The sequence below is a fragment of the Coptis chinensis genome, chromosome 7, assembly GCF_015680905.1.
Source record: "Coptis chinensis isolate HL-2020 chromosome 7, ASM1568090v1, whole genome shotgun sequence".
Lineage (NCBI taxonomy): Eukaryota > Viridiplantae > Streptophyta > Magnoliopsida > Ranunculales > Ranunculaceae > Coptis > Coptis chinensis.
The window spans coordinates 33,898,958-33,959,905 of record NC_141462.1 but is presented as its reverse complement, the minus strand read 5'-3'; the positions used below and the strand labels follow the sequence as shown (position 1 = coordinate 33,959,905).

The 60,948-nt window shown below is 37.5% G+C and overlaps 4 protein-coding genes and 1 long non-coding RNA gene across 12 annotated transcripts in view; 2 read left to right on the top strand and 3 right to left on the bottom strand.

Annotated features, from left to right (window-relative positions):
- Positions 1 to 4,700: 4,700 nt before the first annotated feature.
- Positions 4,701 to 6,923, bottom strand: LOC147487203 (uncharacterized). The gene has a single exon (XM_086573977.1). It carries the CDS (start codon positions 6,906 to 6,908, stop codon positions 4,701 to 4,703), a length of 2,208 nt encoding a protein of 735 aa, XP_086430103.1. The 5' UTR covers positions 6,909 to 6,923.
- A 5,052-nt stretch (positions 6,924 to 11,975) lies between these two features.
- On the top strand, positions 11,976 to 12,566 carry LOC147487202 (uncharacterized). The gene has a single exon (XM_086573976.1). The coding sequence runs from the start codon at positions 11,976 to 11,978 to the stop codon at positions 12,564 to 12,566; it is 591 nt and encodes a 196-aa protein (XP_086430102.1).
- Positions 12,567 to 14,256: 1,690 nt separating this feature from the next.
- NCS1 (permease, cytosine/purines, uracil, thiamine, allantoin family protein) lies at positions 14,257 to 22,560 on the bottom strand. 8 transcript variants are annotated; one of them, XM_086570771.1, is made up of 7 exons: positions 20,387 to 22,560; positions 19,395 to 19,527; positions 17,895 to 18,095; positions 16,325 to 16,498; positions 16,130 to 16,216; positions 15,057 to 15,657; positions 14,257 to 14,899 (listed from the first exon to the last, which is right to left on the bottom strand). In XM_086570771.1, the coding sequence occupies exon 1, from the start codon at positions 22,356 to 22,358 to the stop codon at positions 20,673 to 20,675; it is 1,686 nt and encodes a 561-aa protein (XP_086426897.1). In that variant the 5' UTR covers positions 22,359 to 22,560; the 3' UTR covers positions 14,257 to 14,899; positions 15,057 to 15,657; positions 16,130 to 16,216; positions 16,325 to 16,498; positions 17,895 to 18,095; positions 19,395 to 19,527; positions 20,387 to 20,672. The 8 variants fall into 8 exon arrangements, with proteins under 8 accessions (XP_086426897.1, XP_086426899.1, XP_086426898.1 ...); XM_086570773.1 differs by having other exon boundaries at positions 17,895 to 17,974; XM_086570772.1 differs by having other exon boundaries at positions 19,395 to 19,489.
- Positions 22,561 to 25,711: 3,151 nt separating this feature from the next.
- On the bottom strand, positions 25,712 to 27,829 carry LOC147487200 (protein FAR1-RELATED SEQUENCE 5-like). Its single transcript, XM_086573975.1, has 4 exons — positions 27,774 to 27,829; positions 26,896 to 27,436; positions 26,417 to 26,770; positions 25,712 to 26,284 (listed from the first exon to the last, which is right to left on the bottom strand). Exons 1-4 carry the CDS (start codon positions 27,827 to 27,829, stop codon positions 25,712 to 25,714), a joined length of 1,524 nt encoding a protein of 507 aa, XP_086430101.1.
- Positions 27,830 to 59,534: 31,705 nt separating this feature from the next.
- The window catches only part of LOC147487199 (uncharacterized), a 6,996-nt gene continuing 5,582 nt past the window's right edge, over positions 59,535 to 60,948 (top strand). The window contains exon 1 of the long non-coding RNA XR_015202169.1: positions 59,535 to 60,169. This is a non-coding gene — a long non-coding RNA (uncharacterized LOC147487199). The remainder of the gene's footprint in view (positions 60,170 to 60,948) is intronic.

Below are 60,948 nucleotides of genomic sequence, written 5' to 3'. Positions count from 1 at the left end.
ATTGATGTTTCGACTCGATGCTTAATCAGAATTTCGTGAACCATTTTTAGTTCGTTGTTATTGATCCAACGAGGACTGCTTCTACCGGAAAGTTGAAATTGGTGCTTTTAGGACTTATCCCGAAGGGTACAAGCCTCCAAATTTAACCCTCGTTTCGAGTATTAGACTATTCCTTTGAATAAGATTGAAGACTTTGGTGTGCATTGCTAACAGGTGTACCTTTTATTTCCTTTTCCAATTTTATTGTGATTTTTTTTTTGAACGGATAGTAATAGGCAAATGAGTAGTAAGAGGCCGTGTTTGTAGGTATGTTACTACAAGACTTTGTTTGTGGAATTTGCATTCCACACCTACGCTTTAAATGACCAACTTACTTATATAGTATGTGTGCCTCATTCATGTATAAATTGTTTCAACTTTCGTGGTAATGTAGCTCTTGATGTCGCCGCATTCTTCTACGACCAACCACGTAACTAGCAAAAATAGATATTGCGGATCATGTTTTGGCTTCTTTGCAAAAACGAGCTCTATCGTAAATTCTTCTCACCGCTAATAGCAACTACAAAGTGGTTTTAAACTTACCTTCTTAGGACTCAAGCTGTTGTTCAATTATATGATTATAGGAAGGTATATTTGGTTGGGAGGCACACCCAAAGCAGTCAAAAGCTGCGGTAATCGCAAAGGAACCGCAAGAGGTTCTTGGTAATTGTCCAAACTTCGGGTGGAATGTATACAAAGGATGTTCTTATTTTCATGGAAAACATCCCAGCTTTTATTTCGGCTTTAGGTTCGACCGAGGTTGATCAATGATAGAGCTCGCCTATGTATAGGCAGAGATCCTCTTTCTTTCTGGAACATGGATCTCCATTGCCATGGAAGTTATCTTCCTAAAAGATGCGATTTCATATGTTATCCTTTCTCGGACCCTAGAAGCCTTCTAGACATCTTGAATTCGAGGGAGATCGAAGTTGACCCAGCCCTAGACCAGTCCGTGGATGGTTGGCTCGGTTCTTTTTAAGTTGAGTAACTGAAGTTCTATCTCAAGTGGTGAACCCATGTGGAGCCGCTTTTATGTCTTAGTCACATGCTCCATGACCCATCTTAGGGCACACCGTAAGTGCCCCGCTCCCGTTCCGTCCGTCGGATGGGCAATCGACGGAAAAGTGAACACACAAATATGCTCCATATAACGCTTTGTTTCCACATTTTCACCCTATTGTTGCTTGATTCTCCCCTGTTAGGTAGAAGGTTTCCTCGAGGTGTATGCGTAGGCGCATCCATTCTTCGTGCAAGCGTGGATTTTTTCCAAAAGATCCGTGGGTCCTCAAGTTCGGAAAAGTTCACTTTTGAGGATATGCTATGCTTTCAAAAGGTAATATATTGTTAAGCGGAGAATAGGTAAGGTTATATTTCTGCAAGGCATTAAAGTGTTTGGAGAAAAAGCAGCAATTTATCGTTTTCAAAATTCTAGATTGTGAACTTTTGCTTCAATATTGAACTTATCGCATTGATGCCGGGTTTTGACAGATCCTATTCCGACTTCTTTACTTAAAATAAGCGGTGATATGATAAATCGTGCAATAAAGTTGTTCCAAATGATATTGAAGTATATGGGAGTTGACTCATCGATAGAGTAGCTCCTATGAGTTTAGAAGAACGAGTTGAGGTTATTGGAAAATTGTATAAGCAAACATTAAAGCCTACGAACTCCGATGAACTTTTGCTCGATCTCAAAGCAAACACGAAATAACCCCGATAAGTAAGCATGTTTTTCGTCAATATGAGGTTTCATGTCATATAACATCGGTGACATTCCCTTGATTTTGTACTATTACCGATAATTGCATTTATGTTTGGTTTCATTTCTACAGTAATGCTTGATTAAGGCATGGGAGCTCATGCATCTTTGTGCATCTTCCATGCCTCCAAGCAAGGATATTGGAGGATACTTATCGAGTATATTCATTATGTAGCTCATGAGGTCAATAATCGATTCAAGTCCAAGTCCTTGCATTGAATACATTGAATGCTTTAAAGCCGCCCGCTATAAATTGGACCTCGGCATACAATCCCTCGGCGAGGAGATTGAAGCTTTTTGACCGGGAAAAAGCTTACAACAATAGTGTTTTTCTTGGATGAGACTTTTGAAGAAATTACATATGACATGGCAGCTACAACATTTGTTGACGCCGAGGTATTTTTACCGGCATTTGCTGTATTTTTAACCGCGGATAACAAAGAATCAGATCTCTCAATACTAGAGGCGACTTGCTGAATTTCAACAAGTGCTTTCTTGAGCAATCAAATAATTCTCGTTTCAGCAGGGCCTCCACTAAAGATGCACCTCAAGTTGAGTCCTCGGTTGCCGCTGCGTGGAGATATTCTTATTGACATCAATGACCGATTCCCTCGATTTCTGCCGATATATTTTCAAAGGAAAGATTGATCAAGACTCCTCTAACATAAGTCCGTTGTACAATGATGGAACCGGATTGAGCATAAACATTGGTCATTCTTTCGAAGTTAGTACAGATGAGTTTGTTAGAAATGATGTTTCTCTTATGGATCGGGACCATCTTGGATATTCGTCTCCACTTACTAAAGTTGATGAAGAGAGTCTTGGAGCCTATAACTTTTCACAGCTGATGACCGACGTGAATATATACCTTGGGAGTTGTGGATTCTCAAATTTTTTTTGAGTAGGAAATTCAGCAGAACCATCCATCCTCCTTTCCTTTCATATATAGAGAAAGGTTAAAAAATGTCTTATTATAGTTCGAAGAATAGTAATTAATACAATATTTGAGTTTCTATAAATAATTGACTGATCACTAGTACTTTTTGAAAGTTATGTTCATGTTCGACATTGTTCTTTCTTATCTTAATGAAATAAGTTATTCAAAGAATTTATTTATGTTGGGTTGCTTTTGTTAATTGGTGTTGATGTTTATGAATATGAAAGGGAATGTGGTGGTTTGGGACAGGTTTTTATTTTATGGTTAATTATTATAAGCAATACCAACAAAAAATGACAAAGGGTGAGATAAAAAGTTGTCCAACAATCTCCTTTTCCAAAAGAATTTATCACGGTTATTTTTGATATTATCTCGGGTTTCAATAAATACTAATTGGTTTCAATCAACAATTTATCTCGGTTTTATTCTATATAATATCGGTTTTATTTAGAAAACCGAGATAATATATTTAGATAAGATGTCAGACTTCTGAGATAATTTAGTAGCTTATTATCTCGGTTTTGTATAACTCTATTACCTCGGTGGATTTTACCTCGGTTGTTTTTTCCTAGAAAACCGAGATAAAAACTCTAACATCTCACCTTTTAGCTGAGCTTATAAGCCCTTTTTTTAGTAGTGGTGGTAGGTAACTGATCTGGTACATGTGCTTATGCCCTCATGGAGGAAAGGTCCACATTAGCCATCCAAAATTCAGAGTAGTTAGCAGACGGAAGCAAGCATATGTTGTGAAGTTTAACACTCTGCAAATATAAGATGATAAACATTTAATCAGTACGTAAATATCACCGTCAGTATAGTTTATAACCAAATGCAATTTTCATTAACTAATCTTCAGAAATTAAATTTCTTATAGAGGTAAAATAAACTGCATATGCTCATAGCATATAGTTAGTTTTTAATATTTTCTGCAATCCCAAATAACAACATGGCAAAGCTATAGTAGTTAAATGGTACATAGTCATGAAATTGTTAAAGATAGAAGAATATATTCACCTGCTTGTAGGATACGGACATGGTAAAATCTCAAAAGTAAATGTTATTGCAACAAAGACACCCGCAGAAATAACACATGATGAACACGATAAGGTAAGCTATTGATGATGAGACGTTGAGGTACATGATAAAAGGGTGAGATATATACCCTGATTTCTATTATCCATTAGAGGAGCGGAGAACACTTTTGTACACAATATTCTTCGTATGTTCCAAAGATAGCCGCTAGAACTCCTTTTTAATTAAGATCTTAGTGTTTTTTCCGGATACTCCCCGATAGAGCTACATAAAGTTGGCCATGATCAAAGACATGATCAGGTAGATAAATTCCTACATGAGGAATTGTCCGTCCTCGCGATTTGTGAATTGTTAAAGCGAAACCCAATCGAATTGGGAATTGTTTTCTTGTGAAATCAAAACCCAAATTGAGGTCCCGCGTGGACGGCTTCATTGGAATACGATGAAGAAAAGCTGGTTCACCGCATGAGTTCCCTGCCAAAATCTCAGCAAAAGATTACATTTTGTAAAACCACGACAAATCAGCCTCGCTCCATTGCATAAACCATTAGCGGGATCGATGTTCGAGAGGAGAATTATTGAGCCCCCATTTCCCGTGAGTCGGCTTATGTGGAGCTAGACTTGCCTCAAGATATAGAATTGAGGAAGTCCTTGATATAAATTTTTGGGTCATTATCAACGGAATCAAATGAGTAGAATGTTTTATCTGCTCCGGGAAATATCTCAATGACGATGTCGTTTAACCTATCAACATTGTCATTTGTAAGGGTTAGCAAAGCTCTTTGTGCCATGTAGTCTGTCAGGTGAGCGTTTTCATGCATCTTAGGAAAAACTTCATATATTAAGTGCTCCAATGAATGTTCACCTTCCCATGGAATAACTAAGTCATCTGGAATTCTGACCATATCATCAAGTATGCAATGCGCACTACCGTTACCGATGTGTAGTAGGAAAGCCGAGAATGTCGTGGTCAATTTTTGCTCGCATGTTTTCAGTGAGATGAATTACCTTGACGGATCTCCATAGATCAGATTTTGTAATGCATGCATCAATCTTTTCTGCAATGGTACCATGAGCAACAACTGGAAGTACCTGACGGAAATCACCGCCCAGCACAAAAATCTTTCCCCCAAATGGCAAATGAGAATCTGTTATATCCTTGAGCGTTCTATTGAGAGCTTCAAATGCGTGGCGATGTGTCATTGTTGCCTCATCCCAAATAATGAGACTCGCTTCACGTAGCAAGTCAGCAAGTGGAGACTCTTTACCTATCCTACAGGTGGAAGTAGCGGAAGTAGGAACAGGTATCTTGAATCGAGTGGGGCATCCGACCTCCCGAAGCATGGTGGCAACAAGACCTGAGGTGGAGGTTGCAATTGCAATGTGGCCTCTGTCCCTTAAATATGCTAAAATAGAACGGTAGAGAAATGTCTTTCCGGTACCACCTGGGCCATCAATAAAATATATAGAGCTCTTGTTTTGGATAACAGAGTGCACAATAACTCGAAAAGCATACAGTTGGTCACCATTTAGTTTGACGATTGATGATACATCCTCTGGTGGTATTACTACTGACCGTTCCTCAGCAATCAAATCATGGACATTGGAGTGATCATCTAAATCAGTACATAACGGCGGAAAATCATAATTAGACAACTTCTTATTATTTTCAGCTAGTGATGATTCAATCTCCTTAAGTAAGCGGTTGGTTGCATGAGTTAAGCTACCCGAGGAAGGGTAATCTTCAATCATGTATGGGAAGAATTCGTTCCATAATTCACGAACAGCTACAGGATTACAAAATACCAAAATAGAAGAAAATAGCTTCCGTAATGCAGAAGGCATGTGAACAGTAACTGCTTCTAATAAGCAATCGCGTATAGCACTATCTTCTTCAAGAAGACCTCGTTGTTCAGCAGCTTCCTTGTAAGTAGAGTATCTAACTCCATCGAATGTTCGGAGATCTTCAAAAGAAGTAGGACCTCTTACATGGTTGAGAAGTAGTCGCAAGTAGTACCTCTCAATATCTGATGGATGCACAGTTCGCAGTCTTCCAATCACTTTGAATTTGCTTTTCCTTAGACGCCATTGCTTAGCAGAGTTGTTCCATACATAATGCTCGGGGAACTCCCTGTAGAGATACCGTCTTGCTTCTGGATCAACGCTATTTGTCTTGAAGAACTCGGTTAACATGGTTTTAGATGTCCTCTCGTCCGCTAGAAGGTGTTCGAGATTGACTTTGTCAGAGTAGATAACTTGGTGCATTCTATCAAGATGCACCTGTAATGCATAGACAGCAGGGTATATTCTATTGAGAGGGAACCTAAAGATCCTCCATAAGGATTCTTGAGGACATATCCAACGTCCATCAATGAACTGCTGAATTTCATCGTGGGTATTATGCACCTTTGAACTGACTTCCATTGATACACGGTCCAGACCTTTGTATACATATTTGTACAAATACTTCACCGACTTTATGGAGGAGCAAATTTCGATGTTGATATGACAATCGTATTTCCTCAACAGCCATGGGTTGTAAGGTACAACCCATCGATTATCAATGGAAAGATCATCTTTTAGCATAATTCTTTTGCCATTATCACGCCTCTGGTAAATAGCATAAGAGTCATTGCCCTGGACGGTTACTGGGGCAAATTCCTTCAGAAAATTTCGTTTGCACCTTCCATTTTTCATGCAGACGGAATCTGGTTTCAACTCTCCACACGGACCGTGAATCATATGTCTCATGACAATGTTGTATAAATCAGGTTCATGGTCTGGATCAGGAATTTCAGCCCTAACAACTGTGTCATAATCATCCGGGTTGTTAAGCTTGTCATCCTCATCCAAAATCAAGAGCATATGAACGTGTGGCAAACCACGTTTTTGGAACTCGATGACGTGTACGTGGGCGACAACCTTTCCGAGGACACCCTTATCGAACAAATCTTTCTTTAGTTCCTCACATTTTTCATGAAAGACTCTCGTAGTAAGATTGGGTCTGTCTTGTGAGGTCTGACCTTCCTTTAACCTCCTTGTAATCTCCGACCAATTCGGATTGCATGTCATGGTGAGGAATATATCCGGTTTTCCAAATTTTTGAACCAAAGCCATCGCGTCATGATATCTTTCGTGCATATCTCGCGGGCTTCCTATATAGGATGACGGTAAGATAGTTCGTCGACCAACATTAGCTGTACATATACAATATGAGATGTTAAAAAAAAAAAAAAAAAAAAAAAATATCATCTAAATGAAAAACAACATAAAGCATGGCAAAATCACAGAGGCTAGAATACAGTCCAGCGTTAACTTTTGTTCACTACTGTAATATTGGTTCGATATTGCAACTAAAATAATATAAATACCTGCATTGGTTTTAGCCCATCCGCGCAGAGTCGCGGCAACCCTTGGTATAACTTCAGCTCTTAAAGTGTCCCGGTTGTCGCGGATAAATCTTAACTCGCCGAGTCGAAATTTTGACATAAATGTCAACTACATACCGTTGTAGGATTTAATCGCCAAGCAATATTGAGTCGTGGTTATCCCGGATCTAATAAAAAAGTAGCATGTATTTTTTTGTCAAACAGAAAGATAAAAATAATTAACTGAGATATAATTTATTAAATATTTGACATTGGAATGTATAATTTACCTGGAGTAGGTAACAATAAAACTCACGACAACTGATTCTCTGAGCATCGTCACTGAATATATGTAAATCCCATCCAAAGTTTCCGTAAGGGTGAAGCAGTGGATATTGAAGGGGGTCGTAGAAGCCAGCAGTGTCAGGCACATTTAATAAATCACCAGTCATAGTCTCTATGATTATATCTCTCTCCTTACGTTCAGCAGGATCCTCAGTCCCAACTAAAATGGCAGCTACCTGGGAAGACGTTGGCAGAGTATAGTGATGCTTGTCAGAGGGCACTTCCTTGATATGTAATCGAATATCCATTAAATTTTCAGATCTAGCAACGCCGCTTAAAAGCGCCAAAACAAAAGGGTTATTACGGTCGAGGACTTTCTGCAAAATGGACAGAACTTGGGGATTCAGCAACTTATTTTCAGATAGTCTGTTCATCATTTCATGATCGGTGTCATAGACATACATTTGCAGAAAACGCGGTCGCTAGCCATGTGTAGGTATTAGACCACCGATTCTATGGTAAATGGATCCTTGAGCTCGATAAGTGTATACTCCATTTTTACCGCTAGCCAATTTTTCATCGAAGTGCACTCCCATCGAGGTGAAAGCAAAGACATGGTTGTAAGCACGGATGTTTGTTCTGAAGTGCGCACCTTGTTCTGACCGTGCAGTGTACAAATACATCAATTCTGGAGGAGAATCTATATGGGGTAGTTTAATTTTACCTCCAAGACAACAAAATTGACGGGACTCAGATGGAAATAGCTCGGCATGACAGTGAGTGCAGACACGCATGTTGCTTATTTCATGTCGTTGAAATTCTGGAGTGTCAACAAAGCCTGTTGCACAGTTGTGATAAGATTTCTGTGATGAGGGAACCTTTTTAGAGCGAAAAGTGCTGATCTTTTCGGCACCATTATTATTTTTTTGCTCTAGCAATAGCATATGCAGGTATCGAATGTTATTTAAATATGTCACAATTCAATGCACATGGTAAGCTAAAAACAAAATGTATTGATATTAAGAAACAAACCTTGAATGTCATTTACGAAGTTGATATTATCTAAATCAACTTCATTACGATAGCCATCAATGTCGTCACCGACTGGTGCACTTAATACGGTGCTCGGGTCATCTGATAAAAAAAAAAAAAAAAAAAACGCGCGAAAAGAGTAAGTCGACAACATCAACAACAACAACAACACTAAAAAAACATCTGACAACCAAACAACAAAATCAACAACAAACAAACAAACAAACATACCAATGACAAAATCTAGATTCATTCGATCTAGGAACAATGTTGCAGACAAAGGGCGGCTACTCAACCTGTCAACCTCTGATTGTACGTGAGTCTGGATGATATTAAGGACTTGATTTAAATCAACAGCAGGATCAGATGGTGGTGGTATGCTACTCGCTCAATTGATCACCCAAAGGTGGCGTACACTAAAATCATGTAACCGTTTAGTATCTAAAGGTGGCACACTAACGCCGTGGAAAACGCCCGATCTTGTTGGAATGTACGCCCGCACTCGGCATCCAATATGGTGTTAAAATTGGCATCGTTTTCCATAGGCGTTGTCTCATTTGATTGAGAAAGCGCCTTTCTCTTTTCGCCTATAATTCAGCGCTCGCTCTCGTGAAGCCGGGACCTTTGCTCTGCAGTCATTTCGGCCATTCGCTGTCTATAACGGATACGGCGACGTTCTCTTTCAGAAGCCAACTGTTCACTACTCTTATTAAGATTCCGTCTTCGCTCATAAAGGCGTCTCCACTCACGCTGCTCATCAGTTAATCTTCTACTTGATAGAGGGCAATGCCCAATGTTTTTCGCAATATTGGGCGACATGATGAAACCTGCTAGATAACGTATACATCAATAAATACAATAATGAAATATTTAAACAATATAGAGATAGTAAGTTCAGATATGATGAATTAAAAAAGAAAAATTACTGAACTTAAATACTCATCAATTTGCTAAAAGAACAATTACTAAACTTAAATACTCATCAATTTGATGATTATAGTAGAAATAGAATTAGTGAGCGTGAAAGAAACAGAGACAGAGATACAGCAACTTGGATTATTTAGATCGGTACAAATACACAAATGAGTTGATAAAAAAAAAAAAAAAAACAATCAAAGATGAAGTATTACACTAATCTCATTTGAAATTAATCAGTGGGAAATCGGGAATTTGGAAGAGCGCAATGCGTGAATAGAGATGGGGAACTGGAGATGGAAGAATCTGGAATAGGTCGTGGCCATCCACAAAGCCCATCAGAACAGAGAACGAATTGAAAGACATATATACCCTTACTAAACATTATATATTACAATTAGATACAGAACATGAGTCCATAAATAGAAGGATAAAATAGGAAATGAAAAAATCCTTGCGATGGAAAAGGAACTGTTAGGCGGGGAGTTTTATTTATAGGTGAAAGATTTGCCCACCCATATATAAACCCAAACAGAAACCATCTTGTATCTATTAAAAAAAAATAGTAAGAAAAAAACCCCCTCACCTACTCTACTTCTCTTCTCCTCCATTCTCTATTACTCTATATTAAAATTTAAGTATTCTACTTTTCTACCCAAACAAACAATTTTACACCTACCGGTTTTGTGGAGGTAACTAGGTAACCCTTATATTATTTAATTTTTTGTCTTCTTTTTGTACTTATTCCTAAACTATATTATTTAGATTTTTATATGTTTGTGATTATTATTTTATTTTGTGAACATTATTGATGGTTTATTTTAATTCGTGCAATTTCAATTAAATTGATTGGTGGTTTATTTTAATTGTTTAAATAGCTATGCTAAAGTATTTTATCAAAGAAAAGTCGTTGCCCGCTCAACCAACTAGTAACACAGATCATGTTGTTAGTGTTGAAGTAGGATCCTCTTCAAAGCGAAGTCACCAAGAAACTGAGGAAGGTGGTGTTGAACAACCTACGTCAAAGCGGGTTCAACATGGAAATCGTGAAGAACTTGACTTGTCTAGTCTTCCGAGAGACCCTGGATTGAGGAACAAGATTTCAGATTATCATCCTAATGATCGTGATTCAGTGAGAAGAACATATTTGTTTAGGGGTCCTTGCCAGCCTAATCATACTTTTCCTCCAAGGACAATAGGCAAGAGGAACCGTCACTTTCGGAAAGAGTGGTATGAAGAGTTTAGTTGGTTGGAATATAGTACTCACAAAGAAGCCGCGTTTTGTCACTATTGTTATCTCTTTAAATCTTATCAGGGGGCACAATGAGGCGGAGATGTTTTTTCTTACAAAGGGTTTACTAATTGGGAAAGGAAAACCAAATTAAAAGAGCATGTTGGAGGACCAAATAGTGCTCATAATATTGCTTATAGGGCAGCACGGGCATTGCTAAATCAAGAGCAGCATATCGAAACATTTCTTGAGATACAATCTGACCAAGTTCGAAGGGATTATCGAATACATCTAACTGCAATAACTGATTGTATTAGGTTTCTTTTGAGACAAGGTTTAGCTTTCCGTGGCCATGATGAATCGGGAGGAGTCGATCAAGAAAGGCAATTTTCTTGAACTTATAACGATTTTTAAAAAGATCATAATGAAGTCATTAAGAACGTTCTTGATAATGCTTCTAAAAATCGGAAATTGACCTCACCGATATACAAAAAAAGAGATTGTAAATGCAGGCTGCTTGGAAACTACAAATGCTATTTTAAAGGATTATGGAAATTCATTGTTTGCTATTTTAGTTGATGAAGCACGTGATATATCAATTAAAGAGCAAATGGCGCTTGTTTTTGCGTTATGTCGACAAGAAAGGTTAAGTGATTGAGAGATTTTTGGAGTTGTGCATGTTAAGGAAACTAGTGCAATAACAACTTAAAAAGGCAATTGATGAGTTGTTCTCTAAGCATGGGTTAAGCATATCTAGACTGCGTGGACAAGGGGTATGATGGGGCCGAAGAATATGCAAGGTAATTTGAATGGCCTAAAACACTTATAATGAAAGAGAATGAGTCAGATTTTATGTTCATTGTTTAAGCTCATCATCGGTTAGCCCCTTGTATCGGTTGCAAAGAACCATGAGTCAATTGCTAACCTTTTTAGTGTTCTCTCTAATGTGGTAAATAATCGTTGGAGCATCATGTAGCGGCGAGATATGTTATATTCTTAAAGCAATGAAGGCTAGAGTTGTTGCAGACCTTACAAAGCGGAGAAATTTCAAGTGGTAAAGGGTTGAATCAAGAGACTAATCTTAAACGATCTGGTGACACTCGATGGGGCTCACACTATTATACACTTCTTGGCATGATAAACAGTTATGGTTCAGTACTTGATAATATAGCGGAAGATGGTTCAAGCTCGGAACAAAGAGGTGAGGCTTATGGATTATTGAGTTCAGTGCAGTCTTTTGAATTTATCTAAAATTTGCATTTGATGAAAGCGATACTAGGAATTAGCAATGATTTGTCAAAGGCTTTGCAACGTGAAGACCAAGACATTGTCAATGCTATGACTCTTGTTAAAATAACAAAGGTACGCTTATAGACGATGAGAGATGATGGGTGGGATAGTCTCCTGATTGAAGTTTCTTCACTATGTGCCAAACATGATGTGGTTGTTCCAAATATGAAAGAGAGGTATGTGGCTCAAGGGAGGTCTCGACGAAGAGCGGAAGGAAGCACCAATTTACATTACTATCGTGTTGGATTATTCTATCATTGTATTGATTTGGAACTTCAAGAGTTAAATGACCGGTTTAATGAAGCAAACACAGAATTACTTCTTTGCATGGCATGTCTTGATCCTTGTGAGTCGTTTGCTGCTTTCGATAAGCAAAAGTTGATCCATTTTGCTCGACTTTATTCCGATGATTTTTCAGAAATAGATCAGATGGAATTAGCGGATCAGCTTGAGAATTATATCATTGATGTGCGTTCCGATACTAAGTTTGGTAAAGTAAACGGAATTAGTAGCCTAGCCAAAATAATGGTTGAGACAAAGAAAGACATTGTGTACCCACTTGTGTATTTGTTGATTAAGTTGGCGCTGATTTTACCTGTTGCTACTGCTACTGTGGAGAGGGCATTTTCTGCTATGAATATCATAAAGAATCGTCTACAAGAATCGGATGGCGGATGAATGGTTGAATGATTGTTTAATAACATACATTGAAAAAGAAGTTTTTGATAGCATTGATACCGAGTTGATCTTGCAACGCTTCCAAAAGATGAAGAAGGATGACAAAAAAGAAAGACGCCGAGGACAACTATGAATAAGTATATATTTGTTTAGATTGAATTATTTTTTCTTTTCTTATTTTTTTTTATATTACATTTATTGCAATTATTTTATATGATTTTTTTATGTTCTAAATATACTTATTTTGTGATCGGATTTGAATTTTTAGTTAAAAAAAAAATTAGCGTGTTTTTTTTTTAATGCTTGGTTTATGGGTGGCTCACCCTCACTTACATTCCTGGCTCCGCCACTGGTCTGACACTACTACCTGCAATTTTACCGTTTGCATGTAGCATTGGTTCAGGATCCAAAGCATCGAGAGACTCGTTCACATGAGCGACATTGGTTACTGATGGCATTTTTTTTGTAATTTTCTTCATTTCTTTCCCTTCTTTCTTTGATGTCAACGTGATATCTCACATACCCATTATTATCGTCATTTCCATTTGGATGAAGCTCTTTGGAAGACTTCAAGATATTGAACTTTATTCTCGGGCTTGAAGGAACTTTATCATTTTTAGATATGGTAGGAATGAGCTTCTTGGAATTATCAGATCCATATGATCCCATGACTACCGGCTTTGGTGGAACAGCTCGTCAGCTCCCCTCATGCTTTGTGGTGCATTATGCCCATTGGAATGTGGAGGTTTCACTTCATTGGGAACAGAGTATAACGCAGCATGACCGTTGTAATGCTGAGGCTTCGCACCATTGGCCGAGGATGACGCATCATGGCGATTGTAGTGTGGAGGCTTCACTCCATTGGTAACAGAGGATGATGCATCATGACCATTGCAGCGTCCTTGCAGCACTAAATGTGACGGAGTACAGTGAACCCTTTTCAAGCTTAAGCTCTTGGCTTATCTCTGCATCGTTGCCAAGACGCACTGCACGTAAACCTTGAGGTACTATCATAGTTCGTGATTCCAAACGAAACTCCGGAATTCCGCTCGGAATTTTGGTTTTCCAAAAAACCAGAATTCCAAATGTAGTATCGAAATAATTAAAATTCCGAAAGAATTTGAAATTCCAAATGTAATAGGGTTGAAATTTATTGAATTTCGGTTTTTAGATTTACCAGAATTCCGAGAATTCCGAAATCCCAAACTATGGGTACTATAAGGATCAATGGATCATCCCTTGTTGCCTTTGTCCAGATTCTATCATCTGGACTGTTCCTTTTGATTTCCAATCGGGGATAGAAACAGGTCCATCCCTCACTCCTTTGTCTGTTGGAACCATTTCGAGTTTGGGATTTGAGTTGTGTGCTTTGAACAGTGTCAATGGCAAATTTTGTAATATCCACAGAAAAAGAGTATTTAGGACAATTTACAATTCTTGACTAGTCAACTGACGGCCACTTGTTAGTTGACTTTGACTGTTAAACTGTGGGGCCTTTCAATTAAATCTTTTATGCATTCAGTAAACAATAAGGGTGAGTCTTTGATCAAAACCAGAATTGCTATGGACGATCAGAACGAAGAACATTGAATATAAAATGGACACTACAAATGCCAAGTGCTTGATATGGCCTGGCCTGGAATCCACTAGTCAAAATTAAATTTTGTGTCACTACTTCTCGGAGTATCCATTGGCGCAAAAGTTACTTGAATATTATCTTAAATGTCCTTCCAAGACTTATTCTCTAGCCATGATAAAGCAACAAATTTGGAGTTCAAACAACAAATTTGGAGTTCAAACAAGTAGGGGTGGAATTCGAGCTAATCGAGCCGAAGTTTCACTAACCTCAGCTCAACTCGTTTATTTAAACGAGTTTTAATATAGGCTCAAGCTTGGCTCATATATTATATGAACGAGTCCGAGCTGAGCTTAAATGAGCCGAGCCTAAGCCAAGCCCGAGTAGCTCGGCTATTTTACACTGTGATAATGGTATTTGAACTTATTGAGCCGAGCTTCACCTTGCTCGTTTATTAAGCGAGCTATAATATGGGCTCAAGCTTGGCTCATTTAGTTAAATGAACGAGCTTGAGCCAAGCTTAAACGAGCCAAGCCCGAGCTACTCGGCTCAAATTCCACCCCTACAAACAAGCAACAGGACAGCACGTACCCTGTACCAGATGTTGAACCAAACAAGTGGGAATTATGAGGAAAATCGTAGGCCAAGTAACTTGACATGTGACGATTATGATGCCGAGCACTGTGATGTACATCGCAATGGTCATGTTAATAAACAGGGGAAGTAGCAAGTCAATGTTGGTTTGATCATTTGAAACCTGCACAATATTTTAAGAGTTCTTCAATTAGTAAAATTTGTCACCAAACCAACTAATTTGATAGGTAACAACAATTGTCAATTGGAGAACAAGTATACTCAAAAGTGGAACGTGCAGATTAGCTATAAAAGTTCCATACGAGGGTAATGAAGCATACCCGACTAAGAATTCTCCCTGGAGGTGTTGTATCGAAAAATGGCATTGGGGCATGCAAGATGCTATGAAGGATTTGCTTGCAAAGAATTTGAGCAGTCTTCAGGCCGACGTAAGTAAGAACTACGTTTCTAATCAAAACAAATACACAAGAAACAGCTGCTAGAACGGCGTAAACACGAACGAAAAATGACGGAACAAATGAAGCTCCTCGATCTTCACCGGTCTCAAATGCCAACCAATAGTCACCTGCCATGAGGGAGATTTGCCACAACAATGACATAAGCAACACTGCCACAATTCCCCACCATCCAATATGCTTCAATACTATATGTCTTATACACTCGGAAGCTAACATGACCAGTCTCTCTCTCCCCGTCTTCGATGAATTTGGAAGTTCCCTTTTCGAACTCGGAATGGTGACTTACTTCGACCATTGGTGACTTGGGGGTATGGACAAGCTGGTTTCTGTGTTATTGGTGGTTTAGGAAAATCCTTAGAATTGTTCATGTCAACTAGTTCCATGGACGTTTTATGTGTCGCAACAAGAGCTCCAAAATCTGAACCAGGTTCAAGCTGTATTTTCCAGACTGTACAATCACGACCTGTACTTGATTTTTCAGAAACGAACCAATTTAGAAAAATAGCACAACAACAACAAATACTACTGAAGTCACAAAGTGGAAAGGTATGCTCAATCAGTGAGCCACATCTCGAACTTGGCAGAGGCATTAAGGGTCACCAAAGTTTTATGTGCAACGTACCAATATGTGACCTAACAACAGGTGAAGTGTGCTGGAAGCATATTTGAAACTGGTGAAGGGACAAACGCGTAAAAATAGCCTATTAATACTTCATTGGTTGTGTCATCGGTACAGATTGCAACTTACTTGGGGCCTTGGGGAGATGCCAGAAGCATGTAACGAGTAGAATATGTTTCCATGAGAAGTATTTGGAGAAATTACATACATTTGTGCGGGGATTCACTACTTAATGATATTATGTCACAAGCATCTTTCATATTTTATATTTTAAAAATATATAATGAGTGAATACAGTCAAAATGTTGTGGCTCACCAATATGAGATTCGTGTTATGCAAATATTCCACTTGGTGTGTTACAAGCAAAATGGTTTTGTTCTTCAGAGCTGCTCTTGCATGTTCCTGCATAATGGCTTTTTAGTACTACAGTATGTTGAATATGACAATGATTACTTTTAAACATTGTAATGATACTAAGTTAATTACAGGCAGAGCATATACTTAATTCACCTTGAATAATTCTGATCCAATGTGAGCATCGACGGCACTAAACACATCATCAAGAAGGTACATATCACAATCCTGATAAACAGCTCTCACGAGTTTGTATCCTCTGTTTCTGACCACTACTTAGGTTAATACCACGTTCACCAATCTCCGTTTGATCTCCAAATTCCATCATTTCTAAGTCCAAGTCAAGTAAACATACTCTGATCACTTCTCTATATTTTTCCATGTCCATTGCCAATCCAAAAAGAGAAAAATTTAAACTTTTTATTTTCTAAAGTTTCGCGAATCACCAAATTCTTGGCAACCGGTTTTTTTTTTTCCAGGAAAAGGTTTCATCGGATCTCCATTCCCTTCTCCGAGGATCACATCTTGTAGGGTTTGGTTGGTTATTCGTCATCAACAACCGCTATAATACTTTGGGTTTTTTTTTCTCAAATAATAACCCTTGGATATTTGTGATTTGGAGTTGGAATGCACTAAAATTTTTATGTTAGGGTTGTATGATGGTGTGGATCATATCTAACGTTCGTTTTTTGTTTAGGGTTATCGACTAGATGCGTTTTGTGAAGATAATTTGGTTTTCCGAAATCGTGAGTCCTCTTTCCATTTTGCTGTAAAGTGTTTTGTTCTCGTAAGTGACGATGAGTTGGATAGGTGAGTTAACTCGCCCTGCCAACTATTGATTCATTATTCACTTTTGAGAATTAAACTTGTTTTATGGTCTGACTCATGCTGGTACTAGTTCTGTCAATGAAAGACTACCTGCATAAGTTAGACCCTGTTTGCAGAAGTCAGACCTAGCACACATGGGTCCGATCTAAGCACAGTCTAGTTCATCGGTCAGGTTGGTTGTTGGGCTTAGTAGTAGGACTTAATAATCCTTAAATAACCTTGATTTCCAATAAAACAAGTTTAATTCTCAAAAGTGAATAATGAATCAGTAGTTGACTGGGCGAGTTAACTCACCAATCCAACAACTCATCGTTACTTACGAGAACAAAACACTTTACAACAAAATGGAAAAATGACTCACGGTTTTGGAAAACCTAACCGTCTCCCCAAAATGCATCCAGTCGATAACCCAAAACAAAAAATGACCGTTAGATATGATCCACACCATCATACAACCCTAACCCCCACAACAAAATTTCAGTGCATTCCAGCCCCATATTGCAAAGATCCAAGGGTTTAATATTTGAGCCAAAAAAGCGAAGTTTTATAGCGGTTGTTGATGATGAATCAACAACCATAGTAACCGAACCCCACCGTCCACCGTAAGGATGTGATCATTGGACAAGGGAGTATAGATCCGATGAAACCTTTTACCAAAAAAAAAATCCAATCGCCAAGAATTTGGTGATTTTAAATAAAACAAAAAAATCCCACGAAACCGTAAAAAACAAAAAGTTTGATTTTTCTCAATTTTAGTAAAAAAGAAAATTAAACATTATGTTTTCTTATATGACTAACATGTTTGGCGATTGATACCAATTGTTAGGATTTCTTTTGAAACTCATAACCCAAGATCGCATGTCAATCATTGAAGAAACCAAATTAAACTAGGACATACCTGAAGTCATTGTTGACGGTGACCAGCAAATCCTATACGCAACAGATGTTGTGTCTTCCACATCCAAAACCCTTCTCGTGCTTACTCCCAACGGATGGATGAGAAGATTAGGAGAATGAGATTAGGGTTTAGAGATATGGGTGTATTTCTATTATAAGCCCATAATAATAATAAAAATATGCCAAAGCCCGTAAATAGTATCTGCACATAGTTAAGCCCATACTCATTTTAAACATGTGTCAATAAGTGTCATGACCTGATACATGTGATTTGAGACGAGTTAATGACCCGGTCATGTTACTTTATGATCACTATTTAGTGGGCACACCTAATATCACTCGGACATAGTTCGACAATTAACAATTGTGTAATGTTTATGATCAATGTAAGTCCACTTAAGAAAGACTAGCTGATCTGATTTTTGTAAATCGATATATTAATCTTAGAAGCACAAATTTGTCCATTGCTCTCTCTCCTTCTTCCTCTCTCCTTGGTAAGCAATAGCTTAACTACTTAACTAGGGCGCCCTCAAACTATACGACTCAAAGCTTATTGGTAATTCCGTATTCTAGTATTCTAGTTTGGACCCTGCCTTGACATGGTCCCTTCTTATTTTGACTACGAGTTTGTAATCACAGTGATCCCATTGTTGGTTCGGCAGTTCCCCTTGGCTAAAAGAACTGCCATATGCCTAAAATATTATTACTTAAAATTTTCAAGTATTTCAACTATTCAAAAAGCAATTAAAGATACATGTATATGGGTTCAAATCCCTAACGAGAAATTTTTTCGCTGATTTGAGAGTACATTCATGGCCGACAGCTAACGAGAAAATTTCTTCAATTCTATTTGAGATTAATAATTTGGTTCTAATTAGAACTGAGAAGTTGACTTTTAACAAGGCGTGAGTATGTAGGGTTCATCCGTAGCACAAACACGTTAAATAGTGTTGTAGTATCCTATTTTAGGACCATTGAGGTGGCATGTCTACTAACTCAGTTATATTGTATTAATATGAGACATGTAGCATGGAAGCAAGGTCACGGAACCCTAATACCCTTGGCGGACAAGCAGCCATGTGAGTGAAAAGGAACCATCAGATGAAAGCTGAGATCAACGACTGAGAACTGGAGGACTAGTTACAGTATAAAAGGAGAAGAAGAACCACAAGAGGAGAGGTATTCAACACTAGAGAGAAAATATCTAGGGTTGAACACTAGAACTCTAGGTATTCAGCAGAGGTGAAAGAGTCGCCGTCATTTCTAGCCAGTGACGATCGAGAATTGTAACTTTATTATTTCCACATTTAGGGGGATCAAAACTTGTAATGTGGGCTTTGTACATAGGAGCTCACAGGTCATACATTTTGGTCCAAAAAGTGTTGCTATGAATTCTCCTTGATTTCATTCAAATGGACTGAAATACTATGAAAGCAATCAAGCCAAGAAGACAAAATAATGAAAGAAGCTAGAGATAACCAATATCAAGTTGCAAACTAACCCTGAAACGGATGAAATGAGGTCCAAAAGTAGTGCTATCATCCTCACGCTATAGCTATTATCAAAAACTGATAAAGAACTTCAAGCTAAAAGGGGCTGGAACAAGGAGAAAACAAGGTTTCCAAATTGATCACCTGTGGGCAAACCATCCTTAACAAATAGGAAAAGGAAGGAACAACTAAACTAGCACTAATCAGATTAGTCAATATGCATTTTCATAAGATCCTAAGAGATGCAAATACATCTTTCTTCTGTTCATAAATAATATAATTTTCGAAGCAAATGGTGCAGATGTTGACTCTTCAGTCCTAAGAGAACTTCTATCTACTCTCCTTTCTCCTGGAACTACATGTCAACACACTTAATCCAGAATCATAGCAAAGATGAACCAAATGTATAAATACGCTTATAAAAAGGCTAAAGTATTTTCCTATTAGAGTCAAGACTTACATTGTAGTCTTCCTGCAAAATGTCCATAACGGTAAAACTAAAAGGAAATCGACTCAGAATTAAGCTGATCAGATGATGGGACAAATGGGGTATCATTCGTCATAAATGTTGTTTTGATAGATAAAAAAAAAATTATACGTATAATTGTATAGATGGTGAAAATGGAATTATGTTGTGGAAGCTGACTGAGCCAAAACTGAACTCCCCGAATTGAAACTAAATCTTCCAAAACCAATCATCCCATCCATGTCATTGAACAGTCCATAATTGAGTTATACTATTACTTCATGCAATGGTTCATATGAAACGATCCAAAAGTACAACCAACTCACAAAAGGGTTTCGACTCGCATGCCAACATAGATTGTGGTCTTTTTAGAGTTAAAAACTCTTCTTATTCACATGTGGTTAAGGATTATGCAAAATTTTCACTACAGAAGACAGTATGATCAAACAACCAACAAAAAAACACATAGCAACTAGATATTATAGTGCCCATCACATACTTAACAAAACTAACAAAAGACAAGTGCAGAAGAAGTACCAAAAGACAGCGAAGCGGCGTTGTTGTGCAAGTGAGAAAATGCTCCTGTGGAGTTTGAACGAAAAGGGGTTGCACATTCCATTGCAGAGATGGTGTTCGTTAATGGAAGAAAATCGAACATTTCTTCTCAGAAGTAAAAACTTTGAGGTTTGTACTGAAATCTCCTGAAACTTGTTTGGCACGATACTTTACCGTGTCGAGATATTCCGCGTGTAATGTCGACATATCGACTTAATTAATTATTTCACAACTGATATATATGTGTACAAATACAAGGTCCACACCACTAATAAGGTGTGGTGGGTAGGAGAGGGTCTAATGATTGTGAGCTATTTTGAGTGCCGAGAAGACGTGATAGAATCCAATGAATAAATCCAGCAGTGAAGAAACTGATGAACCAGGCATTGTTGTAAAGAACGATAAACACATTCGGAACTGATGCGAGTATTCCAACCTTTTGAAGGAATCCTGGTATTACAGGCAAAATGCCAGTAACTAGAGCTGTCATGGCTATAAGATTGTATCCACCTGTGTAGTAGTATGTACCAAGAGGATTGGTTGTGTACAATGCATTGATGTTTAGGTTTGTGCGACGGAGAAGGTAGTAATCAGCAAGTAGTATTCCTCCAATTGGACCTAGTAATGCTGAGTAGCTAACAAGCCAAGTATACACAAAGCTTTCGCTTGATTGGAGAAGTCTCCAAGGCTGACAAGCGATACCAAGAAGTGCGGTCAAGAGAGCTCCTCTGCTGAAGGTAAACATTGACGGACTAAGATTAACTAGAGCATTGGCAGGCGCAACAATATTTGCTGCAATGTTAGTTGTAATGGTGGCAAGGCTGATCCCAAATATGGCGAGCGTCATTGTGAGAACCCCCCCAGTCTGGCCAAGGAGTTGAATAGGATTAGAGATGACATGTCCAAATATTACTTTGGTAGAAGAGGTTACTGCAAGGCCAACAAATGTGAATGCTCCCATGAATATAGGTAACCCTGCCTGGCCTAGGATCTGATCATTTTGACTCTTTGCGTAGCGAGTGAAATCAGGTATATTTAGTGCAAGAGTTGCCCAAAAACTTATATTGGCAGTGAGAGAGGGGAAAAAGAGTGACCAGAATTCATTATTCGAAAGGCGAGAAGATAAGGAGAGCATGTGGCAAAAACCACCTGCTTTGACATATGCCCAACCAAGGAGACATGATGTTAGTACTATAAGAATTGGAGCGGAGTACTTCTCAAGCACTCGAATCCCTTCGATTCCTTTCAATACAATGGCCAATTGGGCTAGCCAGAAGGCAATAAAACATGCGAATTCTAGTGGGGATGTTCCTAGCCAAGCTACTGATTGAGCAAAAGCAGTTTGTTTAAGAGATGAAGGTAAGAGAAGAAAAATTGCCTCACCACCAATCCAAGTCTCAATTCCATACCAGCCACAACCAACCAATGCCCTAAGAAGCGTTGGGACATGGGCGCCACGGATGCCAAATGCAGACCGCGCAAGTACAGGGAATGAGATGCCATACCGAGTTCCAGGATGACCGGTGAGGACTAGAGGGACTAAAAGAATAACGTTGGCTGCAACCACAGTGGCAATTCCTTGCCACCACGCCATGCCTAGATCAACTAAGCTTCCAGCAAGGTAGTAAGTTGGCACCCCTACAACTAGTCCTATCCATAAACTGGCCATTTCCGAGCCAGAGAACTTTCTCTCATCAGGCTTTGTCGGCCTAAGATCGTCATTGATAAGACCGGCATCTGGTTGAAATTCACCATATTGAGGTCCATACTGAGATTGTCTAGATGCCATAACAAAAGAAGAACATCTCGTATTGGTGATAGTTAGTTTGGTAGTTATAGGTACAGCAGTTACTGGGAAGAGAATATGAGATGGTATTGGATTTAATGAATTTCCAGAGAAACGGGTGAGGTGGGGATGGGGATGGAGATTGAAGCTTAGACACTTGGATACCATGATTCCAGAGATTCAGATGTAGATGGAATCTGTGGTATCTGTTGTTTGGTGTTTTTCTCAGAGAATCTTTATAATCCAATGAGATTTCAGATGGTGTTATACACTTATATGTGGACTTTATGAATTGGATCATGTGAAACAAACACAAAACTTCACTTAGGTTGCTGACCACATATTGCTTCCAGTATATATTTGTTTAGATAGCTGGACACCTTGGACATCAGAGCAATAACATGCATAGTCGAGTTAAGTACGGTGATATTAACTTAGTAGATATTAATCTACTCAATATGAATTAATGAAGTTGACTTGTTTGATTGTTTTTGGTGGTAATTATATTAGTTTTAATAGAAAGAGAAATAGACAAGTAATTTGTACAACTCATTTCAGACAATCTCATCGGTGATTCTGGGCCAAATCCCCCCCAAAAAGTAACTCTCAACACCACCATTTTTTTTGTAATCACTCACAAAAACCGGGTAGATAAAATGTCAATTATACCCTTGACGCGAAATAAAAAACGGCTCATGTAGATGAAAAATCAAGTATACCCTTGACCCAGTGTATATAATATGAACAATCATTGTCCATATACAAAACATGCGAGCTCTTTGTTCATACCTATTGTAAAATATGAACAATGATTGTTCATACCTATTGGAGTTATAAACATACATTGTTCATACAACTAAGTAGGTATGAACCATAAATGTTCATACCCCCAATTATGAATATGAGCTATGAACAATAATACCCCCAATTGGAGTATGAACAATGCGTGTTCATACCTATTGGAGCTATGAACACTCATTGTTCATACCTTTAAGCATGGATGAATAATAAATGTTCATAGCTCCAATTATGAACATGAGCTATGAACAATCATACTTCCAATTGGAGTATGAACAATGCGTGTTCATACCTATTGGAGCTATGAATAACTCTAATAGGTATGAATACGCATTATTCATACTCCAATTGGGGGGTACGATTGTTCATAGCTCATGTTCATTATTGGAGCTATGAACACTCATTGTTCATAGCCCCAATTATGAACATGAGCTATGAACAATCGTACCCCCCAATTGGAGTATGAATAATGCGTATTCATACCTATTGGAGTTATGAACATTCATTGTTCATACCTTTAAGCAGGGATGAACAAACAATTAATGTTCATAGCCCCAATTATGAACATGAGATATGAACAATCGTACCCCCCAATTGGAGTATGAACAATGTGTGTTCATACCTATTAGAGCTTTAAACACTCATTGTTCATACATTTAAGTAGGTATGAATAATAAATTGTTCATGCCCCCAAATATGAACATCAGTTATGAACAAGGTTATAAATAATATGAACATGAATTATAAATAAACATAATATAAATAATAATAAGAGAACACATTAAAAACACCAATATTTAACTTTCATAAACAAAATATCATTGTGCACAAAAAACACCACAAAATATATTGCTTTTTGCCTTCCTCACATTCATTTAGTAAACAATCCCTTTCTGTAATTTTTCTGAAAATCATGATCTTCTTTACTCCAGCTTCTTGGCAAGTTTGAAAGCATTATGCATGCAATGTGAGGGCGCAAGTTTTGTATTTACTCTTCATTTATCAATTGAGAGAAATCCATATGACCTTGCTCATACAAAATTCTATCATTTTGCAGATATGAACGCCACAATCAACGCTGCAATTTAGAGAAGGGTCCGGTTCTAGGGACTCAGGAATTTTTAACTCAATTTTGACTCAATTTGCTATCCACTAGATCTTATGAATCTAACGGATCTAATTAATGTTGTCTACCACGTTTATTTACTCTTTTAAAATGATGTCATGTAGGACCAACAGAAGTAAACTTAATTATGTGTTTTTTCCCTTTGTTTTCTTTTCTGAGGTCTTTTCTCCATCGCTCTTCATTCTCTATCTTCTCTATTACCCCAATCTCCATATTTTATTTATTGTTATTATTTGCAAACACAATCAAATTAAGAGCTTATTTTTTGCGGAAATATTGAAGTATCTTCATGGAATCTCAATGCTATCATGTAGATTTTTTTTTGAAGTATCTTCATGAAATATTGCTGGTACTATTTTTGGTTGGTCTTACTGTTAGCTGTTGCTCCACAATTTAATTCTCACTAAAGTTATCTTGAAATTTATACTACATACTTACGTCTAGTTATCTGTACGTTGTGGAAAAAATTTGTATTGGTAATGCCAGGTTGTTGATGACGCAACAAAGAAAAATGTTATTGAACTGGAACGACTTCAACAATCTTCACAGGATGAACTCATTACCTCAAGGAGGAGTATCCACAGGAAGACACCTAATAATGAGATTCATAGAAAACTGGAACAAATTACCAAAGAACATATATAATTAAAAAATTTGCTTGAAATTGTGATAGAGAGCCAACTCTACCAGTTTTCAACATTAAAATGACTTGTCTACGAGTACAAATTCACAAATATAATTAACCATTTGATACAATACGACATACACAGTTTCCAAACCTACAAAATAAATGAAAAGGGTCCTCGAAAAACTCTTCTCCCCTCTGTTAGAGTTCCTTCTCTTCTTGCAAAATGCACTTCAAATTCTTCAAAATAGTTCAACTCCAAATTCTTTGAAAAATCCCAAACTGCCATATAGCTCCTGCCCAAGTTTTCAACTACCACAAATCCATGTAGCTTCTTGTCCAAAGTGTGTTGAAATTAAAGACGCATTAGTGTTCTATAAATAATATTCACCGAGAAGAAAATAAACAAATAGATGAAGCAACTCTATAAAGAAGTTTTACAGACAAAAGAGATGAAACAATACCTAAGTTTTTTTCAATTCCGGACATGTTTGCTTGTCATGATCCTGCGATTTACGCTGGCTACATTTTCTTTTCTTGGTCATTACTTTTTCAACAGGATTCTTCCATCTACCATGGGTGCTCTTACCATTCTTTGGTCTCCCCACCGTTATTGAGATATTCGAATCGAGAATCGGAATTTGACATGAAGTAGTAGCATCTTCTTGACTTTTTTGAGCCTCCATTGAAACATTAATAGTATTAGGAGTTCTAAATAATTTGTCGTGCTCTTCTAAAACACCTATGAAAAGTTTTTCAAGTTCATCCAATGCTATTTTGTAAAAGCTCTAATCTTCAGAAGCAACACTCCACATTTGCGTAGATATTCTACATAAATGGCTCATTTGGAAAGCCTTAAGACACTGGTCATTAGGTTGCACTGCTTCCCCATCCATCACTCTAAACTTGTTTGCCTCATTTGTCCATCTTTTTAAAATAAAATATGAGGGAATTTTATCCACATCAAGATGATCAAATACTCTCAGCATGTCTACAAACTATACCTGTAAACTCAAAATGGTTGCATTCACAATAACCTTCAAGTGTTATATCATTCCATCTCACTGTAAATTTTTCATGCACACCAGATTTTGATTCGACTATATAATTGCCATAAACACCATCTCCTACTGATCGACATATTTTCATGTTTTTCACCGTTGAGAATTCACCACGAAATTTTTCAAAAATGTTCCTCGTAAACACACATGATGCATGCTTCAATAGAAAATCATAGTCATTAACAATACGGTTTTTATGCTTTGAAATGTAATCTTCGTCACACTTATTTCTAACAATCTTCTCCAATGCTTGCTCATATCTTGTGACAAACTCTCTTAGATTTGTATCCTTATTGACAAATTCATTAAAAAATGCATTGATCCCCTCACTGCGTCCAGTTGTATTCATACCAGCATAGAATGTGATGCGATGGTATACAGGAACCCAAGATTCTCTAATGGCATACAAACCATTTAGCCATTCATTATCTGTCAACCCAAATTCTTGCATCAGATCATTCCACTTGTTCTCAAACTCTTCAACCTTATATGTGAACTTAAGGCATCTCTCAATTCAGTTCCTGAAGCTCGCATTCATAGTATAGACATGTAATTTTTGTGGAAATTTCTGTTTTATGTGCCAAAGGCATAGACAGTGGCGTGTGCTAGGGAAAACTGTTTTCACAGCCGAGAACATAGCAACACATTGATCAGTAATGATGAACTTTGGAGCACAATCTCCCATTGTCTCAAGCCATGTATTAAACAACCATAAAAATGTAAATTCTGTCTCATCTTGAAGAAGGGCACATCCAAATTGTATGGATGAGTAATGATGATTAATCCCTGTAAATGGAGCAAATGGCATCTTATATTTGTTCGTCTTATAAGTGGTATCAAAGAAAACAACATCTCCAAACTGCTCATATGCCTTACGAGATCTTGCATCAACCCAAAAAAAGTTCACTACCCTCCCGGTTAGATCTAGTTGGACATCATAATAAAATTGAGGGTTATCTCTTTGTTTTCTCTAAAAATAAGATATGATAGAAGTAGCATCACCTTTTCTAATGTATCAAGCCTTATTGTTCTCAAACAATTGTAACAATCTCTTGATCTAAACCCTACATATTCTCTAATAAAGAGGTCAGGCACCTTGGAAATTTTCATGTTTTCCCTCTGAAAAATCTCTGTTAGATCTTTGGCAGTAGCAGGCATGTGTCGGTTGGACGACATATTCATCCTCTTTAGAGCAGTGACAAACTTATGATTGTGATGATCAGAAAAGACACTTATAATCCACCTTTTTAATTTTTTCTTGTGCAAAATCCGCATTTGTGCATGACATTCACATTTCACTATTGATGTACTATGAATTCTTCCTTCATCACCGTCATTTTCAACCCTCTTCTGAGCCTTTCCCTCGCGTGAACAAACAAATCTAACACTTGTTACTTCATCTACACGAGCTTGAGTTTTATTTGATGACCTTATCCTCACAACAAAACCATTTTGTCGACCATAATTTTGATAGTAGTTATGTGCTTCTTCCACAGAGTTGAATAATATCCCTAAATGTGGTGCCTCAAGCTTCTCAATGAACTCCTTATTAGGGGTTGAATTACCACCAACCCCACTCCCACTCACACCAAAATTATCACATTCCTCGATAACCATAGAATCAACAGATATCCATCTAAAGAAAGTGCATAAAATAACCTTTAGAAAACACAACAAGAAGTATACAAAATCGTTCGAAACAGAAAATGCAACAATATCGAAAAAAAAAATACATGTTTTGATTCTTGCACTGTTGTTGGAACCTACGACGACCTTGTTTCATTGAGATCATATAGCTGTTAGAACATGATAGAAGCTTAATAAGATTTTTTTAGAAATTGACTACAAGCAACTCCAAAAATAAAATAGTAAAAAATAAAGAATGTTAAAGTGCTATTTATTCTAGCAAAATATCATGTAAGAGAAAAGATAACCCACGAGTGAATGGAAGTCGGGATCGTCACCTAACAAACAAGCCATGCATCTCAGGTTGTGCTGCAACCTGACAAAATATCAAGCAATTAGCCATATTGTATTTCCTTTCACTTTCACTATTTATTTGTAATGACAAATGAAATGAGTCTAAAAGCTTACAAAAGGGACAGGAGTGATAGCAACAACCGAAAAAGATGGACGTGTCTCACAATTTACCATTACAAATGATAATGGGTGAGAGGGAGATACATTAGAATCTTCCATTGAACTAGGAATTAATTTTTTGTTGTTTCAAGAATTTTAATTGGAGATGGAGATAGTGAGAGAATTGTGAGAATGGTGTTTGATAAGAGCTCAAAACTGTAGTTTTAACCCCTTAACAATATTGTTTTTTGACCAATTATGTGATTAATAAGTAAGAGTTAGTATTGTTATCGTGTTCTTGTGTATTTCAGGCATTGGAGTCGAATATGTGCAGAAATGTATCCCTTTTGCGAGATAAATGAGCAAAGATTGGTTGCTAAGAAGTTTTATGATTAAAGGCCAAGATTCAAGGAGAAAAAGCCTTTCTAAAACCCAGTCAAAGCAGCAAAGTCAAAGTCAATGCAGGCAGAAATAGCGCACAAAAGTCAACAGAACTTTCGAAGGCCATATCTTTGGACTCATACCTCGGAATTGGGCCTACCTTATGTCAAAACGACCAGCTCGGAACGATCTTTCTAATGGTCCAAGCGTTGACCCAATAAGAGGAGCAAAAGTGGACAAAAAGTCTGTTGAAGTCATTTCTAGCTGAAAACTCCTTTGTGGACTGAAGTAATGAGGTTTTGGGCTCAATTTTCAGGCCCAAAACATGGCTCCTCAGCCCATGCACGAAATTGTGGATCTGGTCTCCTCCATAGGAGAGACAAAGACTTAGCTCTTAAGCAACTTAGTTTTTACTTAGTCAAGAATCCAATAGTTAGTTTTTATCTAGTTATTTTTCATAGATTTAGTTTTTTAGAACAAGAAATTAGTTTGTAGAATCAATAACTTATTGTTTATCTAGTGAATTATCAATAAATTAGTTAGAACAGTAAATTTAGGTTTTAGAATCCATTACTTAGTTCATTTCATTTAGTTTGTCTTAAATTGATAATTAGTTATTCATAATCTTAGTTTTAGATTTAGTTTTAATTCATTTCGAATCATTATTACTCTTGTTCAATTAGATTAATAAAGTTTATTGCTTATTTAATAATGACTTGTTCTATTTGTTCTTGTGTTAGAAATGATAGTGTAATAATTCAAGGCTAAAACCTCCATTAGAGGGGTTTGAGGAAGCCTTGATGAAACTTGATTTCGATTAGCGTAGAAATGGTCATAGTAATCTATTACATTCTAGAAAGTAATTAGTTCTCCATGAGAATGGGTTTGATGGCTTCACATGCTGATTGTTAGTTGGTAGAGATTACCATGAACGATTAAGGATTAGATAGACCCAATTGTTATGCGAAAATATAGCAATTCGGATTATGACAATTCTTCGTTAGTTTATTAAGTCAAATTAAGATGGAATCAAATCCACCTAATTTTCTTGATTGTTGATTTACCATCGTAGTTAATTTCAATTCCATTACTCTCACGACTTTGTTAGTTTATACGAACTAGGAAACGTTACATTCTAAACGAGCTAGGAATGGAACGAATTCTCTACTCTAAACGTATTGCATTAATAAAGAGAGTAGATAACTTTGATATAAAAGCAAGAAGATAGTTCTAGTTTTACTTACATTTGAGTTTCATTGCTTATTCGTAGGTAAAACTAGCATTTTCCCATTTATTAAAATGGCGTTGTTGCTATCTTAGTTGCGTTTAGTTTCATTTTCTTTAGTAGTGTTAATCCTACCAAAGTCCCATTAAACCCACCCACCCTTGTTTGGTTCTAACTGTGGTTGTTTGCTTCAGAACTGATTTTTTTTCCCTTGGGGATACACCGCAAGCACCCGACCAAAAATCCACCAAAAATCTGAGTGCCCCCCGCTATTGTTGTCTAGACATCAGCCCAGGCACGAGCGCACCCTGTGCCTTCCAAGACCAATTCAGAGCGCACCCCGCGCTCTATTGTCTGGACTCCAGCCAAGACACGAGCACACCCTGCGCCCTTGAAAGGCAAAATCTGAGCGCACCCTGCACTCTATTGTCTGGACATTAGCCAAGACACGAGCGCACCCTGCGCCCTCCTCTAAACAGCCCGATTTCCACAGGTTAGTCCAAATTTCTATTTCTTCAAGTTTTTCAGTGTTTCTAACTTGTTAAATACACTGAGCTCGCGTATACAAGACGCAATTCATAAGCGAAGCAAGGAGGCATTTAGGTACTTCTTTCTTCCACTCCTCGCATTGCCAATTAGAGGATTTATACTAGCATATCAGGGTTGTTTTGACTGCTATCGTGTTTCTTTAATATTGGACTTAGCCTTGCATGAGATTAAGGTCAGGTAGAGAAAAAACGACTAACGTAATCTATCGTGAACGTCAACACACACACCTATCTAGTATACCACACACCACACCTATAATAATGGCTGAAGAAAGAGAGTCTCTTCTCTCCGACTTTTATAAAGTCCTGAACAATAGCCCAAAATCTTGCATCGTTCTTGCAGACCCAGTGGGGGATTTCCGAATCCCCCCGAATATATTTAATTTGTTACCAGTTTTTCATGGGTTAAACCATGAAAAACCTTATCAGCATATGCGTAGGATTGAACAAGTTCTTACCACATTCTATCATTCTATGGTAGGTGCGGAACAAATTAAACTGAGATTGTTTCCTTTCACCCATAGCCGATAAGGCGGCGTCTTGGTTAACTGCCCAAGCGCCTAATTCTGTGGACTCTTGGGCCAAATTTATTCAATTGTTTATGGAACATTTTTACCCACCATTAAAGACAGATGAAATGCTTTCCAAGATTCATTTTTTTTCGACAAAATAGTCATGAATTTTTTTTCAAAGGCTTGAAATAGCTTCACTGACCTTCTTATAGAGTGTCAACATCATAACCTGGCAAAAGATCACGTTAGTTCGTGCCTTTTTCAAGGGAGTTTTACACCACCATAAAGAGGTCCTTGATATAATAAATGGGGGTAGTTTCCTCAGTAAAGGAGCCTCAGGCATATAGGTTTTTAGAAGATCAAACAAAGCGTAATAATAACCGGGGGGTTAGTGATAAAACGATAAATGAATAGTTCTACTCACGAATAAATGATGAACTTCAAACGCGAGTAAAACTAAAACTTTACGAAGACTAATTTATCAAAGATTTTCTACTCCCGAATCTATCGAAATAGAGTGGAGTAAAAGATTTATTCCACTCCTAGTTCCTTAGTATTCGATGTTTTCTACTACTATCAATTCTACCAAAGTCAATGAGAGTTTTACGAAGGGAATTTTACTACAATGTCAATTCAAATATTAAAGAAGATACGAATAATGAAAATGACGGAATGCTAATTTGATACTAGATAAAGAATTAGGGGGGGGGGGGATTGATTCCACCTTAACTCGACTTAATTCACTAACGAAGAATATTCGTAATCCGAATTGAACTGCTTTCGCATAATAATTGGTTCATGGTAATCTCTACTATGGTAATCCGTAGTTGTTCATGGTAATCTCTACCAACTAACATCTAGCATGTGAAACAATCAAACTCATTCTCATGGTGAACTAATCGTTTTCTAGAATGGAATGGAAATTACGACTACTCTACGCTAACACAAATCAAGCTTCATCAAGGCTTCTTCAACCCACTCTAATGGATGTTTAGCCTAGAATCATTATGCTATCATTTCCAATCAAAATTAAACTAGACATCATATAAAGATTCTAACTTTACTAATTTAACTAATCTATAATTCAAATCTAAATTAACAACTAAGAAATGAAATTGATTCTAATAAATTTAATAATTGAACTAGATTATGATTAACTAATTATGAAATAAAGACAACTAATTTAAGAATTTAACAATACTAAACTTAACAAGACTTTAATCAATAACTAAATTGGAATGAAATTGAATACTTTATTTTAAACTAATATTTGATTCGAAAATAACAATCTGTTTGTTCTAATACTAATTAATTGAAAGGGAAAACTAGATCTAAAATAATAATTGAAAACTAATTAATGGAATAAAACTCAAAAACTAGATCTAGAAATCTCTAATGGCTACTTTCTACCTTAACCTAATTGCCTCTTAAGAGTTCAGTCTTGTGTGTGGAAATGGAGGAGACCAGATCCACATTTTTGTGCATGGGCTGAGGTGCCATGTTTTGGGCCGAAAAATCGAGCCCAAAACCTAATCTATTTAGTCCACAAGACCCTTTTCAGCTGGATCTGACTTCAGTAGGCTTTTTGACCCACTTATGCTCCTCTAATTGGGTCAACGTTTAGACCATTGGAAAGCTCTTTCCAAGCCAATCATTTTGACATAAGGTAGGCCCAATTCCGAGGCCTAAGTCAAAAGATACGGTCTTCGGAAGTTCTGCTGACTTTAGTGTGATGTTTCTGCCCGTGTTGACTTTGACTTTTCAGCTTTTGACCGGGCTTTACAAAGGCTTTTTCTCCTTGAATCTTAGCCTTTAATCACAGAACTTCTTAGCAACCAACCCTTGCTCCTTTATCTCACCAAAGTGGCACAATTCTTCATATAATTTACTTCAATGCCTGAAATACATAAAAGCACGTAATCAACATTAACTCTTATTTATTACTCGCATAATTGGTCTAAAAGTATTATTGTTAAAGGGTTAAAATTACAGTTTTGGGCTCTTATCAAACCACCCCCAAACAGCATTTTTCTTGTCCTCAAGCAAATATGAGAAATTAGCATAAGTGACCAAAAATGGAGTTCTAACTAATCTCGTTTTGCCGAGTGCGATTGCATTGACCATATGCAATAAGGCCTTAAACCACTAAGAATTCCTTAGTGGACGAGTTATAGCCTCATGAGAGTTTTCCAGTGAAGGTACTCACAAACTTCATCTATACTACAACGACTAAGAAATAAAACTATTATTTCCTTATTTATGCTCCCAATTATCTATATATCTCACTAGTAATGAATAAAGAATAATCAAGTCGAAACCTAAGCTAATATATGCATAATAATCAATTATCTACGGATAACATATATACAATGAGTAATACTATGAAATGCACTAGCAGGTCAGTTTCTGAAAACTCGTAATAGCGTCCTTAAGTAGGTCCTCACATAAATGTCAAGACAAAAACCACTCTGATTTTTCCGCTCAAGTTTCGCAACTACTCAAGTGCATTGGGCACACTTTACCTTACAATCTCAATGACACACAAGGAAGCCGGAGTCGATCAAACACATCTGCCACTTACTATCACACTAACCTATTCCTAATTGAGCTAGAAGTCTTTATTAGGTGTTACGGGGATTAGGAGATGGTTTAAGAAAGAAGGAAATGGATATTCAAAATAGACAAGTCTGAGGTAATTAATATAGTCTTCATATTAAGTAACTAGAGAAAACATTATTCTTTACTTTTGCTTCTACACGTTGTTTCTATCCTTAGCCATATATAATTTTTTTTTCTTAGGCTTTTGACTCCTTTGATTCTATTTTTGGAGTTCTAACTCTTTATTTTATTTTATTATTATTTTTTATTTGGATGAAAACTTTATTTTCTTATTTGAAGCGACTAACAAATTCTTGATTTCAAAGGTCTTTCTCTTTTCTATTCTTCATCTCTATTCTCAGACTCATTCAAAGAATGGGTAGGTTGATTTTTTATTTTGTTTTGTTTTTGTAATAGGGTAAAGGATTTGCGGTTTATGAAAGGCTAAAGAAAGGCTCAAAGGGGCGACTAGCGGAAAATAATTCATAGGTTTGAATTTCTGGCTATATCGATCCAAAAAGGGCCTAAATTCTCGCTTAGGATATGGTATAGTGATTAAGCAAGTGGACGTGTGATTTCTCTATCCGGATTTTACTTCTTCCTTGTGTCATTTCTCTAATGTTTCACTCATATAAGGCTTTAGGCTATATTCTCACATGATTTGTAGAATAAGTACTCTAGCCTAAATTTCAGAAACTTACTGCCAACAATCATTGATAATCATGTAACATATTTATAGATAGATGCAAGGATTATTACCTACATATTAACCTGAGTTTCTAAAAATTATTCTAATGCAAAAGCTACGTGAGACTTCTAGATTATTCAGAGCATAGAGAAAGAAAACAATAACAATATTCCTAAGTGTATAGCATAAACTTTTTATTTATATTTTTTAAATTTTTTGAATTTTTACTAGAAAAAAAGTGCATACTGTACATATCTATATCCTAATAGATGCCTTAATTACACGTGTTTCTATGCCCCCCCGCCCTAAACAAGAAGCATGCTTTGTCCTCAAAGTATTTAAATAAATAGGGTAGAGAAATACCATAGAAACGCGTGAAATTCTGGAACATCTGCAAAACAAGGTTAAACATACTAATATAGAAAATAAAACTGACGCAACTCTATAAGAGTTCCACCCGTTATAGGGTTAATGAGAAATAAATTGTTTGGGACATAAGCAGACACCAACTGAAATAAAAACTAACCTTAACTCCCGTTTAATCCTCATTTCCCTTTCCAAAGAGAGGAGGTTCCTTTGCATCCTGCCATATCGTGATAACTTGGCAAGCCCGCCGCCGTGTGTCATCAACTTGTGCTAACTTGTCGAGTGTTACTATGTCTGATGGGGTGTAAGGAGCAACCAAATGAGGTTGCACCTGCCATCCCGGCCAAGTCATTACTCGAAATGAGCGAACCACCTAATTGGTGGGTTTTATGACTTCAACCCTTTTCCAATCCGTGAACTGGGTACAAAATTTAGGTAGACAACTGAGCATGATGCGACAAACCAAAACAAGCATAAGAAGATACTTATGCCTCATGCTTTGGGCTCTCTTAAGACTAGCCACTAATACTCGGGGAATGTCACATCGACGACGTCCCTCAGCTAAGGCAAGGAAAATATCAACAACGGTACTATTTGCAGAGGTGAACTGCCAATCCCCTAAAATATTCATCAGGATGAATAACATGGTGATGCCTACATTTAGGGACAGGCTACCAAGGGCTATGTTGTAACGCCCTTGGTCCACTATACGAAATACCCCTCCCCCATAATACTCATGGAAATATGTATAGTCATAGAGGTATGCATTATCGGTCATATATCCCCACGTGTCAATAGGATTAGGTATTGGTATTCTCGAAACTAACGCTACCACATGCTTATTGAATTCTAGTGGTGTGTCATCAACCGTGACGGAGAATTCTTGTTCTCCATCCTGGTTAGAATAGAACTTAACATTATTGTAAAAAAATTTAGTAAGCTTAGTTGAATACGAGTCGTCTTCACTTACCAGTAGATGCCTCCATCCTAACTGCAAGATCCTTTCGCGGAACCAATGTCCATAAGTCTTGCTTCCCAACAAGTGTTTGAAAGACTGCTCCGTTATCAATATAGGAGAAATCATCACAAAACTACTTTCAAGAATAGCTGCAATGATCCTGGAACAACCCACAAAAAATTGGAATTTTTTGTGCCCACAGGGGTCAGGGCTCGGGGTGCGCTCAACCTATGCCTGGGTAGGGCGCGGGGTGTGCCTTAGTGATTTTCGAGTTCCGGGCACTTGGGCGCAGGGCGCGCTCACTTTTGCCTGGGATGGGCATAGGTCACGCTCAGGATGAAAACTGGAATTCTAGTATTTTGGGCACAGGTCGTGCTCAGCTCTGGGCTTGGTAGGGTGCGGGTCGCGCTCTGATAAAATTCTGACCGACAAAGGCTTTGCCTAAAGCGTGGTGGCGCTCATCCACTGGAAGCCTTGAGAAAGAAATGTTGAAATGCGGAAGTGAGAAGGAAAAGTTGGGAGTGAAAGGTGAGAGATGAATGTTAGGTGTAGTGTGGGTTGTGAGTGTAGAATGAAGGAATTTTATATAGGTTTTAAATTGCTAAAACGAATCGAGAAGTTGCCAAAAAGCTTTAAGGCAATTGTCAGAAACAAAAAAATTCCAAAACCGAAAACGGAAACAACCCATATTCTTGATTCTAAAACAACCCGAATATCTTTTAGATTTAATTTAGAATAGTAACTTCTAAACTCTTTTAGATTTCATCCTATCACAACATCTAATCATAGGTATGCCCATATCAGCAATATTCTCAACCATCACTCTTAAACAACTTATAAAATGGAGGATCATATAACAAATCATGCTAGAGTAAATAATACCACCCCCAAACAATTCGGGAAGGTGTGATTAACGATAAAAACAATGCACAATTTGAAAAGAACCATATTATATTAAAAATGAAATTAAAACAACATTTTAACTACCAATTTAACATTTAACTTCGGAATTCAAAGTTTAACATCCGAACTAATAAAAAGAAATACATAAAACATAAAAGGAATAATAAAAACAACATCTAATCCATAAGAGCCCTAAACCACTTTCATTGCGGTAGTGGAAGGCACTGAGAAGGAGATGGCTCCCCGAGAAAGCTCGATGGGCCAGAGCCATCCGTCCTGCGGCGACGATGCTCGTGCCTCACAGAAACCTCCTCAAAAAAAGAACCCCTCTGGGGTGGGAAGCGTGCAAGCATATAATATGGTCACGTTCATCAAAGGCTCGATCCCAGTAAATTAGGATTCCTGTAATGTGGCATCGAGATGGCGTCTAGGCAGAATGCCTAAAATCTCAGCCAACAACCCAGTAAATATTTCTCTCCTCCTCCCGGCCACCTTAACAGAAATTCTATTCCCATCCAACTCCCTCGTCCTATAAAACTGTCAGACCAAATCTTTGTGGTAAAAATCATCTGTCGAGTACCACAAACCACTCCAATCTCTCCTAACCATCTCATCACCATAAAATGGTGCGAAGTGGTCGGCAGTAAACGCGTGTTCAGGCAAAATCCTTCATCTTTGAGCCATTGGAAGTTTGACCTGATTTGAGGGTTTAGATATGGTGTAGGAAGCAATGTAAAGCAACCTCACTAGGAAAACGATGGTGGTGGCGCGGTAGCTCCAAATTCTTGGTTTTTTGGTGGTTTTAAGTGGTGGAAATTGTTGGGGGTGGTGGGGGGAATGGTTTGGAGAAGATTTAAGGTGGGATTGTATTGTGGGCGTGGGTGTAGTTGGGTTTCCTTTTTTATTTTTTTTTATTTTTTTTTTATTTTTTTATTTATTTATTTATTTATTTTTGTTTAGGTTTTTAAGCTTTGTTAATGGTGGAATGAAACAACTCGCGACTGTTGGTTTGAAGATGGAGACGCACGTGCGCCGAGATTGGGCCCAAGCCAAATTTGATTTTTCGATTTTTGTCAATTTTTCGCGCAACTTCAAACTAAAATTGTCGCTTCGTTACCGGTCCGATTTATGCAAATGAGATATGGAAACGATCAGGAGAGAATTTCCAATCCAATGATACATAAAACACTCTATTCCAACTTAGGGTGACATATAAGTAGATGGAAAACACCTCGAAGTGAGTGCATGACATAAGTTATGCGAACAAATGAAATCTAATTTCATAGATAATGTCAACCCAAATCAAAATACGATTAAACGGCCTAAGCAACTCAAATGAAAAGTTGAACAATCCCAGATGGAAAAACAAATACCCCACCCCCAAACAAATTTTTGGCAATGAAGTTTGAAAATTTGTTTTAACGTGGGTCTTTTAAAGTCAGATTCCCGAGATTTTAACAAATAACTAGATATATATATCAACAACCTAAAGAGTTGTGGGTCTTTCCATAAATAAATAACATGGAATGCACCCCCAAACAGAATCAAGCACCAAGATTTTCTACGATGCAACTTATTGAAATGAAAGTGAAGTCTGATGGATCTAGAACGTAACCGCGCATGCACCTTCTTTTTTGCCTTTGAACGAGAGGGTGTCCAAGTGAATGATCATGAGAAAATGTATGTTTGTGGAAGATATGTTGGATATGGATAAGTTTTAGAAGGAACGAATGGAAAAAATGAGAATGTGGGTACTGTCTCAATTCTGAAAATGAAGGTGTCAAGTGCCTTTCCCTTGTGAATTATTTCCGTATTAGGAGGATTTAGAAAATCATTAAGCACCGAAGAAACAAGAGGGTCAAGCGCAAACTCCAGGTTCCGTTGAAAAGGTGGAAGGTGGGGAAAATTGGTGATGGAAGATGAATGAGTGTCAACTAGAGCTCTCAGGTCTAGATCATTAGAAGCCTTTAGATATGCCAGACATTCCTCAATAGGTGGGTCAAAAGAATCACTGGGATAGAGGGTGAAAAATTCATCTTCCGTCATAGCGTCAAGGGATAAATGGATGTTGGCAGGGAAGAGTTGCAAAAGAGTTGATGAGGGAACTCTTCCTCAATTTCATCTACGTCTAAGGAGTCCTTGTCGAATTTGGAATTTCCAAAGGAAAGGAATTTGTGCATCTGGTTATCAGGAAACGTGGTTTTGAAATAATCATAAGCTAAGCTCTCGATCATGCTAACCTTTCCATCGATATTCGTATCAGGAAACTGTTTGATTGTTTTAAAAATATTGACCTCAACAGAAAGATGGCCAAAAGACAAGGACATCGAACCATTCATGGCGCTTTATAAGCACGTTGGCGATTTGCCAAAAAAGGGCTCCTAAAATGATCGAACAGAGTCATTAGCTTAACTTCAGATTGAGGATAACAAAATCCAGCGATATAGTAAAATCTGAACCTTAACCAACACGTTTTCAACTACACCCTTAGGATACTTGATAGACCTATCAGCTAATTGCAACGTCATTGTTGTAGGTTGCATCTCTTGTATACCTATTTGTTTATATAAATAATAAGGGAGTAAGTTAACAATCGCCCCGAGGTCTAATAAAGCAGTGGTCGTGTGAGTATCCCCTAAGGTGCATTATATCATAGTATAAAATATCCCGATATATCGCGATATTTGGAGATATCTATCCATATTTCAGAAAAAGATATTTAAATATCACGATATGTTTAGAGATATATACGACTGCAAATATCAGTTATATTTCGATAATATTTGCGATATTTGTGATATCTATGGATATTTGGTGATATTTGGCGATATTTTGTATATATAACAATTTTATTTAATATTTACCATTATATTTCAAATAAATATAAATAATGTATCATAATATATCAATAAATATCCACAATATCCACGATATTTGTCGATATTTTGGATATATCAACGATATTTGCATGTGAAACAATGTCAAATATCCCCAAAGAGGGGGATATATCCACGATACATATCCAGAAATTGAATATCGATAAATTCCCATATCCTGATATTTTTACTATGCATTGTATAGTAGGACGACCAGGGTCCTTGTACTTAACGATTCCATTGTGTTTCGTTAAAGTTGGAAACTATTCAGTTAAAAAGGCGTCTTTAGGAATCTTTGTCTTGCGCCTAGTAGTGCACAACTCTTTAAGAAACTTAACATGGTGAGGTAACTTTTTAATCGCTTCAAGAAAAGGTAAGTTTATCGTTAGATTTTTAAAAACTTCTCTAATCTCGTCAAAATTTGTATACTTGTTTAACATAGCTAATTTATGAGGAAACGGTGGTTTCTCTCTATATTTAGTATATGGATCAACATGATGGTTAACCTTGCTTTTTCTGTTTCTTAGGCTGTTGTTTAACTGGTACCTCTACAGGGGGTTGGATATTTAGTTATCATTTCAGTATCTAGTTCGATGTGTTGTGTAGGGACTATTGGTGGGGAAACTATAGGCATAGTTACTTTGTTATCAACCACTCTACCTGAACGGAGAGTGGTGATATAATTTATCTCACCTATGTTTGCATTTTCGTTACTAGTATTACCGTTTACCTCAAAGGCTGTGTTTGGTGTTTTAGGATTAGGTATCGCTTGTCCTGGAAACACACCTTTGGGTTGTACTTTCTTTTGTGCTAATTGCTATAAGGAAAGTTGGATGGCTTGTAAAATCTGTTGTTGGGTTTGTATAAAGGCGTCAAAATGATCCGGTTGTGGAGGAGTGTTAGCTATAGGTTATGTGACAGGAACTATGTCACGTTGATTATTAATGGGTGGATTTTGATAGTTATTATTTACCAGAACGATACCTCTATTAATATTATAATTATTATTGTTATAATTATTATAATTACCCTGACCTTGTCCTTGTCGTGGTTGAGCTTGGTTGTTATAATTATAATTATCCTGACCTTGTCCTTGCCTTGGTGGACCTTGGTTGTAATTGTTTGTTGGCCTAACATTTGGGTTAAACAACCTTGGAGGTTGTTGATTATTTCGCCAGCCGAAGTTGGGGTTTTGTCGCCAAGCTGCGTTAGGTTCGCTATTAATGGAACAAACATTATCTTGTTGTAATGTTTGTTGTTCGTAAGTGAGAGGATAATAGGAGTCTGGATGCTTTGGACTCAAACAGAAATTACATGGATTGGAGTTGACATTCATGACGGGGATAAGCGTTTGTTGAACAGAAATAGCCTCTACCTTTTTAGTTCGAGATTTGATTAAATTTTTAAGTTCAGCATCGTGTTTCATCTCAAACATACCGGCGGCCTTTACTGTTGTAGAAGAACTAGCGTTGCGGGACATATCGTTACTACCCCCCCAGTTATTATTACGCTTAGTTTGATCTTCTAAAAATTTATAAGCTTCTGAGGCTCCCTTACTCAGGAAACTACCCCCATTCATTATGTCAAGGACTTCTTTATGGTGGTGTAGAAGTCCTTTGAAAAAGGCACGAACTAACGTGTCTTTCGCGAGGTTATGGTGTGGACACTCTATAAGAAGATCGGTGAAACCATTCCAAGCTTCTAAAAATGATTCATGAGGATTCTGTCGAAAGAAATGAATCTTGGAAAGCATTTCATCGGTCTTCAGTGGTGGGTAAAAGTGTTCCATAAATAGTTGAACAAGTTTAGCCCATGAGTCCACATTGAATTAGGCGCCAGGCGCTTAACCAAGACGCCTTTATCGGCTAAAGTGAAAGGAAATACCCTCGTTTAATTTGTTCAAAGACCGAATAGGATGGTGGAATGTAGTAAGGACTTGGTCAATCCTACGCATGTGCTGATAAGGCTTTTCATGGTCTAACTCATGAAAAAGGGGTAACAAATTAAATATATTTGGAGGGATTCGGAAATCCCCTACTGGGTTTGATAGAACGATGCAAGATTTAGGGCTATCGTTCAAGGCTTTGTAAAAGTCAGAGAGAGGAGACTCTCTTTCTTCAGCCATTATTTCAAGTGGTGTGTGTGGTATATTAGCTAGGGGTGTAGTGAGTAGTATACTAGAAAGACGTGTTTGTTGACATTGCCAGTTGATTATGTTAGGCGTTTTTCTTCGGCCTGACCTTAATCTCATGCAAGGCTCAGACCAATCTTAACTTAACGAAACACAACAACACTCCAAATAGTCCTGATATGCTAGTATGAACCTTTAACAGGAGATGCGAGTTGTGGAAGAAAAGAGTTAATGAATGCCTCCTTGCTTCGCTTATGAATAGCGTCTTGTATATGCGTGCTCAGTGTATATAACAAGTTAGAATACTGAAAACCTTGAAGAAATGGAAGTTTGAAACAAACCCGCGGAAAATCGGTTTCAGCCGGAGAGACGGTCGTTGGCTTAGAATAGGCCTAGGTAGGGCGCGGGTTGCGCTCAGGTCAAGTTGGAGTTCCAGGTGTTTAGGAGCGGGGGGCGCTCGAACTTAGCTTTGGTAGGGCGCGGGTCGCGCTAGGGGGAAAACTCAATGTCCAGGCACTTCAGCGCAAAGGGCGCTCGAGTTTTGCCTTGGCAAGGCGTGGGTCGCGCTCAGCTAAAAACTAGAGTTCCAAGCATTTGGGCGCGGGTCGGGCTCCGTGTAATTCTGCGAGGAAAAATTTCAATGCTAAAACGGACAACCACAGTTAGAATCAAACAAGGGTGGGTGGGTTTTGGGACTTTGGAAGACTAACAATTCTAAAGAAAACAATACTAAGGGGAACAAAGATGGCAGCGATGCCATTTGATAAAACGATAAATGAATAGTTCTACTCAAGAATAAATGATGAACTTCAAACGCGAGTAAGACTAAAACTTTACGAAGACTAATTTATCAAAGATTTTCTACTCTCGAATCTATCGAAATAGAGTGGAGTAAAAGATTCGTTCCATTCCTAGTTCCTTAGTATTCGATGTTTTCTACGACTATCAATCCTACCAAAGTCAATGAGAGTTTTAAGAAGGGAATTTTACTACGATGTCAATTCAAATACTAAACAAGATACGAATAACGAAAATGACGGAAATGCTAATTTGATACTAGAAAAAGAATTACGGGGGATTGATTCCACCTTAACTCGACTTAATTCACTAATGAAGAATATTCGTAATCCGAATTGAACTGCTTTCACATAACAGTTGGTTCTTCCTAATCCCTAGTTGTTCATGGTAATCTCTACCAACTAACATCTAGCATGTGAAATAATCAAACCCATTCTCATGGTGAACTAATCATTTTCTAGAATGGAATGGAAATTACGACTACTCTACGCTAACACAAATCAAGCTTCATCAAGGCTTTTTCAACCCCCTCTAATGGATGTTTAGCCTAGAATCATTATGTTATCATTTCCAATTGAAATTAAACTAGACATCATATAAAGATTCTAACTTTACTAATTTAACTAATCAATAATTCAAATCTAAATTAACAACTAAGAAGTGAAATTGATTCTAATGAATTTAATAATTGAACTAGATTATGATTAACAAATTATGAAATAAAGACAACTAATTTAAGAATTTAACAATACTAAACTTAACAAGACTTTAATCAATAACTAATTTGGAATGAAATTGAATACTTTATTATAAACTAATATTTGATTCTAAAATAACAATCTGTTTGTTCTAATACTAATTAATTGAAAGGGAAAACTAGATCTAAAACAATAATTAAAAACTAAGTAATGGAATAAAACTAAAAAACTAGAGCTTGAAATCTCTAATGGCTACTTTCTACCCTAAGCTAATTGCCTCTTAAGAGTTCAGTCTTGTGTGTGGAAATAGAGGAGACCAGATCCACATTTTCGTGCATGGGCTGAGGAGCCGTATATTGGGCCGAAAAATCGAGCCCAAAACCTAATCTCTTCAGTCCACAGGACCTTTTTCAGCTAGATCTGACTTCAATAGGCTTTTCATCTACTTATGCTCCTCTAATTGGGTCAAAGTTCAGACCATTTGAAAGCTCTTTCCGAGTCGGTCGTTTTGACATAAGGTAGGTCCAATTCCGAGGCCTGAGTCCAAAGATACGGTCTGCGGAAGTTCTGCTTACTTTTGTGTGCTGTTTATGCCCGCGTTGACTCTGACTTTTCAGCTTTTGACTAGGCTTTACAAAGGCTTTTTCTCCTTGAATCTTGGACTTTAATCACAGAAGTTCTTAGCAACCAACCCTTGCTCCTTTATCTCGCCAAAGTGGCACAATTCTGCATATAATTGACTTCAATGCCTGAAATACATAAAAGCACATAATCAGCATTAACTCTTATTTATTACTCGCATAATTGCTCTAAAAGTATTATTGTTAAAGGGCTAAAACTACAGTTTTGGGCTCTTATCAAACCACCCCCAAACAGCATTTTGCTTATCCTCAAGCAAATATGAGAAATTAGCATAAGTGACCAAAAATAGAGTTCTAACTAATCTCGTTTCGCCGAGTGCGATTGCATTGACTATATGCAACAAGGTCTTAAACCACTAGGAATTCCTTAGTGGACGAGTTATAGCCTCATGAGAGTTTTCCAGTGAAGGTACTCACGAATTTCATCTATACTACAACGACTAAGAAATAAAACTATTGTTTCCTTATTTATGCTCCCAATTATCTATATATCTCACTAGCAATGAATAAAGAATAATCAAGTCGAAACCTAAGCCAATATATGCATAATAATCAATCATCTACGAATAAAATATATACAATGAGTAATACTATAAAATGCACTAGCAGGTCTGTTTCTGAAAACTCGTAATAACGTCCTTAAGTAGGTCCTCACATAAATGTCAAGACAAAAACCACTATGATTTTTCCGCTCAAGTTTCGCTACTCCAGTGTGCATTGGGCACACTTTACCTTACAATCTCAATGACACCCAAGGAAGCCGGAGTCGATCAAACACATCTGCCACTTACTATCACACTAACCTATTCCTAATTGAGCTGGAGGTCTTTATTAGGTGTTACAGGGATTAGGAGATAATAGACAAGTCTTCATATTAAGTAACTAGAGAAAACCTTGTTTTTTACTTTTGCTTCTACACTTTGTTTCCATCCTTAGCCATATATAATTTTTTTTTCTTTGGCTTTTGACTGTTTTGATTCTATTTTTGGAGTTCTAACTCTTTATTTTCTTTTATTATTATTTTTATTTGAATGAAAACTTTATTTTCTTATTTGAAGCGACTAACAAATTCTTGATTTCAAAGGTCTTTCTCTTTTCTATTCTTCATCTCTATTCTCAGACTCATTCAAAGAATGGGTAGGTTGATTTTTTACTTTATATTGATTTTGTAACAGGGTAAAGAATTTGTGGTTTATGAAAGGCTAAAGAAAGGCTCAGAGGGGAGACTAGCGGAAAATAATTCATAGGTTTGAATTTCTGGCTATATCGATCCAAAGAGGGCCTAAATTCTCGCTTAGGATATGGTATAGTGATCAAGCAAGTGGGCGTGTGATTTCTCTATCCGGATTTTACTTCTTCCTTGTGTCATTTATCTAATGTTTCACTCATATAAGGCTTTAGGCTATATTCTCACAGGATTTGTAAAATAAGTACTTTAGCCTAGATTTCAGAAACATACTGCCAACAATCATTGATACTCATGTAACATATTTATAGATAGATGCAAGGATTATTACCTACATATTAACCTTAGTTTATAAAAATTATTCTAATGCAAAACCTACGTAAGACTTCTAGATTATTCAGAGTATAGAGAAAGAAAACAATACCAATATTCCAAAGTGTATAGCATAAACTTTTTATTTATATTTTTTAAATTTTTTGAATTTTTACTAGAAAACAAGTGCATACTGTACATATCTATATCCTAACAGATGCCTTAATTACACATGTTTCTATGCCCCCACTAAACAAGAAGCATGCTTTGCCCTCAAAGTATTTAAATAAATAGGGTAGAGAAATTCTGAAACATCTGCAAAACAAGGCTAAACATACTAATATAGAAAATAAAACTGATGCAACTCTATAAGAGTTCCACCCGTTATAGGGTTAATGAGAAAGAAATTGCTTGGGACATAAGCAGACACTAACTGAAATAAAAACTAACCTTAACTCTCGTTTAATCCTCATTTCCTTCTCCAAAGAGAGGAGGTTCCTTCGCATCTTGCCATACCATGATAACTTGGCAAGCCCGCCACCGTGTGTCATCAACTTGTGCTAACTTGTCGAGTGTTACTATGTTTGATGGGGTGAAAGGAGCAACCAAATGAGGTTGCACCTACCATCCCGGCCAAGTCATTACTCGAAATGAGCAAACCACCCAATTGGTGGGTCTCATGACTTCAACCCTTTTCCAATCCGTGAACTGGGTACAGAATTTAGGTAGACAACTGAGCATGATGCGGCAAACCAAAATAGGCATAAGAAGATACTTATGCCTCATGCTTTGGGCTCTCTTAAGACTAGCCACTAATACTCGGGGAATGTCATTTCTGCGACGTCCCTCAGCTAAGGCAAGGAAAACGTCACCAGCAGTACTATTTGCAGAGGTAAACTGCCAATCCCCTAAAATATTCATCAGGATGAATAACATGGTGGTGCCTATATTTAGGGACAGGCTACCAAGGGCTATGTTGTAACGCCCTTGGTCCATTATACGAAATACCCCTCCCCCATAATACTCATGGAAATATGTATAGTTATAAAGGTATGTATTATCAGTCATATATCCCCACGTGTGAATAGGATCAGGTATTGGTATTCCCGAAACTAACGCTACCACATACTTATTAAATTCTAGTGGCATGTCATCAATCGTGACAGAGAATTCTTGTTCTCCATCCTAGTTACAATAGAACTTAACATTATTGTAAAAAAATTCAGTAAGCTTAGTTGAATACGAGTCATCTTCTCTTACCAGTAGATGCCTCCATCCTAACTACAAGATCCTTTCGCGGAACCAATGTCCATAAGTCTCGCATCCCAACAAGTGTTCGAAAGACTGCTCCGGTATCATTATAGGAGAAGTCATCACAAAACTACTTTCTAGAACAGCTGCAACTATCCTAGAACAACCCACAAAAAATTAGAGTATTTCGTGCCCACGGGTCAGGGCATGGGGTGCGCCTTGGTGATTTTCGAGTTTCAGGCACTTGGGCATAGGGTGCGAACACTTTTTGCCTGGGATGGGCGTGAGTCGCGCTCAGGATGAAAACTGGAATTCCAGTGTTTTGGGCGCAGGTCGCGGCTCACTGGCTTGGAAGAGGGTCGGTCTCGATGAAATTCTCGACGATGCCTAGGTGCGGTGGCGCCCCATCAAGCGCTTGATTCCCGAAATGCTGAAATCTTGGAAGTGAGAAGGAAAAGAAGGAAAAGTTGGGAGTGAAAGGTGAGAGATTAATGTTAGGTGTAGTGTGGGTTGTGAGTGTAGAATGAAGGAAGTTTATATAGGTTTTATATAACACCTCGTCTTTTATTTTATTTTTCCTAATAATAATAATAAAGATAATAATAATAATAATAATAATAATAATGTAATAGATAAAATAGATATAGGATATCCAGTAGTTACGGATAAAAGCCCGTAAATAACTAGATAAGAGTTATCCCTTTTTTTGAGAAGTTTTAAAAACTAGAAAATAAAGTTTCTCACGTAGAGTTTTTTTGGGAAAAACAAAACGAGAGTTTGAAAAAAAAAGAGGAGAGTTTTACTGAGAGGAAAAAAAAGGGGGGTTGAACAAGAAAGATCGTCCCGGTTTAGTACGGACGGTCGACTTCATCTTTGGGGTTTTCTGCTTAAGGAAAGCGGTTCGGTTTATAACAGTGAGTAGTCTGAAGTTTTTTTTTGTTATATGTGTTTATGCTATTCATCCTAGTAATACTGTTTTCCAGAATTGAGATAGTGTAAACCCCTTTAATGGTGACGACTGATTTATACGACTGTGGCAGTACCACAGTATGTAAAACTCTGTTAAGGGTTTGTTAGATACTATTTTGAAGTACTACATTAAATAAATTCTAACGAATTTGAAGCCTTGACACTGGTTGTTACTGGCGTCGTCACCAGAACCCAAATCACCCAAATCGTCAGGTTTTGTGTTGGTTGAAAGAAATTGTTTTGTTGGAATTTTTGTTGTGATGTTATATTGTTAGTTTGAATTGATTGTTGATGTTTGATGTTTAGTTTGAATTGGATTGTTGATGTTTGATTATGCACTGGAGAGTGCGAAGTTGAAGTTCGGGAATAGGGCGTTAATGGAGGCCGAAATATAGATCCAATTTTGAGGGAGGAATTGGGGAATCAAGGAAGTGGGTTTTTGTATGAACTAAAGAAGTAGGGGTTTTGATGTAGGTTATTTTTGAGTAGATTAGAAGTGTTGAGGGTTGGAAATTTGTGGTGGCAGATTGAGGGAGAGAGCTGATGGCGTTGGTGAGGGAGACGACCCTTGGTTGGGTTTGAGATTGGGCCGAATCCCTTATAGTGTTGGTTAGGTAACACCTACGAGTCTTATTGGATGGCCGGTGGTGGCTGGAGTGGAGGAGAGGTGTTGGAGGAAGAAGAAGATGAACAGTAAAGTCTGATTTGGGCATTGGGCCGAAAATCGTGGGTTGGACTTAGGCTTTAAATTTTTGATTTTCTATTTTTGACTTAAATTAGACTATGGGCCCCCCTGCTTTGGGCTTTTGGGTTTTTGGAGTTTAGGTTAGGTTGACCAATATAGACTGTTGACCAGAGTGGACTATGACTTTGACTGTTGACCAGAGTGGACTTTGACTTTGACTTTGACCAGAGTTGACTTTGACCAATTGACTCGAAAATTTGACTTTTTCCTAAAATTATGATTAGGTCTATTAGGATAAGTCTAGGACTACTAGCATGTTTGACTTAGGCTAGGACCTTTATAAATATACTTGTGTACGTGTATTTACTACTTTGTGATTTTTCAGTCTTTTACGATACACAACGTTCTGACACTTATACATTCATGAAATTAATAACGCGTAAACCAAAAATAATTGAATCAAGATATTCCTACGTTCTCTGAAATAATCTATGCAATAAAATACAATAATGCGTAAACAAAACTTACCGCACCCTTTTAGAACTCTCCACGCCTCAAGTTTTGGAATTGAGTTTTATGACTGATGATGTCATATGTTAGGTGGGCATTTATTGAATGTGCCATAAATGGCCCATTAGTGTTATATAAGGGTATTCATTGAATGTGCCATGAATGACCCGGGTATTCATTGAATGTGCCATGAATGACTAGATTGTAGTGGACTGCCCTAAAGAGGAACTAAGGTATTCGCCTTGCGGGTTAGTTGTATTCCTTGAGTGTACGGGAATGTAGGATTGGGTATTCCTTGAATGTGGCGAGAATGAAACCAGGGGCATTCATTGAATGTGCCATGAATGGCCCGTTAGTGATATGATAGGTATTCCTTGAATGTGGCGGAATGACCTAAGGTATTCATTGAATGTGCCATGAATGACACGGGTTTTGTGGCTCAAAGAGGCTGTGAAATATGTGTATGAAAGCCCGAGATGGCTATGATATTGTGGTATTCGGTGGGAGAGAGGCACACAGAAAGTGTGATTTGGCAAATGTGTGGAGTGCAAATCGTGGAGTAGGTACTAAAGGGTGGGTGTATAAGAAAAGTAATTGATTAATTGATAAGAGAAATGGATTTGTTTATACGAGTGTGCTTGGGTTTACCTTTGAATACATATAGAATATCTACATATGTTATATATACAAGTTCTAACTTTCTTTTGCAGGAGGGTAGGACTTAATAATATTTTGTGCAGGGACGCGGTCCTACCCTTATACAGCGGCGGACATCGGTAAGTGTAATTCAATTACTTAGATATTAAAAGGAGTTAATAAAATGGAAGTTAATAAAATGGAAGTTTTGCTTGGGAAGAAACTATGCCGGTTGAGATGACGGAACTACCTGTCTTCCAAGCTGAGAATGATTAGGTTATGATAGATTTAAAGTGTTAGTTGGATAAGTAAAGTTTGAAATGTTTATATGTATTTAGTGTACTCCATACCGAGAAATTCAATTTCAACCCATGTTTGCTTTGTTTTGTAACGTGGGTGTGTTCTTGGGAACATAGGTGGAAAGCAAAGGGAACCGCTGGCGTGTGATTGGATTCGTGCACGGCGCAGCCTATTAGTTTTCTTTTAGGTCTGATTATTTATTGGAAGAATGTAATAACGTAGTTTATCTTTTTCATGGAATGAGAAAATGGTAGTGAGGAATTTATTTGGAGAGTTGTTTGATGTTTTATTTGGAAGGATGTTATCTTAATAAAGAAATTGTGGATAATTGTTGGGATTTTTGTTATTTAAGTTGATTCTTTTATGACATGGCTGTTAGGGTTTTGTTATTTAAGTTGATTCTTTTAAACAAGTGAACCTAGTGATGTTTGAGATTTTCTTTATCTCAAATATTCACTTTGTTATTGTTTAGAAATTCGGGCTGTGACATTTTGGTATCGGAGCTTAGGTTAGTGATAAGAGCCCAAAACTGTAGTTTTAACCCCTTAACAATCATACTTTTAGACCAATTATGTGAGTAATAATTAAGAGTTAATCGATTCACGTGTTTTATGCATTTCGGCTTCAAAGTCTATTATGTGCGTAAATGTGCCACTTTAGCGAGATAAAGGAGCAAAGGTCTTTAGTTAAATGAATAAAGGCCAAGATTCAAACAAAGCCTTTGCGCCGGTCAAAAGGAAAAGTTCCGTGAATAAAGGCCAAGATTCTCGAATCGGGGTAGCTTATGTCAAAACGACCGGCTCGAAAAAGAGAGCTTTGGTCCAAAGCTTCAGAATAAAGAAAAACATCTGTGAATATTTGTTTTGGATCCATTTTCGGCCCCAAAACATTTTTTGGATCCGAAAGTATAAAACAAAAGCTTGACTCTTTGTTAATGGCGTTAGGTTAGGAAGCTAATGTTAATGGAGTTTAGGGTTAGAAAAAAGTTAGATCTAGATTAGTTAATTACTTAGTTTTCATTCCATTAATTAGTTTCATTCTTTGTTTTAGCTTAGTTATTTAAATCATTGAATATCATTCATTACATAAATAAAATAGTTGTTATTCATTCAATCATATCTTGTTCTTATTGTCCTATTAGATAAATAAAGTTAATTAGTTCTCCATAATCTAGTTTCATTTTCATTTATTTATTAGCTTAAATCTCTAGATTTACTTATTTGTCATTATTAGTTTAATTAAATTATTGCATGGGTAGTTTCAAATTGAGTTTAAACAAATAAAGTTCAAATCTTTATATTATGTCTTGTTTAGATTCAATTGTTGGGAATGGTAGAATAGAAAATTCACATCAAATCATTACTCTCACCATTGTTCCTTTTGGGTTTGATTAGTTGAATTCAATTTAAGTCTTGAGGGTTTAAGAGTGGGCCTAATCCCGACTCTCTGATATTACTTCATTATTGAGAGTAGGAATATTGATATAAACACGTATTTACGTATTTTGATTATTTGTGTTTACGCATAGATAGTTAGAATACGTAAAATCACTGTTATCAAATGGCGCCGCTGCCATCTTAATCTCGTTCAAGACAAGAATTCAATTGCTTGAATCCAAGGGGCAATCCCCCATTCTCTACCCACCCACCCTTTTAATTTTTCATTCTTGTTTCTTGAATTTTCGGACCGCTCCACTGCTTCGCATAGGGGCTGCGGATTCACAGAGAAAAACACTGCGGTGAAGGTATTTCTAAATTTTCGAAAATTCTGAAAATTTTCATACATATTATTTAATGTGTTGTTGATTTACTGGAATATTTTCAGATTTTTCAAAGTTGTTTTACCTTGTGAAAAAAATACGATCTTTACAGTGCTGCATTTCAGTATTCACACCGTATGTTCTTGAAAAACAGACGAGTAAGGTTACTTAGGGAGTTCTAAAAATTCTATAATTTTTACAGGAGTATCTATCCTAACTAAGGAGTTTGTAGTAAAATTTGATGAATTTTTGATTTGTTTTGACCTCCTAAATAGTAGAGTGTTTCCAGTGTGTTTCTGCAGTGTTGCAAACACTTAATATCTGAAACACCAGCCAATAAGGAGAGGTTGTAGAACTCCAATTGCTCTAAATATTTTACAGGAACAAGTAGGATCTGTCAGGAGTCTCCAGTAAAAATTTGGCAATTTTTGGATTTTGTTTGATGGGTTAACCATTCGGTTGTTTGTATTGTGTCCGAAAACCGTTTTGCAAACTTTGAAGGGCTGTAGAGGGACTTTCACAGCTTCGATTGATCTGAAATTTTACAGGCTACTTGATAGACGTCTTAGAAAATTACTGTAAAAATTTCAAATTTTTTGGAGTACGATAAAAGTCCTAAAACTTGAAAACCCTGGAGCGCGACCCGCACCCAAACCGAAAGCGACCGCGCCCAAAACACCGGACATTCGACAAAAACGAGGGCACTTCGCCCAACTCGCGCCCAACCCGCGCCCTACAAGGAAAATTCATCGTGAACAGCCCGATTTTCACAGGAAAGTTCAAATTTCTATTCCTTAAAGTTATAAAGTGTTTCTAACTTGTTAAATACACTGAAATCGCAATACAAGACGCTTCGTAAGCGAAGCAAGGAAGCATTCAGGTACTCCTTCTTTCACTCCTCGCCTCTTCTGTCAGAGGAGTTTTAATTCTAGTAGAATCAGGCTTGTTTTTCGAAGAAATAAATACAACACGCCTATCTAGAATTTCACACACTACACTTGCATCAATGGCTAAAGAACAAGAGACTCCTCTCTCGATTTTTATAAAGCCCTAAACGATGGCCCTAAGTCGCATCGTTCTTGTAGACCTAGTGGGGGATTTTGAATCCCCTAATATATTTAACTTGTTACCGGTTTTTCATGGTTTAGACCATGAGAAGCCTTACCACATCATCGTAGGATAGACCAAGTTCTCACTACATTCCATCATCCTAGCGTAAGTCCGAACAAGTTAAACTTAGGGTGTTTCCTTTCACCCTAGCCGACAAAGCGGCGTCTTGGTTAACTGCCCAAAACGCCAAACTCTGTGGACTCATGGGCTCAACTTGTTCAATTGTTCATGGAACAGTTTTACCCACCACCATCAAGACAGATGAAATGCTTCACAAGATTCATTTCTTCCACCATAATCCTCATGAATCATTTTCGAGAGGCACGGAATCGTTTCATCGATCTTCTCATTGAATGCCCAAGATCATAATCTTGCGAAAAGACACGCTTTGTTCGTGCTTTCTTCAAGGGGGCTTTCACATTATCATAAGGAGGTTCTAGATATCATGACTGGTAGTTTTCTTAGTAAAGGAGCCTTGGAGGCTTATACATTCTTAGAAGATCAATCTAAGAGGAACAACAATTGGGGAGGTAACGATTCCTCCCGCCTCTCCTTCTTCTCTTGAGGTTAAACATGATCCCGAGCTTAAAACTCTTATCGATGCCCTCACTAAAAGGTAGATGCCATCTCTTCAACAACAACCCACTCCACCATGAACATTAACTCTACTTTCGTTGTAATGTCTGTTTGTAGTCTTGAGCATTCCGACTTCTATTGTCCTCTTGTCTATGCACAAACACCACCACAACCACCACACTTCAACCAGTTAACTCAACATCAAGGACAAGGGAACTTAGGTGACCAGAATAGAGGTTTAGTACCCATAACCCAAAACTATCAACATCAAGACATGAACGCTCAACAAGCTTTAATTCCAATACAACCATCTACAGACAAAGTAGTAGTGACCTTGTTGGAGAAACAAAATCAAATTATGCAACAAAACTCCAACTTGATGAAAGATCAGCATGATCAAAACTCTAATATGATGAAACAAACGATGCAAATGATGCAGTCTTTGTGCCAAAAGGTTATTGACATGTCTTCTAACCAAAATAATAACCAAACCGGCGTGTTTCCAAGTCAAGCAATGCCTAATCCTAAGTCAACAAACACCGCCTTCGAAATAAAAAGTATTCAGTGTAATGGTAATATAAACCAAGGGGACCTACAGGCAGTCACTACCCTTCGTTCAGGGCGAGTAGTTGATAACCAAGTGACTATACCTAAAGATTACCCGCAAACTAAAAATGATACCATACCAAATACTATAATAGAAACTGAAGACCCTACACCTGTAGAGGTTCCAATATGGAAACCTAGTTCGAAAGTGATAAAAGATAAAGCAACGGTTAACAAATATGTTCCCCCTCATATTAGGCATAAAGATAAACCACCGTATCCCGAGAGACTAATTGTGTCTAAAAAGGACGAGAATTTTGATGAGATTAGGGAAGTGTTTAAAAATCTAACTATCAACCTACCTTTTCTAGATGCTATAAAAGTCTAGCAGGACATGCTAAGTTTCTAAAAAGAGTTGTGCACCAAGAAGAGGAAAACCAACATACCCCACGAAAGCCTTCTTAATCAACAATATCCCTCTTTATCCGAACATAATGGAATTGTTAAGTACAAGGACCACTGGTCGCCCTACTATTGGTACAATGTACCTTAGGTGATACCTTTATAACAACTGCTTTATTAGACGTAGGAGCGAGTGTTAACTTACTTCCTTTTTATTTATATAAACAACTGGGTCTAACAAAACTTCAACCAACCAAAATGACTTTGCAGTTAGCCGATCGTTCTATTAAGTATCCCAAGGATGTAGTTGAAAATATTCTCGTTAAAGTTCAGGATTTTTACTTTCCAAAATGACTTTGTTATTCTCGACACGTAGTTGCTCATGATTCCATTCCCATCATCTTAGGGGCCCTTTCTTGGCAACCGCCAATGCTCAAATCAATTGTCGGGATGGCTCAATGACTCTTTCTTTTGGAAATCTTTCTATAGAAGTTAACATGTTTAGACAAAAACAGGGACAACTAGGTTTGCCTATAGAAGGAGAAGTGAAGTCCATTGAGAGTTTTGTACCTCACATTAGTGCGGGGTGACGCTTTAGTCCCCACACTAGTAGATACCCCTCTTATGAAAGAAGACAAAGATCACAATTTTGACTCTTTGAACATAACCTGAACTAGAGAAAGAATTTTCAACCCCGCCTTCCTCGACCATACAAGAGATGGACTAAACCTCACAATAGATTTAGATAGATGAATTCCTCAAAGATGGAGATGAATACCATAATTATATGGATGTGAACAACCTAGATGAGGAATTGACGGAGTTCTAAGAGCCTGTGATGATCCACCTTCTCAAGCACTACCTAGAGCACCACCCTACCACCATCCACCTGAGTTAATCCCTCATAAAATCCAATCATTCTTCCCACCCTTTTCTTCTAACACTTATCCACATTTCAAGTATTTTCCAAAACCATTCATTTACTCATGATCATTCTCTTGGACTCTTTCTTATTCAACGAAGTTGCGTCGTAGAAAGTTTTGGAGCTTGATTCTGTTTGGTGGTGCATTCCATGTTAACTATTTATGGAAAGATCCACAATTGTTTAGATTATTGATATATGGGAAACTGCATGTAAATACATATATATCACTTTAAGTCTAGGGAATCTGACTTTAAAAAGACCCGTTTTAAAACAAATTTTTACAAACCTGTTTTCAAAAATTTGTTTGGGGGTGGGGTGTTTGGTTTTTCCATGCTTGATCACTAAACTTCCTATTCTTATCCCCACCTCGCTCCCTTTAAGAGTAGCTAGATTTTTCTTTGTTTGTTGTTTTGATGTTGTCTTTTATTATTTTTAGTAGATAGGATGTTACGTTGTTAAATTCCGTAGTTAACTTTGAATTTGGTAGTTAAATGTTGTTTGAATTTCAATTTTAATATAATGTTGTTCTTTTCAAATTGTGCATGGATTTTATTGTTAATCCCACCTTCCCTAATTGTTTGGGGGTGGTATTATTTATTCTATCATGATTTGTAGAAGATCCTCCATTTTAGAGTTTGTTTTGGAGTGAAGGTTGAGAATATTGTCATAATTGGCATACCTATGATTAGATGTGGTGGTATGATGAAATCTAAGAGAGTTTAGAAGTTACTAGTCTAAATCCAAAGTAAAAGATATTAGGGTTGTTATAGAATCAAGAATATGAGTTGTTTCCGTTTTGGGTTCGAAATTTTATTGTTTCCTAAAATTGCCTTAAAGCTTTTGGCAACTTACCGATTCGTTTTAACAATTCAAAACCTATAAAAACTTTATTCATTCTACACTCACAACCCACACTACACCTAACTTCCATTTCTCACCTTTCACTCCCACGTTTCCCACGTTTTGTCGCATTTTTCACGAATCAACACCTCGAGGCGCCCGGCGCTAAAGGTCAACGCCGACTTCGCCAAACACTGGAATTCCAAATACCGCAGAGCGACTCGCGCCTGGTAGTTAATGCCTAGTTCGGCATACGACTTCCGTCGACCCGGAAAAATTCCAGTTTTCAGCGGGTTGTTCCCGGTTCATTCGCAGCTGTTCTAGAGCGTAGTTCGAGATGACATCTCCTATAATAATACCGAACAGTCTTTCAAAGATTTGTTTCAAAGCACTACTTATGGTGCTTGGTTTCAAGAGGTGATCACACACGTGGGTCGGGAACCGCTTATGGTTCTTGCTAGCATTTGTTCTTGGACTTGCCATGCCCAATGAAATACAAGACCCATGGTGCTATTGGGTAGATAATATGTATGTCTACACTTATGAGTTTTGCATGAGTCGTATGGGGCAGGCATTTTCCGATATCGAGGACCTACACCCCCATCCCACCAAGTGGCTTTTAACAAAGTTAGGATCCGTAGATGATAAATGGCGGCAAGCTTGGCAAATTATAATGGCATGGCAGGGATCGCGAAGGAACCTCACTTCTTTATAGAAGAGGAGGATGAAGTGTAAACGCGGAGTGGAGGTAAGTTTTTAGTTTCAATTCATCGTCCGCTTATGTCCCAAGCAATTTAATTATGTTAACCCCATAATGGGTGGAACTCTTCTGAGTTGCGTCAGTTTTTTATTTCCTATATTAGTATATTCTAACCTTGTTTTGCGAGATGTTCCGAATTTCACGCATTTTCATGGTATTTTTCTACCCTCTTTATTTAAATGCTTTGAGGACAAAGCATTCTTCTTGTTTGGGGGGCATAGAAATACGTGTAATTAAGGCATCCGTTAGGATATAGATATGTATAATATGCATTTGTTTTCAAGTTAAAAATTTCAAAAATATAAATAAATAAGTTTATGCTATACACTTAGGAATATTGGTATTGTTTTCTTTCTATGCTCTTAACAATCTAGAAGTCTCAATGTAGCTTTTGCATCGGAATAATTGTTAGAAACTTAGGTTAATATGTAGGTAATAATCTTTGCATCTATCTATAAATATATTACATGAGTATCTATGATTGTTAGTAGTAAGTTTCTGAAATCTAGGCTAGAGTACTTATTCTACAAATCCTGTGAGAATATAGCCTAAAGCCTTATATGAAATAAATATTTGAGAAATGACACAAGGGAGAAGTAAAATCCGGATAGAGAAATCACACGCCCACTTGCTTGATCACTATGCCATATCCTAAGCGAGAATTTAGGCCCTCTTTGGATCGATATAGCCAAAAATTCAAACCTATGAATTATTTTCCGCTAATTAAGCCCTCTCGAGCCTTTCTTTAGCCTTCCATAAACCACAATTTCTTTACCCTGTTACAAAAACAAAACAAAATAAAAAAATTCAACTTACCCAATCTAGAATAAGTCCGAGAATAGAATGAGTGAAGAAAGAAGAAGAGAAAAACCGTGGTAAACAAAAATTAGTTAGTTGCTTCAGAAAAAGAAAAGAAGTTTCCATCCAAAGAAAAGAAAAGAAAAAAAAAGAAAAATAGAAATAAATAAAAACTCCAAAAATAGAATAAAAGGGAGTCAAAAGCCAAAGAAAAGAAAAAAGAAAAATATGGCTAATGATGGAAACAAAGTATAGAAGCAAAAGAAAATAACAAGGTTTTCTCTAAGTTATATAATATGAAGACTCTATTATCTCAGACTTGTCCTTTTGTATATCCATTTCCTTCCTTCTTAAACCATCTCCTAATCCCCGCAACACCTAATAAAGACCTCTAGCTCAATTAGGAATAGGTTAGTGTGATAGTAAGTGGCAGTTGTGTTTGATCGACTCCGGCTTCCTTGTGTGTCATTGAGATTGTAAGGTAAAGTGTGCCCACTGCACACTGGAGTAGCGAAACTTGAGCGGAAAAATCAGAGTGATTTTTGTCTTGACTTTTATGTGAGGACCTACTTAAGGACGCTATTCCGAGTTTTCAGAAACGGACCTGTAAGGCATTCCATACATTACCCATTGTATATATGTTTATTCGTAGATGATTGATTATTATGCATATATTAGCTTAAGTTTCGACATGATTATTCTTGTATTCAATTGCTAGTGAGATGTATAGATAGTTGAGACATGAATGAGGAAACAATAGTTTTATTTCTTAGTCGTTGTAGTATAGATGAAGTTTGTGAGTACCTTCACTAGAAAAACTCTCAATGAGGTTATAACTCGGTCCACTAGGGAATTCCTAGTGGTTTAAGGCCTTGTTGCATATGGTCAATGCAATCGCGACTCAAATAAACGAGTAGATAGAAACTCCATTTTTGGTCACTTATTCTAATTTCTCATCTTTGCTTGAGGACAAGCAAAATGCTGTTTGGGGTGGTTTGATAAGAGCCCAAAACTGTAGTTTTAACCCCTTAACAATCATACTTTTTTAGACCAATTATGTGAGTAATAATTAAGAGTTAATACCGATTACGTGTTTTATGCATTTCGGGCTTCAAAGTCTATTATGTGCGTAAATGTGCCACTTTAGCGAGATAAAGGAGCAAAGGTCGGTTGCTAAGGAGTTCTCGTGAATAAAGGCCAAGATTCAAGGAGACAAAGCCTTTGTAAAGCCCGGTCAAAAGCTGAAAAGTCAACACGGCGTAAAAAGAGTGCACAAGTCGCCAGAACTTCCTCGGCCGTCGTATCTTTGGACTCGGATCTCTCGAATTGGGAGTTGGTTATGTCAAAACAACCGCTCGAAAAGAGCTTTCCAATGGTCCAAGCCTTGGCCCAATCAGAGGAGCAGAAGTGGACAAAACATATCTGTCGAAGCCAACTGCAGCTGAAGAGCCCATTTTGGACTAAAGAAATTGGGTTTTGGGCCCGATTTTCCGGCCCAAAACATGTATCCAAGCCCATGCACGATTTTTGGATCTGGAAGTATAAAAACAAAAGCTTGACTCTTTGTTAATGGCAGTTAGGTTAGGAAGCTAATGTTAATGGAGTTTAGGGTTAAAAAAAGTTAGATCTAGATTAGTTAATTACTTAGTTTTCATTCCATTAATTAGTTTCATTCTTTGTTTTAGCTTAGTTATTTAAATCATTGAATATCATTCATTAGATAAATAAAATAGTTGTTATTCATTCAATCATATCTTGTTCTTATTGTCCTATTAGATAAATAAAGTTAATTAGTTCTCCATAATCTAGTTTCATTTTCATTTATTTATTAGCTTAAATCCCTAGATTTACTTATTTGTCATTATTAGTTTAATTAAATTATTGCATGAGTAGTTTCAAATTGAGTTTAAACAAATAAAGTTCAAATCTTTATATTATGTCTTGTTTAGATTCAATTGTTGGGAATGGTAGAATAGAAAATTCACATCAAATCATTACTCTCACCATTGTTCCTTTTGGGTTTGATTAGTTGAATTCAATTTAAGTCTTGAGGGTTTAAGAGTGGACGAATCCTGACTCTCTGATATTACTTCATTATTGAGAGTAGGAATATTGATATAAACACGTATTTACGTATTTTGATTATTTGTGTTTACGCATAGATAGTTAGAATACGTAAAATCACTGTTATCAGTTAGCTTAGTGTTGGAAAGTCTAAGTGATCCTCGGATGTGGAATATGGGTTATAGTGTTGAGAGTTTTGGATATATGTGAATATTAATGGGAGTTTTGTTTGAACTGTAGATCATGGTTAAGACACGAAATGGAAATACCATTGGACTTGCAGTGAACACTCCAGTACAGATGTCAGGAGTACAGTTGAATCAGTTGTTGCAGGCTATGCAGAATAACCATCCAGTTCAGGGAGATCCTTTTGCTAAGCGCAATAAGGAGTTTGGTACTCTTGGTGGGCAGCGATTCTTGGTGTTGGGAATCGATTGCAGCGAGTCTTGGATTCAAAGTTGTGAAAATGTATTTGAGCTCGTAGGTTCGCGGAGTTGGTTGGCTTCTTGAGGTTCTAGGTTTTGGTGGCGAGCTCTCTCACCCTAGTCGGACACTAGAACTTTGACTTGGAAGACTTCAAGGTTAGATTTGAGGTTTTTCCCCGTGGCGAGGCAAAGGAAGTCTCGAGTTGACTCCGGGAAGTGTGACCAAGTTTAATGAAGTTATCGAGGTTTGCTCCCTATCTTGTGGATCTTGACAAGAAGAAAAACCAAAAGTTCATACGTGGGTTAGAGAGTCACTTGTCCGGCAAGTTGATTCCTTTTGATGGGGACACTTTTGATCGTGTGTTGGACTTGGCCTTGAGATATGAGGAGCAGAATGCAGCCCTAAGAGAGTCGAGGGGGAAGAGGAAGTTTGGTGAGATACCAATTGTTGGTCCTAGGCCTTTTGAGAGCAGGCAGCCGAATCGGTTTAGGCCCTATGATGTACCTCAGAGGGTTCCGTTTCAGAGACCACCATCCCAGGGGTTTCAGGGAGGATTTCATCAGCAGGGTGTATTCCGACCCCAGGGAGGATTTCATCAGCAGGGTGGTTATAGGCCACCGGGGCAGACTGGAGGCTTTAGACCTCAGGGGAATCAGTGGCAGAGGTAGGGTCCTCAGCTTCAGGGTCGAGCTCCCGCTCTTCCGTATCGACCAACAGCATTACTTTTACCTGCACCAGCACCAATGCTCAGAGCCATAGTTCCTATTGAAAGGGCTTGCTGGGAGTGTAAGCAGGTGGGGCATTTATCTCGTTATTGCCCTACCAAGCAGGGTAATCAGCAGAACAGAGCACCAGCACCAGTCACTCGTGCTAGAGCCTATGCAGCTATGCCAGGACCTGGGAATGTTGAAGGTACCTTTAGTTCATCTCAATTTACATTCAGAGTTTTGTTTGATTCGGGTGCTTCACATTCCTTTATATCTCGTCAGTATGTTGAGAAAGAAAGTTTTAAAACTACCCTTTTATCTAAGCCCTTGTGTGTTGAGACACCGTTAGGAGGTTCTGTTACCTTGTATGACAAGTGCAAAGGTTTTAAGTTGTGTTTCTTAGAACGTGTCTTTATGGTAGACTTGATCGTTTTGGGGTTTGAGGGTTTCCATTTCATACTTGGTATGGATTGGTTGACGCGTTATCATGTTACCTTGGATTGTGCAAGGAGGGAGGTTATAGTGAATACACCGGCATGCCGAGGTTGATTCACACCGTGTTTAGTAAGGAGGACTCGGTGATGTCTAGTTTCTGTGCTCTCATAGAGATACCCACGAGGGATATCGCTGATGTGGAAGTAGTGATAGACTTCAAGATGTTTTTCAGAGATTCGGGGTTGCCACCCAAGAGGGAGGTGGAGTTTCAGATAGACTTGTTACCGGGGACTGCACGGTTTCAAAGTCGGCTTTACAGTTGGCACCTAAGCTATTGGGCGAAATGAAAGTGCAAGTCGAGGAATTACTCGGAAAGGGGTAAAGAGTTTAATGTTTACGATTTTGTTTTGGCTTAACCATATCTTTTTGAGTATATGGGTTTGAATCTTTTAAGGTGTGTATGACCCGGGGTTCATATGACGACCAAGCAACTCACCATGGGGTGCGCCTGCTATCTTTGTTTCCAAGAAGGATGGTACTTTAAGGATG

Excerpts from the sequence above, each read along its gene's own strand:
- LOC147487203 (XM_086573977.1), bottom strand. The coding sequence starts at position 6,908 with ATGCACGAAAGATATCATGACGCGATGGCTTTGGTTCAAAAATTTGGA.
- LOC147487202 (XM_086573976.1), top strand. The coding sequence starts at position 11,976 with ATGAGAGATGATGGGTGGGATAGTCTCCTGATTGAAGTTTCTTCACTA.
- NCS1 (XM_086570776.1), bottom strand. The coding sequence starts at position 22,358 with ATGGTATCCAAGTGTCTAAGCTTCAATCTCCATCCCCATCCCCACCTC.
- LOC147487200 (XM_086573975.1), bottom strand. The coding sequence starts at position 27,829 with ATGGCTAATTGCTTGATATTTTGTCAGGTTGCAGCACAACCTGAGATG. Across the intron at positions 27,437-27,773 it reads CAACCTGAGATGCATGGCTT|ATGGATATCTGTTGATTCTA; the intron begins GTTTGTTAGGTG and ends CACTTTCTTTAG. Across the intron at positions 26,285-26,416 it reads TGTTCTCGGCTGTGAAAACA|GTTGAAGAGTTTGAGAACAA; the intron begins GTTTTCCCTAGC and ends TTCACATATAAG.